This window comes from Meriones unguiculatus, chromosome 9, assembly GCF_030254825.1.
Source record: "Meriones unguiculatus strain TT.TT164.6M chromosome 9, Bangor_MerUng_6.1, whole genome shotgun sequence".
Taxonomy (NCBI): Eukaryota; Metazoa; Chordata; class Mammalia; order Rodentia; family Muridae; genus Meriones; species Meriones unguiculatus.
The window spans coordinates 1,686,957-1,747,904 of NC_083357.1; the positions used below are offsets into that span (position 1 = coordinate 1,686,957).

The 60,948-nt window shown below is 48.3% G+C and overlaps 1 long non-coding RNA gene across 7 annotated transcripts; it reads left to right on the forward strand.

Annotated features, from left to right (window-relative positions):
• The first annotated feature begins 34,849 nt into the window (after nt 1–34,849).
• LOC132656402 (uncharacterized) lies at nt 34,850–39,517 on the forward strand. Of its 7 annotated transcripts, none has more exons than XR_009594136.1 (4): nt 34,850–35,366; nt 35,827–36,370; nt 37,377–37,525; nt 37,795–39,517. It is a non-coding gene; the product is annotated as an uncharacterized LOC132656402 (long non-coding RNA). The 7 variants fall into 7 exon arrangements; XR_009594135.1 differs by having other exon boundaries at nt 34,852–35,366; nt 37,185–37,525; XR_009594139.1 differs by having other exon boundaries at nt 34,852–35,366; nt 37,377–37,503.
• The last annotated feature ends 21,431 nt before the right edge of the window (nt 39,518–60,948 follow it).

The following is a 60,948-nucleotide window of genomic DNA, read 5'->3' on the forward strand; positions in this document are numbered from 1 at the left end:
AGGCCTATCTGGAAGAAGCAGACACTGGGGTGTGCCTTCGACTGATGAGGTTTGTTCTCGTCCCTTTTCTGCTCTTCCACGCCCTTCCGGCACTCTACTCTCCTTCACTACAGGCCCAGAAACAACAGCGTTAGGAAAGCATAGAATGACACCTCCAAAACCGTGAGCCAAAATAAGCCCTTCCTCCTTAGGTAGCTAACTAACACAGAGTCTGGATATGGAGGCAGTTGCATCAGTCATCTCGCAAAGACCTTGGTTCACACTCTGCCTCTCAGAGGCCAGAAGTGACAGATCCCCTGGAACTGCAGTTACACAGGCAATCATAAGTGGCCCAGAGTAGGTGCTGGGACCTGAACTCAGATACTCTGGAAGAGCAGCAAGTGCTCTTAGCCTCTGAACCATCTCTGGCCCTTGCATCTAGCTTTTACATGGGTTCCAAGGATCTAAACTCAGGTTACCAAGGCTACCAGGCTTGTGCAGCAAACAGTCCATGAAACCATCTTCCCAGAACTTCCAGCCCCCTCAATCAGTCTCTCTCTGTGTATATCTCCCTCTGTCCCCTCTCTCCTCTCTTTCCTATTATGAAGTTCTGTATCTGCTTTCCACCCGTTCTGCCTTCTTGAGGCAGGCATAGGGAACAGCTCAGCAGCCTGGGATATACACACATGCTCTCCTGACAGTGCGCCTAGCAACCTGTTAGCAACCTCGACACTCACTTGTATCAAGATCCACATAAATTCTACTCCAAACAATTGCAAGTTTCTCTTCCTTTTGACAATCATCAAAATCTCTCATTTTGAATTCAGTTTCTATGCAAATATATTTGGATATGTTCTGGATATGTAGGGGACAAATCTGGCCTAGACTAGTTTCAAATGTATGAACAATAAGAAAAACTGTATTCTCTAAGAGAACTTTAAGGAGAAACCTCTATTTACCATCTTATGCCTATGCATAATTAGGTATGGATATGATTAAAGTTAGATGCATTATGGAAAAAATAAGCAAAATGAAAAAGGGCTTACATAATCCAAGCTGTCAATCAAAACAAAGGCCCACCTATACTCTACCCTTTAGCAAACAAATTACTCTTTCTTGAGATCCCCATAAAAAACACCAAACAACAATCAGTACTTGGTTTTTTTGGCTTTCTGTTACTCTTGGCATCTTATTTCATTCTGTTCTGTACTTTTGCTTTGCCATGAATGATAAAATAGTTATGCTACTTTGCAATCTGTGTGTTTCATTATTTCGTCCTTAAGTAAGACACCAAAAATGAATGGAAGGACAATGTTCCTCTCAAGATTCGTAGATTATCTAACAAAACCTTTAACACCAGGCATGAGAAATCTTCTTTGGAGTTGTTAATCAGTATTGTCCAGGAGGCTTCCAAAAACTTGTAGGGCATTGCCATTAGCCTGGGTTGCCTCCTAAAGATGAAAGGTAAGTCTTCATTGCTGAAGACACCATGTACTTCTGACTCAAGACCCAGAGGATCTGAGCTAGATCTGATCTTCCCTGGGGACTAGCAGAAGGCTCCATGCAAGCTTCTGAGAGAGGGCAGCAACCAGCAGCCCTCCTCAGCTCTGATGCTTTTGAACCACAATGCCCAGCATGGCACCATAACCTAAAGGACACAACAGTGGCACTTACACCTTGGCAGTCACCACCAGCTCTCTAATGGGACTAAAGCTCCACTCAGCAGAGGAAAAATCGTGTCTTGTTGCTGTTAATTTAATGGCATGGGCTACTAATGTTTATCATTAGCCCTATAATTATTAGTGGTTTTGTCTAACCCGCTATTATAATCAATAAAGGACACAGACGCCTCATAGATTTTAGCATAGCCTTATATCACCTGGGACTATTAACCTCAAATCGATCTTTACCTCCCAGCCTCATCCCAGGCTACTTCCTATTCAATAATCCCATAAACACTTGCTTATTCTTCATCTGGGCTGCTTCCTCCATCCGTGCCAGCCATGTGCTTCCTCCGTTTTCTTCCTCCTATGTTGTCCCTTCCCAAGATGCTCAAAGCCCTCAGACCTTAGCCACTCCTACCCCATTTACCCTGCCCAGGTGTATCAAACAGGATACATTTTTAGGCAAGGCTACAAACATTTTTGGGTATACCAGTGTCTGCTTGTAAAAGGCAGCAAGCAGACCTTGGGGAGCAAATTAACAACTAAATACAAAGCACCAGATAATGTCTGCTACAGGAAACTTTGCCAGGGCTAATGAAGTTATGGATCTTAGAGGAGAGGATACAAATATACAATAAATAAACAAATGAATAGACAGACGGATGGATGGATGGATAGATAGCACAAATAAACCAGCATAATCCCTAAACAAATTCTAAATGTTTGTCCTTATACCCTCAGATAAATGTAGTTCTTACCCCTCATCAAAAAAACTTCTCTTTGCAACAGATAGAGACCACTACAGAAAACCACAACCAATCCAAATGCAGACTTAGGTACATTTACAATGAAACTCTGGCACCTAAGGCTCAGGGATCATTGAAGAAGAGGGAGCAGGAAGATTGCAAGAGCAGAGGGAATAGGAAGTTTGCTAAGGGAATATGTCTCCTAAAAATGCCCAAGTTATGTCTGCAAAGTCTCACCAACATGGCCCCTACCCAAAACCCAAGCAAGGACAGCGCCAATAGACATGTTAGCCTGGAAGAAGAAAGCTCTCAGGGCTCAACCCCAGGCAAAGAAGGGCAGGCACCTAAGGAAGGCTGAGAATCTGAGAAGCAGTCTCCCTTGGGAAGAACACACCACCTGATTGACCAGCACCAAGTGCTCAGCCCTGAAAGCATACGGAATTCTGGCCTGGGCAGTGGCACATCAGCCTACATGACAGGCTGTTGTGACCTATCTACAGACATTAGGGAGACCTCCTGAGAGAGAGACCCATCATTCTATAAACACTCCCAACCATGAATGTGTGCCCCCGCTCCAGGATGCAAGTACCCAAATCCGCTGATGCCCCCAAATCTGAACTTGTCATGGCAATGCTCTAGCTGGTCACAGAACAGTTATTCAAAGGCCTGTGGTTCCTAACACACAAAACAAATTCAGAGTTTGGGGAGAAGGGGCCAATTCTGACTCCAAGATGAAGTTAAAACTGTCAGCTACATCCCTGTTTTTTTTTTTTTCATTTTTATTATTAGTTATTATTGTTATTGTTATTATTTACAATTTATTCACTTTGTATCCCAGGTGTAGCCCCCTCCCTCATCTCCTCCTGGTCCCATCTCCCTTTCTCCCCTATCTGTCTCCCCTAGTCCACTGATACAGGAAGTCCTTCTCCCTTACTGTCTGACCCTAGCCTATCAGGTCCCATCAGGACTGCCTGGATCCTCTTCTTCTGTGGGCTGGCTAGCTTGCCCTACCAGGAAGAAGTGATTAAGGAGCAGGTAACTAATTAAGGATAGTCAGAGACTGTCTGCTCTCCCCTGACCAGGGAAACATTGCCTGTTTTTAATCCAGGTCACCAGGACTAGGAAACTCAGTGGCATCTATATTCCAGGACAGCTGGCACCGCCGTTGTTTGGAAAAGTTCCAGTGTTGGATGTTTTAGCCGAAGCTGGAAGGTAATGATTGGAACCACCTACAAACTGTTTGTGAGCTTGCGTAGATTTTAATAGATTTAATAGATCTTACCTTGATGTGTGCTTACAAGTTCCACCTGTATGAGAAAGGGTTCCAAACATGTGCTTCACTTACCTAATGCCCACGTGTTCTCGGAACTGAACTGTTTTTTTAACTACCAATGACGTCGTTTTATTCTTATGCTGTCTGTGCATCAGCTACTTTTCTTGCTGCTATAACCAAACACTCGACACAGGTAACTTAAAAGGGAAGGGTTTATTTTGGCTCACAGTTTGAGGGGATGCAGTCCGTGGTGTTGTGATGCAGCAGGAGTGTGAGGCTTGTTCATTCGAGGCCCAAGGACAAGGAAAAATAGAGAGGAAGTGGCGCTTGCCTATCAGACCTCCGGTCCCACCCCCATTGACTCACTCTCTCCAGCAAAGCTCCACCTCCTAATAATTTCAACAGCCTTTCAAAACAGCCCCCCAGCTGAGCACCAAGCCTTCGAACACATGACTCTATGGGGACATTTTATGCTGAAACTGTGACAAGATGTTTCTTACAATGTTGATTTCAACAGCTCCCAGGATCAGAAATCATTGACCGAACAGTTGCCCTCATTCCCATCTTAGTAAAATAACATGATATGGTAAAATTACATGATATGGAGTCCCAGCCCACTTATCCTGAAGGCCACTCCCCATTCCTTTCACGACCAGAGTGAAAGTAACAGCAGTGGAAAACCAATGATTCCAACCCGGGGCCTGGCCAGCGTTTCCCCTTCTATAACTACTTGAGCATGGCAGGCTCTTCCTATTAACTACATTACATCACCGTTATCAAAGACGAAAGGAAATTAATTTTGTTTTTCAAGGCCTTGGCAACGAGTCGGCTCTTTACTTCATCAGACATCCGCTTGTTCTTCTACACGTGTCATTTGTGAAGCTGAGTTTTCCTCATGACTCGATCTTGACCACAATTTATCATAAAGCAGTGTTTACCAGGGAGGCCATGCCGACTGACTTTTCTCTCTTCAAGCAGAAAGTGTAACACGAACTTAGCCAATATCATCATCTATATTTCATCCTCAAATAGTTTTCTGAACAAAAAGAAAAAAAAAAAAAAAAAACAGAGCCAACAAGACTGTCAAGAAAAAAATAAGCACTCTGGTCTCTGGCTGAAATGTATTGCCAGCACCGCCAGGCTTTGTTTTAACAGATGGGCCTTTATCAGCAAGCTACGTGGGCAGTTCACCAAGCTCCCCCAGGAATGAAGGAGTGCTCCAGTTTACTGGGGCTCTTATCTCTCCCGTTCGGCCACATTTGACCACAGAATTGTAGGTGCTTTCTCTTTTCCTTTTCTTCATATGTTGATGTCAAGGATAAGCTACAGAGAACCTTCCATTCTCTTACAACTAGCGGGTCCTGGGCTGATGGGTCAGCCCCTGCATTATTTCTCAACCGTGGGATGGGGGTGGGACTGCAGTGACTTTCTGGGATACTATGGCGTCCCTAACAGGCCAGAGCTTCGATTAGAACCCTCAGAAAGCACGAAATATTGATTTTTATGAATAATATCTTGGGTTCTTCCTCCTTTTGCTTGTCCTACCCCACGCTACCCTTTCTTCCTCTGACTTCCTCCAGTGTTAGCTCACTCTTTGTTTCCATAACTCTGCTGGTAAATGGGGCGGGGAGGGAGGCTATTGAATCCTATGAATCACCAGCTCTAAGCTCTGCAAACTGACTTCAAGGAGTCCCAGAGAAATCCGCTACTTACCACATGTTCAGTAGGTGGACCTGGGTTTTTATGTTTATATTTTTTATGAGGGAGAGCTGTGCCAAAACTAGAGATGAATGATGACTCTCAAGATTTTATTTTACCCTGAAAATTACTTTCACCTTTCCTTGTTGCAATTTGACATAATCATTTCCACAAGAATCAAATCCCTAGGCCTCAGTTTCTCTAAACCTGTAAAAGGAGGTTGAATGAGACCCAATGTTGAATGTTCATGAGAAACACCTGGGGAGCTGGTTACGTATGCAGATTCCTGACTGCTTGCGCGCGCGCGCACACACACACACACACACACACACACACACACACACACCACCTGTTCTGAAGCTGAGGTTTCCATGTGGGACACAGGTCATTGCTTGGTCTGAAGCAGGCAGGCCTGGCCATTGAGAGCACAGGGCTGGTGAGCCCTCAGGGGCTTCATCTGATAGTCTCTTGTAGAGATTTTTAAGAACTCCAACTTTAAAGGCTTCGATTGTCCACGAACCTCTCATGTTTATTGACAGACCTCCCTCCATCGGGAGTCACCTCCATCAGCACCCCCCACCCGCCTGTCTGTGTGCAGGGCAGCGGTTTGGGGCTGAGTGGGCCATGAGTGGAGCGGGATGGAGGCAGTGATGCCCTTCAGACACCAGGCAGCACAGATGAGCCCAGTCGGGGTTCTCCTGGCTTCTCTGGAAAGCCACATTACTTTGGCGTATGTCTGTGAGACAGGATCCTATGGAGCCTAGGTTAGCCTTGAACTCATCCCTTCTGAGTGATACAAATAAACCACTACGGCACATGGAACTTTTCAAACCACCCATCTTACGCTCCAGCACAGAAGGTGCGGCTGAGGCCTCCAAGCCCCAGAGCCACAGTGTGCTGTGGCAGAGCAGCTGGTGAGCGTATGGAGATCAGAGACCCACGAGCAGCCATGGCCCCTAACCAACACCTGTGTGACCTTGATCAAGCAGTTTGCCTTCTCTGGGGCTTCTCCCTCATGTAATTCAGACTCAGATTTTCTGGGGGCCTGGAGTGGACCAGGAACCAGGCAGTAGCTCCAAGTAGTGGCCCAGAGTAAGCGCAAAGCTCCCACCCCAGAGAGAAAACAAGGAAATGGAAATTGCAGTGTCAGAGAAACTGTCTGGGCTACCAACACACATGGGGAGAAGAAAAGCCATGCTGTTGGAAAGCCCTTAAGAGTTCTAAACAGCAGAGGAATGTATGCTCCGAAAGGACCACCCGCTTTAGAGTCTACACACCTCGACAAGGTGTGTGGAGACACAGGGGTGTTCATCAGCTAGCAGAGGCTAGATCACACTGCTGTAATGAAGGGGTGCCATCTTAGATGCTTGTAAAACGCAGAGCTCAGAGCCGGGCAGTGGTGCCACACACCTCTAATCCCAGCACTCGGGAGGCAGGGGCATGAGGATCTTTGACTTTGAGTCCAGCCTAGTCTACAAAAAAACAGCCAGGGACTATACAGAGAAACCCTGTCTCAATAAGCCATTTAAAAAAAAAGTTCGGGTTTCAATTTTGCATCATGTCCCATGTATTATCTGGGATTCTGCTCTTCTCTCTTCATTCTGGGACCCAGGGACAGAGCAGCCTCTTTCTGAAACCATGGCCAGTGGCACTAGTTGTCAGTACCAGAGAGACCAGAAGAAACAGATAGGCTGCTGAGGATTTGGCTAGGGGAGGGTTGACTCAAGCTGAACTGCAGAAGGCACCACAAAGGCCATGACAAAAATTGCTAATGAATGTGGATCACAGTGTAGCCACCCCACAGTGAGCGCATCTGGGTGCAAGTGAAGTAGGCAGTTCTTACCCAGTGGGAGACCTACCGTGAGGCTCAGTAAGGGGTGAATATTACTGTAGCCCCAGACAGAAGAGGACTAATTGTGGAGACAATCAAGATGGCTCCGTGGGTAAAAGCACTAGCGTTGTAGGCTGATGACAAAAAGCGGGCTGAAGTGCCTCACATCTGCAAACACAGTATTCCTGCACCCAGATGGGAGACAGAGACGAGAACATGACCCGGAAGCTCCTTGACCAGCTGGCCTGGGGACACAGCAGCGCAGAAGCGAGAGACTGTGCCTCAGAAGGGTGCTCAATTTTGAAGCACCCAACTTCAAAGACATGGGGTTACTTTATCTATAAATCACTCCTCTCTCTCTTCTCCTCCCCCAGTCTCATTTTCCACACACACACACACACACACACTAAGATTCTAAAAGCAGCAATAGCAATTACTATTAAGTTGACTTTAGATATTCTTCACCTTTTAAAGAACTTTCCCAGAGGAGTTGATTTTCTGTTGCTTGAGGAAGCCTTTGTTCCAGGAGACACACTTTGAGGACAGAGAAAGTAGCTTGCACAAAAGCCAGGGAGCCCTGGCCTATCTGCGCAGATGCTATAGATTAATAGTCATTGGATCTGGGAATGTGAAATGAACTGATAAGGAAAGCTGTAGGTACCAGTGGCATCCGGGAGAGAAAACTGACAGATCACCTGCTTCATAAGATTGGACTCTTCAGATTTTTCAGAGAGGGAGGGAAAAGACCTTTAAGTGACATTTGTTCTTCCATGGCTTACATTAAACAAGTTAATATATAACATGAGGGAGGGAATGTGATATAAACAATATATCCAGGAGAAAAAATAAATGACCTCAGTCCCAAGAGGCACTGTTCTACACTGGCGCTGTTGGCTACACGGTAAGGAATGATGTATCAGTTTGACTTCTAGTCTGTATCTAAATATATCATGGCTGGTTCCTGGAGTGCATTAACCTATCTTGAGATTCAAGCTCACATTTTGCATTAATGTGGAAAGTATCCATCCGTTATCAGCAGAGCCTAATTCTATACTGAAAAATGAGGTGTCTGCCGGGTACACTTCTATTTTAAGGTTTAAAGTCATTGAGAAAGCCAATCTAAAATAGAACTTCAGAATTAAACCATGATGTTTTTCATGGCAAGGATGTTGAAAGATAGCTGTCGGGCATGTGACTCAGAGACACGGACTGGCCTCTAACTTCCAGCCCCGCCTCAGGGACACCATTAGGGGTCCTCAGTAGTGCTGTGAAGTTCTCAAAAATATTCTTAGAATACCTTTTAAATAAGCATACCATTTTAGAAGAGTGTGTGTGTGTGTGTGTGTGTGTGTGTGCGCGCGCGCGTGCGTGTGCGCAGGCCAGCATAGTGCTATGCCATGTGTACAGAGGCCACAGGGCACCTTTTGGGAGTCAGCTTTTTCCTTCCACTCCTTCACCAGGACCTCTCTCGTCTCTGTTGTGCTGAGTACTGCAGGCAAGCTGATCCACAAGCTTCCTGGTGACTCTGTCGTTACTGCCCACCTCACTATAGGCAGGCAGGGATGAGAGATGCAAGCTGCCACACACTGTTTTTATAGGTTTTTGGGATCAAAGTCGGGTTGTCCAGCTTGCAAGGCAAGTACTTTTACCCAGTGATCCATCGCAGCAGCCCAAACTTAATTTTTCAGTAACCATAATTGGGGTTAACCCTGAATTAATTGTCCCCACTAATAATAAAAAAAGTCCCAGAAACGCCACCATTTCAACTTCTGAACCATGTTTTCCCAACTGTGTCCTGTCTACTTATGGGTCCCTGTTAAACCTGCTCTCTACAGATGCCATCTGAAAGCAAAATGTCCTGCCTGGTGCAGCTCAACAAGCATCTACTCCCTGAGGTAGCAGATTTAAATGGAACCGGCCAAGCTGCATGCCCAAGGATGCTCAAAAACTCGGCCCATGGATTCACCATGCCTAGGACAGTGTTTGGCAACTGCCCACTCTTAAAACACTCAGAACAACCAATGACTGGGTCGGCTTCCGTCAGGTGTAAGTGAAAGGAGCCAACCCTACCTAGTTCAACCAAAACACTGAAAAAGTAGACAGCTGTGGGAACTTGTCACTCACCTAGTTTGAGTATCAATCTGACCAAAGGGGCAGAGTGAAAATCCCAAGGATCTTGCCTCTGTGTCTGTGACATGCTTACAAATTGCATTTTACAGAAAAATGAAAACCTGCCTCCTCTATATTCACTTTCCGACCACCTGGGCTCCAGGAAGACAAGGACTCCCTTCCCAGTGGCTCATTTCCATCACAAGTGATACACAGAGGGCCTCGGAGCCAGGCTGCATCTAGGAGAGGGAGGTCCCGCTGCCCTGCACATACCCAACAGAGTCCTGCTTCCAAGAAAGATAGTAGGAGACAAAGAGAGGAGAGACGCTGTGACACTTGGAGGCCATGGCACTAACACGCCTGCCCAGGAGGACAAGAGGAAGAGTTCCCTCTGTCTAGACTGGAGTTAGAGCTCTGTAGAAGAGGTGTTCTTACCTGAGTCCTGACTGGGCTTCTCATTCTAAGCACAGAAAGGGTGCACAGAGGTGAGGACAGCCTGCACAGAGACCCACAGGACAAACAGACAGTGAGACAGTGAAGCAATTCTGAGAACAGCTGAAGAGCAAGCAGCAGAAGCCTCAAGACAAGCGAGTCTGGACCTCAGCTGGGAGTCGGGCATGAAGGCTTTGAGGCCATTCGAGGGCAGCCAGAGCTTATTCGATCTACCACTAGCTAGACTTATTTAAAGAAAGAATCTTTTACCATATGGCTTTGGGTGTGATCAGAATTTATAAAATGATCTTAAAAAACGTCACCCCAAAAGCTTTGAATGATTGCTCCCTGACAGGCAGCTCTGGGAAGCTGTAGAGCCTTTCAGGGAAGGGCCTAACTGGGAGAAATAGGTCAGTAGACTTGGACCTTTGAAGGCTGTAGTTTAACCCTTGGATCCAACCAAGGTTTAGCTTCCTGGTCCGTGAGTGCGTGCGTGCGTGTGTGTGTTATGTATGTGGGTATGTATGTAAGTATTTTTTGAGCAAATTATAAATAAATACAACATGGCCACTTGTCCTTAAAAACTTCAGTATGTAGTTTATATTTTCCAAGAACAGGAGTAGTCTCTTTCATAACTATAATATAGTCACAGTGCCAGTAAATTAATGAGTGATGTCATGCTTTACCACCCCAGTCCAGTTTCGTCAATTGAACCAAACTCATCCTCCATAGGCGTTTCTGAACAACAGGTGGCATCCTCTTTCCCCTTCACCTGGGATTGTCTCCTCCTGAGATTCGGGTTGATTTTTTTCCAGCAGAAACAATACACGAGAAGCTGTGTCCGTTTAGAGCGCCGCTGCTGGCAGGCCACAGCGCCCAGCCCTTTATTTGCAACAGACACCAGCTTTGATTCCAGTCAAGGTGATTTGCATTTCTCTGCTGTGGCTATGACTATCATTTTTCACCTTGCTATTAATAATGAATCTGGAGACATATTTTAGGATTAAACAGATACTCTGCTTCTTGTGAAAGCCTCTCTTTCAGATTTAGCATCTTTCAATGATTACTTCTAGAAGCAATCTTACCTTGACTGCTGCAAAATCGGCCATTCTGCAAATGGTCTCTGGCTGAGCTCTTTCCACATTTATTTATTTCTATCTTGTATATACTGTTCTGTCTGCATGTGCACTTACACACCAGAAGAGGGCACCAGATCTCCCTATCTGATGATTGTAAGCCACCATTCAGTTGCTGGGAATTGAACTCAGGACCTTTGGAAGAGCAGCCAGTCTCTCAACCTCTGAGCCATCCCTCCAGGCCCTCTTTCTACATTTATTAACAGACACCTGGCACTCCTCTACCGAGATTTCCATTCTCCAGGGACCTTTTTATTTACCTGTCATGTTAACAGTGTGAGCATTTGAGTTCTTCTGTCTTCCGTGTTCTGTAATTCGTTGCTGCCTTTACTGCTACAATTGTCTCTGATTTAACCATTAGGAATCCTTTCATGCTGGCTATGTATCCTTGTGACATTGATAAGATGTGCTTGGATGTATCCCTTCAAGGTTTATGTGCTAGAAAATTGATCTTCATGTGTTTTAACAGGAGTGCCTTGAAGAGGCGGAGCCCAGTGGGCGGTGGCTGGGTGTCTCTCAGAAGGGATTAACATCCTTCTGCAGGATTTTGTCCAGGCTCCAAGAGTGACTTGTGATAAGAGTATGGCCGGCCTCTGACTTCTCCGGCTTCCTGTCAGAATATTTAATTGCTCTCACATCTCCCCACCGCTGTGATGCCACTGGCCACGAGACTCTCTCCAGTGCCAAGCAAAGGCTTAATTCCATCCTATGGAACCTGAAAAACCGGGAGCTAAATAGTCCTCTTTGTTTCATAAACTGCAAGAGCTTGAGTATTTTATTATAGCAACAGAAGACAAACTAATATTACAGAGCATACCACTCTTTCAAAAATTATCTTGTACCTGCCACAGCCATGGGATCAACCACTTCCTCAAAGAACCCTGACTGCTTTGAGTGGTGACCAGTATAAGAGACCATGACTTGTGTGCCATGGCCTGAAGTGCCTCCTGGCCTTTGAAGTGGACAAAGCTATGAAGTAGACATGTTTACATGCAGCTACATGCAACACTCGTGTACATACACAGCTGAATCCACATCACAGCGTCTGTTTCCAATTGCTCCCTTCCAGTTGTCTTTTCTTTCTTCTTTTATTGTTACTGTTTATTTTTAGCCTATGGGTGTTTGGCCTGTGTGCATATCCATGTGGTACTTGCATGCCTGGTGCACTGAGGCCAGAAGAGGGTGTCAGATTCCCTGGGACTGGAGTTACAGGTGCTTGTGAGCTGCCGTGTGGGTGCTGGGAATTAAGCCTGCGTCCTCTGGAGGAGTAGCCGGTGCTCTTAACATGGAGCCATCTCTTCATCCACATAGGCTCTCTCTTGACTTCCATTCCACATAAGCAGCTGGATGAGTCTATAGCTCTTGGTTCTCAATGGCATGGGCCAATCTCCTAATTACTCAGTTCTGTGATACCTGAAACGATTTCACAATGGCTTTTCCCTAAAAACGCACCTACTGTGGACAGTTCAAGACTTACTTCCTAGTTGTCCCATCTCCTGCCCTGCCTCAAACTGCCAGTGTGTGAAGGCATAGCACCCACAGAGGCCACCTCTCGAGGCCTCCCTCATTCTACTGTAGGGGATTGCTCACTTGAAATGCAGTTAAGTTCTGTTTCTGTTCCTCTTCGTGAGGTGGGTGCTGTTTTATCTTGTAGTTCTTGCTGATTTGATTTCATTTTTTTGATTTACCTTCACTCCTTAACTATGTTTACTTAGGTGCACCTGTGCGTGTGTATGGGCACCTGTGAGTGCAGACGCCCACGGAGGCCAGAGGGAGTCAGAGCTCCTGGAGCTGAGAGCCGCCTGGTGTGCGGGTAGAGTGAGGCTTCTCCAGGAGAGTAGTATGCACTCCTAACTGCTGCGATATCTCTTCCGTCCCTGGTTTCATTTGTTTAAAAATTGTATTTTATTATATATATATTTACACACACACATACATACATATATACATACACACACAATCAGTATGCTCCTAGAAGTCAAAACTTCGCAGAGCAGAGCCGTGGTGTGTGTGGCTTAGTCCTAGTTTTAAATGAGTAGGGATAAGAGAAGGATAAGTGTCACTAAGCTGCAGAAAGGAAAGAGCCTTGGTATGATCAGGAGTTAGCTCTCGAGGCAGCTCTGCCATCCACAGGGAAAGGAAATCACTGTGTAGATGGGGAGCAAACTCACCCAATTTCCAGGCTGGCCCATGTGGCAAGTCGGAGCCACACCTCTGCAGGACAGGAGGCACAGAATTTTTGGACAGGCCGACAATGAATTCTGGCCAAGCATATCTTCTGAAAGCCAGAAGAAGCAACACGGAATAGGAACTGGGAACTAAAAGCAGCAGGAAACCCACGAAGGGCCAGTGAAAGCTGCAGAGCAGAGGAGCACTTGCAACGCGCCCTGAACTGAGCCTTGGAGCTGCCTGTCTCTAACTGGCCCATTACCATAGCCACATATATGCCAACTCCCAAAGCCTGTGGTCCTTCGTCCCCAGCGGGTCCTTTACTGCCACGTCCTGACTCTAGGACTCCATACCAATCGGCTCCTTGTTCTAAGCCTTGATTTTTCTTCTGGAAGATGGAGAGGGTGACGCATCACCTGGCAGTGTTGTGGGTGTTGGAGCTAACAGAAGGCAAGTGGCTGCCACAAACCCGACCCTAAAAAGCACTCAACAAGCAGCTGCGTCTCCCCCACCACCACTCAACTTTAGGTACTTATGATCCCACCCCATCCCCCACCCTCCACCCCCACCCCTCACTCTCACCCCACCCCCACCCTCACCCCACCCTCCATCCCCTACTCCCCACCTCTACCCTATGCTTTTCCGTAATCTCTACAACATGCTGCTTGAGTGGCTCTCAAACCTGGCCACACATTAAAATCCCATGGGGAATGTTAAGAAAACACCAAGACTCAGGCCTCACCGCCCAGAGAGTCCTGTTTAATCGGTCTGGGGTAGAACTCAGCGTTGGTATGCTTTTTATAAAGTGCCAAGGCTACCATATCGAAGAGCTTGACAGTGTCACTGCCTCACATCGTGGATCTGAGGAGGGGCTCCTTGACATTGGGCCCCCTCTCAGCTCCCCTGACAGGACTTTAGGCTAGAAAGGACAGCTTAAACTGTTCGCTTTCTACCCCAGACACCAGAGCATAAAGCAATGTGTTATCTTTTGGGAAGGTCTTTCCTGAGAAACGTAAATACCACCTTCCCCCAGAGGAGGAGAGGAATGTTCCTCCCCACCCAAAAGAAACCTGGTCCTTTCGTACCCACCCAGGCAGAAAGCAGAATACAGCTGAGCTTGGTCGGTGTAATCTCAGTCCAGAGGGCAGGAGACAGCAAGGAACACAGCACATCTTTCCATGGGTGCAGGCCAAGTACCCCACAAGCTTACGGGCTGGGGCCTACCACAGCAAGGGCACTGAAGAAACCATAGCTGATAGGTTGGCGGTCCCTTAGAAGTCCCAAGAGGGTCTGGGGAAATGGCTCTGGATAAAGCCCTGCACAAGCATAAGGACCAATGTTTTGATTACCAGAACCTATATAAATATAAATAAATATAAAATACATATATATATAAATGCCAGCCAGTAATCTCACCAGTCAGGAGGCAGGCAGATGATCCCCTGGGCAAGCTGGCCAGCTAGACTAGACACGTAAATATGCACATATAAATATGCATAAATACATTACACACGTGAACACACACATACGTGCAGAAAGAAAGAAGGAAAGCGGGAGGGAAGGAAGGCAGGAGGGAAGAAGGGAGAGAAGGCAGGAGGGCCCCAAGAACTGCTGTGTGGCACCAAGGCCAGCACACCCATCAAACGTGTGCTCATGCTGAAAGTTCTTCAGTCAATTCCAAGCCGATCTGAAGACTCAAAAGCATTTTACCCATGAATACACAGATCTGCAGCAGAAAGCCACAAACTCCGGAGGCAAATACTACAAGCGTTTCTAACACATCTCCATGCAGCGCAGGCCTTCACATTAGATCCCCAAGGTCAGACATGAGTCACTGTTTTTAAAGATCACGTTAGCAAGAGCTTCTCATGGGTGAAGTAGAACTATTTACTACATCTGCTAGCACAGTTGTACTAACGCAGCTGTGGTGTGACTGAGGTTTTTCAGTTGCCCAACCCTCAGGGACATTCCACGGGGTGGGATCTTCCAGGTGGTGAGTATCCCTTGGGGCCGTCCCAATAGCCTAGGACCCTCTGTTTCCTCCTCCGGCTTCTGCTGGCAGCCACATGGGTAAAAGCAGAGCTCACTCTAGAATCTGATGTCTGCCTTTCACAGAGGATGTCGGGCTTCCAGAAATATCACAGGATCCTGAAGGCCTCAGTTGGCTGCCTTTTCTCCATAATGTTCCTCCGCCCTTCTGCCTCCAGGAACAAGGAACCAAGCTTTTGTCTTAGCACCTCAACCACAAAGGATGTCTGGGCGTTAGTGTGAGCGAGGCTCACCACTTGTCCCTCAGGGAGCATGTGTGGACTCTAACGGTATCGGCGGGAAGAGTCTGCGGGGTGCAGCCTTCCAGTGCAGCAGAGGAGCTGACCCTTGGAGCCCAGCAGAAAATGAGTAGTCTTTTTGTCACCCTGGGAATGGGTCAAGAGCAGCACTTCTCAATCTGTGGGTGGCGACCCCTCTTGGGGGTCAAGCAACCCTTTCACAGGGGACACGATCAGATACTGACATTACGATTCATAACAGGAGCAAATTGTGGTTGTGAAGTAGGAACGGAATAATGTTCCGGTCGGGAGTCAGCACAGCGTGAGGAACTGTATAAGGGGGCGCAGCATGGCAAGGGTGGAGGACCGCTGCTCCAGGGTGCGCTCTGAGCAGGAAGAGGGGAGCTGTCAGAAGCAAGCGCCAATCACCTGATCCTTGCCTCTCCCACCATCTCTAAAATATTCTGCCCAACTTCTGCCCTCCCCACCCCTAATCCTGTATCCATCCTTCTCCGTCCTGGCTGATCACCCACCCCTGACCGTGCCTCACGGGGAGGGCCCTGAAGTCAGCTGTCCTTATGACACTGAGGACTGGCAAGGACTCCCGAGTGGGGTCGTAAGAGCTACAGAGTCTGGTCCTCCAGGATGAGTCCTCCCCACCACACCACCCATGGAGGGAAGATTTCACCTTATCATGAGAAAGAAATGGATCTCCCAGTTGCCTGGAGAGAGTGTCTCATTCCATCAGGATATTAGCACAACTCTGCTGGGTCGTTCCCATACTTGCCACACTTCCTGACTGATCTCACTAGGACCAAGAGAGTGCAGGCAGCTTTAGAAAACAGGGAGTCACACTGTGGAGGCCTGCGCTCCCGGGTACACAGTTTTGATATTGTACCACCAATTAGACTTGAGCTGTGTAATGCAGCCTGAAGCTCAGAAAAGTAAAACCTAGTCAGTCTGCACGGTGACAGGACTAGGTCCAGGCTGCCACTCTCCACCCACAGTGAGAAAAGGACCTCAGCCGACCTTCATGTGGCTGAAGTCACCTCCCAAGCACTTGATGCTTCTGGATTCCTCGCTAATGGATTTAGTAGAGCCTGCGCAGGACAAAAGAGAGTCCACCTGGACTGGAAATGGGGGACTCTGATCTGTTCTTTGCAACTTTGTATCACTATCACACTTCCTGGAAGATGTCTGGCAGACCTGAGAGTTGGCATGTACCACTTAACAGTACCTTTTAATTTCCCTTTTATGTACCCCAACAAGATGAGGCATTTCCTGTCTTGCCACAAGCCATGGCCCCAGGTCAAACATCTCCCCTCACATTTTGTTCATCAAAGAACAGGAGAAAATAATCATGCTGCATTTACACAGAGAAGACATCAAAGATTCAGCTGAGCTGGGCCTAATGACAGCTCAGCGGAGCGGTGGGACAGAGAGCTCCATACGGGAGGTCCCCATCACCCATCACTCCACTCCTCATGGTGTGGAGAACAGCCCAGAGGAGTACCAGGTGCTTGCACGTGGAGATTTAGGCCAGATGGCACCCAGGAGGTATGGGCCCCTCCTAAATGACTGACAGTGGTTTAGCTAATGAAACTCTGAGGACAGAAATACCTCCATGGAGGCCGTTTCTCTCTCTCTCTCTCTCTCTCTCTCTCTCTCTCTCTCTCTCCCTTTCTCTCTCTCTCTCTCTCTGTGTGTGTGTGTGTATGTGTGTTTTCATGTGGATGTACTTGTGTGAGGGTACACTTGCACATGTGTGCACATGTGTATGGCGGTCAGAGGTCTCTAAGACGTCACCCCTCAGGCTCTATTCACCTTGTTTTCTGAGACGGCCAGTGATCTTCGGAAGTCTGCTTCTCCCTCCTCAGTGACAGGGTCTCAGCACATGCCACTACTTTTTTTTTTACATGGGTCTTTGCTGACCCGTGTATCTCCTCAGCCTTGGGGCTCCTTAAATCCCCTAGCATTCTTACGAGCCTGTCCATCTCAGAGAACAGTTCTGACACACTCTCCGTTTGTTCAGCAGACATTCGATTGAGTGTTTAAACAGACATAAGAAAATGTGATGATGATCTCGGTGGTCGGAAACCCACGCTGTGCACTTCCAGTCTACAGCGATGGATAGAGAAATGTGACCTTTCCTTGAGGCTCAGCACACCATCATGCAGGGACATGGTAGGGAGCATGCACCTGGGTGAATTTTCACAAACTGAAGCGCTCCAGCCACTCAGCCATCCGGAAGGAGGAGCACCCCAGCAGAGCACTGCCATTGCTGCCCAGGGCGACCACCATCCTGACCTCTAACAACCTAAAGGAATTCTGCCCATTTCAAACATCAGGCAAAGGGACTCAGCAGATGATTCTTCTGTATCATTTGTGAGACTCAATTTTGTTACCTGGGCTTGGTTTGTCTGTTGTCGTTACTGTGCAGCTCTGTTGTGTGGTTACACGATCACGTGCTTTTCCATCGTACTGTTTGTTGACAGGTATTTGCGTAGTAGACAATTTGGGGCTGTTACACACTCTACTGTGATAGACATCCTGTGTATCTTCTCCATGGGTGGCACTGCCACACATGTCTCTGGACATTGTGCCTACGGCAGGTCATATGACCTCTTAGATAAGGAAGATATGAAACACCTCATTCTTAAAGCCTTTGGCTTTATTTCTGCTGTTAACGTGTCTGTCTCTACCTTAATCCAATCAATTGCTTCCTGTTGTCTTCTAACTCTAGAGTACGCTGTGGTTTTTCTACCTGAAAATCGTTGGTGTACTGACTTCTGTCTGCAGGGAAACTTGCTGAAGACTGAGGCTATTGCCCAGCAAGCTGGGCTGGTCATCTCTTGGCAGCCTGGTAATGGAAACACTGGCAGATCTACACAAGAAACCTCAAAAGCAGGTGTGGCAGAAGCTCCTGAAAGCCCCTCTCTGACTCCGGGCCTGTTGCCTGTTCCCCCTCTTTTCAGACCCACTTTGTTTCAGCTTTGAAATTGTGTCTTGACCATGAAAGGCTTCTGGTGCCCTTCCCAAATCCCTGTGCACATTACTGCTTGACTGACTGGCAGAATTTACTTGGTGTCAATGGGACCCAGTGTTAACTGGGCATAGTCCAATGGGTGAGGGTCTCTTTTGGTAATGTCAGCAGCACCCAAGCTGCCATCATTCATATCTTAATAAGTTTTAAGGGTGTCACCTCTTGCAAACAGCTAAACAGAATTCCCACTAACGGAATTCTCCCAAAAATCCCAGGCTCTAAACAGATTTCTTTCACTTCTGTCATTCTACGAAATACCTACCCTGCCCACCTAAATGCAGTGGACATGATCCTGTTATACAGGTGAGGAAACTGAGGCTGTGGAAGTCCCCCAAACTTTCACACTAACTGTATTTTAATTTTAAGAGAAAATTAAAAGGTGGCCCATTACACAAGATCATACCTCTGTGAGACAAGAGACATTTTTCTCTGGCCATGTGTCCCCCAACACAGGCAGGGCAGGGTCTGGAGGCACTCAGTGAAGATGGAACTATGGAAGAATAACTGCACTGACATGCAGATCAGAGTGCGTGCAAGTGTTTCTAAAATGCACGTGCCGAGACCCCACGCCGTGAACCCTGAAGAGGAGGCTTGATCACGCACATTTCAAGGAAGAAAAAGGAACTAACTCCCTAGGTCCCTCTCATTCAGACACGTGGTATGAAGCCACAGCTCTGAAAAAGCTATTCTACGAAATCAGCTGAAAAACAATCTAGTACCAGGTCTGACACACATTTGTCTTATTTATTCAGTTGTACGTCGTCCCTCTTCAGTTAGAACAACAGGCGCCTGTGCTACAGGTTCTTTCTCATTGCGGAGGTCCTGCTGACCTCTCGCAAATGTGTCCTTTCTCTCCTCCAGCACGCTGGCTCTCCCCAGGTGCTCTTAGCAGTCCACTCTTTTACTTAAACTAGGCCAGTACTGTTGGTCATCAAATCTATAGGTACATGTCATAACTTACAAGTATCATAGTTTGAATGTCCCTCATGGGATCCTGTTTTGACACTTGGTTCTCAACTGGTGGCACTGTTTTGAGAGACTGTTGGACCATTAGAAGGTGGAGGCTCATTGAAGGAAGTGAGCTGCAGAGGCCAGTTTTATGCATTCTACCCCACCCCTACTCCACTGGAGTTCCCTCTGCTCGCTGGGACTCCATCTCACAGGACCAGCTGCCTTGAGCTCTTACAAGTCACCCTGCCTTCCCCATCCCAGGAGACCGCAGCTCCTCAAACTGTGAGACAAAATACACCTTTCCTCTCTTACATAGCTCCTTCCAGTATTTTAGCCACCAGTAACCAAACTGATGGAACAAGTAAACCAAGCCATCCCCTCTTTCCGTAGGACTGCTGTGGGCTGTCTATGGAGCACTTCCCCTTTTTCTCTTCTCTTCAAGATTCATCTAGGAAAAGGGCAACTGGGAAATGTGTCTCCCCCGAACCCCAGCGTTCAGAAGCTGTTTCATCTGAAAGAAAACAAAAATAAAACCAGCGCTGCAAATCCATGATCCAACCTGCCTTCGAATATATTAAATACTGCTGCTGTCCCATTTTTGTCTTAAGAGACTGAGAAGGCTAGCTCAAAGGGGTTTTCTTTAGTCTTTCCCTTACTCGAGTACTGTTTGCTGGGCTGTCGTATTTCTTTAAATACTGACTTCTGTAAACATTGCCAGATCTAAGGTTCAAGGTGCCTGAGCTAGACAGTGAATCCAAGGCCAACCTGACAACTTAGTAAGACCCTATCTCAAAATAAAAACATGAAAAAGAGAGCTTGGCAGGAGGGTGGTGGGAGATTAACTCGGTGGCAGGGCACTTACCTGGCACACACAGAGTCCTGGGTTCGATCCCCAGTACTGGAAAAAAACTAAACACTATCTAATTTGAAGGTCTATTGTTTTCCCTCCCAGCTTCATCTTACAAACCCCTTCTCTTCACCCCTCATGAGAAACACTGGACACCCTCTGCTGGAGCTCATAACCCCCAGCTTCACTCTGTGTTCTGCAGACATCCAGCTTCAAACAGCCTCTTTAAGCAGTCCAGACCAAAAGCTGGCTCCTTGTCCCCTCTGTCCCTGCTAGGGGTCTTCTGTCCACTGTTGCACTTGGGAACTGTTAAAATAGCAAAGAAGGGAAGAGAAAGGGAGCCTGCTGGCCCCTTTGCCAACCAGGCCCTTCCTTCCAAGACCGCGGCTCTAGTTTCTTTGTTTCCTCTTGTGTTTAATTTTCTTTGGCCCGGTCTTTCCTCAATGGTTTTCTTTTCGCATTTTATCACCATAAATTAATTAAAATGTTTCTGGTGCTGAGTTCACATCTGATCATCTTGGCAGGGTCTCCTTACACAGATGGTGAGTAGATAAAGAGGGACCCAAGCACTAAGAACAAGAAGAACAGCCCACATGGGGAGCTGGGGGTGGGAGGAGGGGTGCAGAGGGAAGATGGGAAAGAAAAAATAGTCACTGGTCCGAATAGAAAAGGTAGACTGCGTTTTGGGAGGAAGAATTCTCTTGGAAATTTGTTTTCGTCCCTGAACCTCCCAGAAGAGAGTTTGTCACCAGTTCAGTAGAAGAACCAGAAGAACTTTCTCTATCTATAATCCCTTTTCCTCCATCAAGTTTGAGTAATTGCAGTCCTAAGCGGGATGTATTATCAGAGCCCTCCCATCAAGGCTCAGAGCTCTATTGGAAGAGGAGGTGGAAAGATTGTCAGAGCCAGAGTGGATGGATGACACCAAGGAAGCAGCATCTTCCACACCCAACAGGGCTGATGTACACATGGACTCCCAGAGACTACGGCAGCATGTACAGGAGTTACACAGACTCAAGCCAGTAGGGGGCTCAGTGCCAAGAAGGGGATGTGGACACAAAGTCCCACCCCACACCAACGAGCTGTTTGCAAATGATTTCTGCTGCGATAGAGAAAATCTGTTTTCTCCAATGGAATGTCTCTGGCTACCTCATCTATACTCCAGGGCAGGGTCCATGACAAGGAGGAGCTGGCCAACACAAAATAGACTCCATGTTGTTGGTTTGGTTTCGTTTGGTTCTGTAGGCTCTTTGATGTTTGGTTTGGTTTTTATATTTTTTGTCTTTTTCTGTTGTTTTGATTTCCATTTTTTGTTTTTTGGTTTTGTTTTGAGAGACAGAAAAAGAGCATGAAGATAAGTAGGTAGAAAAGTGAAGAGGAACTGAGAGCAGTTCAGGGATTGGAAAGAATATGGTTAAAATATATGAAAAAATGAAAAGATAAATAAATAGAGATTCCTTTTCTTTATTTATTTTAGTTCAGGTGGGCTATGTAGATACCAAGAGATGGGGAAAACTTCAGAAATAAAAGGTGGGTTTTATTTACAGGGATTGGAAGAGATAGTGATCAAGATCAATTAAGGTCTTCATAGGATTTTTGGCAACATCCTAAAAATCCAATGAAGAAGACAGACACGCCCTGCTCCTCAGAGATGTCTCAACAGCAGTGGAGTGGGGCGTCAGCACCAAATGTATCTGGAGTCCAGAGGCAGAAACACGGTTTCACTGATGGGATACAGGGCCTCCTTGGGGACCTACAGTTTTGATTCCTGGAGCCGCCACAGCCCCAGAGCCTGGCCACGCCAGAACCATACTCTGGAGCCCTGCACCTTTCAGAAGAAGGCCTTGGGGTCAGGCGGAAAGGAAGGGATCTCAGCAAGGCTGCCGAAGCACTCTTCCGGAAGGTGGTTTGAAAAGGGCTGAAAGCCATTGCGAAGCCCTGTTGTTGTTCTTGCTGTGACTGACACGTGATGCCGCCTTACTCTGAAGGGCCCTCTCTTCACTGAAGTCAAAGGCAAAAACAGCAATTCCTCGAAAAACACTGCCAGTGTGATTGACAGGCTGCTACGCGGAAAATTACGCAGGTGGTAGCAACGGTAGGCAGAGCATTGCAGGCCTCTCTTGCCACTGACATTTTAAATAGAAAGTCAGGCAGGACTGGAGCTCTTAAAATGTAAAATAGAGCATTAAAAGGAATATTCAAGCAGCTGCGAGCAAGAACCCCACACAGACGTATGAACTTACTGCAAGCCATAGCTGCCAGCTCCAAAATCGGTAATTCTGGGACTCTGAGCTCCGGTCATTGCAGCGGTCTACAGTGAGGGAACTAAAACTCTAAGCTAGTGAGTGTCTCCTGGAGCCAAAATAAGAAAGTCCTGAGAGGCGTCCTTCCGCACGGAGATGAGGAAGGAAACAAGCTGCCACTCTCTTCTGTCTTTGGCCCCTGTGTGTGTCATGCCTAAGAGTGAGCCCCGGTTTCACTCACAGGTTGAAAGTCTCCCAGCCTCTCCACAGCTGACTTCCCTCAGGGCCCAGCCTGGCAACATTCTCCGGGGCCCTCCAAGGCTCCTTGGCACCCATGTGCTCTCATCAAAGGCACCACACAGCTCCCTTCGCTCCCCTGCTGTCTTCTGCCTGTTCCACACCCAGGCCTTCAAACCAAACTTCCACACACGCACCGGCTCTCTCCTGCTCCAACCCTGCGAGCTGCCTGGAAATGAGCACAGGCTATACCAGCTTTCTCCGGGCCCTGCATTAACACGAAACGAATTTAGCAGCAAAATGCGTATACTGTGTAGAAATTGTCGAACCACTAAAGATTGTTTTTAAACCGTTTCTGAATTTTCTCTTAAAGATTTATTTTAGACGGGGCTGGGGAGACGGATCGGTGGTAAGGAGCTCGGCACACAGGCGTCAGGATGTGAGCGGAGACCTCCAGCAGCCCTCGCCGGCTTACCAGGCCCTCCAGCCTGGCCTAGCCCCTCCTCCCGCCTGTAGCACATACCTATGGTCCAGCGCTGGAGAGGCAGAGGCCAAAGGATCCCTGGAGCTGGCTGGCTTCCAGTCTAGTCAAACCAACAAGTTCTGAGGTTAATGGGAAACCTTCAAAATAAAGGAGAGAGTGATTGAGACACCTCTGCAAACATGTGCACATGCATTCATGTATACAAGTACACACGAACACGCACACACACACACACACACACACACACACACGGATTCACTGCAGAAGCACTGAAAGAACTGGGGGAGGAAGGAAATGGAGAAGACGTGCTTTTCCAACATTTTCATTATTCTAATAAGCAAAACCCATGCTACACAGTGACAGATCTTTGAAGAGAGCTATAAATGTCACATGCATGCACACTCCTCTCTTCCAAGAATCCTATGGATTTTTTTTTCCCAGGAGTATACTGGGCACTGACTGAGAGGACAGAAAATCCTTCAAGGGTCTGGAGGCCCTGTCCAGAGAATAAGAGCGTTTGCTGCCCTCTCCCAGAGAACCCAAGTTCAGCTCCGAGCACCCACAAGCTGGCATCTCCAGATATAGATTCAGCCACGGAATAAGGCATTAGCGTTGCAAAGCCCTGGGAACCTCAAAGACGGGGGGGGGGGGGGCGGCGTCGTTTTCATATTCGTTTGTTTGCCTTCGGTTGTGAAACAATTAGTACTGTCTTCATCTCGCTCTTACACTTTAACCCAGTCTCAGTGCTCGGGGACAGAGGCCTGGACACTTTACCTGGGTAGCTCCAGGTCTTAAGGTTCCACAACCTAGAGCTGTGTATTCAGGCACACAGATATCCCTGAAGGCATGGCTAACACTATGCCTCGTGTAGCTTAAGGGGCTGAGGTGTCCACCCTCCCTGACTGGCAAATTCTGCCAAAAGCTATACCAATTCTTTGCACTGAGCTAACAACAACAAAAAGAGACTCCTCCCGTAGGGAGTAGGCCTGACCTACCACCAGACAGCAGACACCACCCAGTCTGCACAGATGATACCCAAAGCTCTACCCACTCCACCCATCCCACCAAGGACAATAACACCCACTCTTTGGCACTGAGCCCCTTCTCTTTTGGCTCACTTTTTTTGTGCAAAGGCTCAGAAAGGGAGACAAAGGGGCATAAAGATAGCTAAAAGGTCATCTCGAATTAGTCGTGGAGAGTCGCCGTATCTACCACCTCAGAGACTGGGCCATTGAACTGCTTGTGGAGTGACTATGGGGGAAATGCTTGAGCACCCAGAGGGCTCTGTTAAAATGACCCTCACGTGGATGCCAGCTCAAGACTCGGGCAGGAGACACTGATGCTGAAGCCTTCCTTCCCCAGATGCTCAGAGGAGCAGCGTGCCGCAAGTCCATAGCCTGAGCCCCACCAGGGAACTGGCTGCTTCTCTCTCTCTAACTGCAGAAAATGCATTAAAAGAGCAACAAAGGCTATGAAAAGGGAAAAGGGCCCTGCCCCACCACAAACAGTGAACACCTTTTCCATCTTCTTCTCCTCATTCGGGTCCTTATTCACGGGCCAACATGATTTTTTTTTTCCATAATAAAGGTCTCTCTCTCATCTTACTAACAAATGTTTTCCTAGTAACCCTGAGCACATTAAAATCCACAGTGATCCAGCCAGCCTCCTCCTGAGCTGGAGGTCCTCACTACACTAAGGCAGTTGGACTTAAGTCTCAAGGTTCTATATTTGCATAAGAGCAAATCACATCCAAGTAAGTGTGAGCATCACCCAGATACTCACCACGAGAGAGCTGACCACAAGCAGCCTGCATCAGCTGTGGCCAAGCACTAATAGGTTCTTCCTGAAAACCCCCATCTCCTCCACCCTTCCACAGCCTGGAGCTCAGCCAATGGGAGGCGTCGGCGGGTTGTCTCAGAGTGCGACAAAAGTGGGCTAGGGAGTCTATTCTTCCAGCTCTTTTCCTGCTGGACCCTCCTGAATGGCAAATGGCATTCTGAAGGCCTCAGCTCTTGCCCTGTACCCGCTCAGAATGCAGCCACTGCCCCACCCCTATTGTTCCCACAGGTGGAAGGGACTTCTGCTGATGTCCCTCAGCAATACCCATGCCTTTGCCTGGCACACTCCCCACTTGGCCACTGAGACAGACACACTCATATTAGCCTCCCAAGTTTTGAATTTTCTATGGCCCAGGATGTCATACCTGTACTCCTTCAGATGGGAGAACATAGCCAGAGAGGATGTGCCAGGGACCACTTCAACACGCCGACAGCTTCAAGCTTCTATCATTTATCTTCTGGCTACTGTGCTCATTTGCCTGATGTGAGAATCACATCCTTTGTACCTCAGGGTTTAAAATGGTGCCTCTTCAACCTGTTTCCAGAAATTCTTCCTAGGATGAGTATTTTTTTTAAACCGTTTCTTTTCTCTTCTCTTTGGACAGGGTCACACTGTTTAGCCCTGGCTGACCAGGCTGGACTCCCACTCACAGAGATCTGCCTGCCTCTGCCCCCTGAGGGCAAGCACCACCACACCTGACACAACAAATATCTTTTAAACAAATAGGAAGAGCTGAGCTTAATCCCCAAAGCTCCGGGTTTTAAACAGGCAGGACTTGTAGGTACAGGTGAAAGGTGAATTTAACTGGATTCCAGAGACTTACTAGCCTTTGAGGCAGGAGCTAGACACTGTACAGAAAGAGAGAGGGAGAGAGAAATGCTTGATACCTCAGGCTGTCATTTGGCCTCTACACACACTTCTGTCACATATGTGTATACACACATTGACAAAGAAAAAAGGAAAAAAAGGAAACTATTTCTGTCTTCAAAAGTCAAGAAACAATCTTTTCCAAAGGTGCTTGGTTGTGGAGGAAATTACATTAGCTCCTGGCATCAGTATTCCAGCCATGTGACACGGTGAGAGATACCCAGGAAACAGAGTGGCAGGAAGCATGGGCTGGGTGCTGAGTGCTGGGACAGGCATCATCACGCAGAATGGCTTCTCCCCACAGACCTTAAGTGGAATAGCCTGCAGCCAGCCACTCAGCCTTCCTCCAAATCAGTGACATGCCTATGAGGGTATGGTCCATTTATCTGGGGGGACGGTTGATATGGGAAGACTTTGCATGACAATCCCCAGGGCTGCTGAAAGAAGCTAGACGGTCCCCAGGGTGACCTAGCAGCAGGAGCTTGCCAGCTAACGTCTAGCTTCAAGTTAAAATATGCCCCTTGCTGGGCAGGATTCCAATAAAGCCCTGATGGCGTGGGTATGGACAAGCTGAGACTCCTGAGGACGTTGGTGAGGACGTTGGCCAGGACGTTGGCCGTTCCCTTGGACAGGAAGGGTCTCCACTCCTTACTGTCTGCCTCGACTTTTTAATTCCCCCCTCCCCAAGAGTACATGCCATCCCCCCCCACCTTTGTTATTTTATCCAGCCACAAAGCCCCGTGCCCAGGGCCACACAGAGGGCTCAGATGAGCATCACAGGCCCAAACGCTGTGGAAACTAAACTCTCCAGGGCAGCCTCTGGCCTCTAAGCTTGTTCCCCCAGCTGCTGCACCGACAGCTCTGAGGTCGCTTTTTATTCTGTCGTATGGGCCAGCTGCTAACAGGCTGTCTCTTCTTGCTTGTCCTCCTCAAGGTCATTTTTCCTTCCAAACTCCCGTCAAGATTCAAGGAAATGGCTCACCACGACTCCAGTGGGGAAAGCTCCCCGTCCCCGGTTGTCATGCCGTGGAAGGCTGGGCATCCCAAATGGCGGTAAGTGGTCCTGGGGCTTTCGGGGAAACATCTGATTATGCCGCCTGGTCCATTTATTCACCAAGGGATGATTAGGTAACTCGGCAGCCAGGTGGCAGATGAACACAAAGCGTCATCTGTCTGCGTGTTTCCCCAAGACTGATCACCACGGTACCTGCGGCTCCAACGAGCACATAATTTTGACACAAAGAGCCCCAACTAATGTTTCGTAATAGGAAGGCTGTTGGGACCCGAGTGTCTTTCAGGGCTGGTCTGAGCACCCACATGTGAGCCTCCGCACCTGCACTTTGCCAACAGCTCACAGCTCATACCCCAGTTTGGGGTGACCGAATGTCAGGAGACTGGCCACAGAAGAGCTGCGGGACCAGACAGCAGCCTGCCTTGATTTCCTAAAACTTTAGCAGCTGCTGAAGAAAGCAGCTCACATGAAAGAAAGCTCTGCTTCATCGCAACACTTAGGAGACAACACACACACACACACACACACACACACACACACTCCCAGGTCCAGATCAGCCTGTGGCGACTCACAAAGGAGACCATCAGCCAAGCCTGCCCATGACGCATGTGGGCCCACCACACACTGCTGAGCCCCTGAGAGCTTGTCCACGTTGCAACACAAATGGTTTTCCTGTTGTTGCACAGGACAGGAGCCCTGGCCTCACTGAAAAGAAAGCGGAGGAACAAAGAATCATTAATTCAAATCTTCCAAACTGCTGAGGAAGGGGGCGGTAGTTCTTTTCAGTACATGAAACCAAATCTCTGAAACAGGCATAAAAAGGAGCTTTGCTCCCTATCCCTCATTCTCCCGTATTCCACTTGCTTCCCATTCATGTCTTCAGTGACCATCTGAGGCCTTCAAGCCAGGCCCTAAGAACCTAACCATGAACAGACCAGATTTCCGTCTTCTGCGATCTGAGTCTCTGAGGCAGGAGAAACCCACACATGTGAAGGCCTAGGGCCCCTTGGGGAAGCCACCTTGCACTGCTCATGGTGCCTGTATCCTAAGGAAGGAAGTCCCTTCCAGCAGGGTGGGGGAGACGTCCTCCAGGAGGTGGTGCTTCCCTGGAGCAGCAGTTAGGATGAGGATGCTAGAGACCACCGCTCACCATTCGATCACAAGTAGTCCTGAGGCCCCACGGTACCCAAAGGTAAACCGTCTGAATACAAAGTGTTTCACACCGGTGCGTGTGCTTGAAGGCTTGGCTGCCAGCTGGCGGTGATGTTTCGGTAGGTCGTAGACCCTTTGGAACCTAGAGCCTAGCTAGTAGACATAGGCCCCTGTGGTGGTTTGAATAAGAATGATTCCCAAGGGCCTGGAGAGATGGCTCAGGTTAAGAGCACTGACTGCTCCTCCAGAGGTCCTGAGTTCAATTCCCAGCAACCACATGGTGGCTCACAGCCATCTATAATGAGATCTGGTGCCCTCTACTAAGGCATGTATGTAAATAGAACACTCATGTAGAAATAAATCTTTTAAAAATAAAGAAAGAAAGGATGGTCCCCAAGAGGCTCAGTTTTTGTCTTTCTGTTTTTTTTAATGCTTAGTCACCAGGGAGTGGCACTATTAGGAGGGATTAGAAGGATTAGGAGGTGTGGCCTTGATGGAGCAAATGGGTCACTGGGGGTGGGCTTTCGGGTTTTAAAAGGCAAGTAAGCCTAGAGTCTCTCTCTGTCTCTCTCTCTGTGTGTCTCTGTCTCTCTCACTCTGTCTCTCTTTCTCTCTCTCTGTCTCTCTGTCTTTCTGTCTGTCTTTGTGTGTCTCTCTGTCTCTCTGACTGTCTCTGTCTCTCTCTCTGTCTGTCTGTCTGTCTCTCTCTCTCTCTGTGTCTCTGTCTCTCTGTCTCTGCCTACAGATCAGGATGTACTCTCAGCTACCTCTCCCTGTCTCTCTCTGTCTCTGTCTCTCTCTGTCTCTGTCTCTCTCTGTCTGTCTCTCTCTGTCTCTCTCCCTGTCTATCTCTCTTTCTCTCTGTCTTTCTGTCTGTCTCTCTGTGTCTCTGTCTCTGTCTCTCTGTGTCTCTGTCTGTGTTTCTCTGTCTCTGCCTACAGATCAGGATGTACTCTCAGCTACCTCTCCCTGTCTCTCTCTTCTGCAGCTGGTGTGGATGTTCTCTGTCTCTGTGTCTCTGTCTCTGTCTCTCTCCCTGTCTCTCTCACTCTGTCTCTCTCTCTGTCTCTGTCTCTCTCTGTCTCTCCCTGTCTCTCTCACTCTGTCTCTGTCTCTCTGTCTGCCAGCAGATCAAGATGTGCTCTCAGCTCCCTCTCCAGCATCACAGCTACGTGCTGCCGTGCTCCCCACCATGATGATAACGCACTAAAACCCTGCAACTATAAGCAAGCCCCAATTAAATGCTTTCCTTTATAGAGTTCCCTTGGTGAGAATAGTGACTAACACAGCCCCCTTTGCCTTTCTATGTTATGTCCACCTCTAGCCTGGCTCTGCTTCCTGATCCTCCAAGATGTGAGAACAATGTCTGAGGAACATTTCCACTGCCACGAGCACAGACAGAGTCCTTGTACTGCTCTGCCTTCCCCACTATGATAGGCTGAAGTCCCTTAAAATCATGAGCCAAAATGGATACTGCTTCTGCCAGGCGTCCCGTCAGAGCCACAGTATATAACAGAACACCGTCCCGGGGTGGGTTTCCACTGCTGTAATGAAGCATCGTCAACCCGGGGAGAAAAAGGGCTCAGTCACTCACAGTTCCTCATCACAGCTTAGCATCAAAAGCAGCGAGGGCAGGAACTCAAGCAGGACAGGAGCCTGGAGGCAGGAGCTGATGCAGAGGCCATGGAGGGTGCTGCTCACTGGCTTGAGCCCCGTGACTTGCTCAGCCAGTTTTCTTATACAACCCAGGACCACAGCCCAGGCCCGCCCACAATAGGCTGGGCCCTCCCACATCAGTCACCAAATGCCTTACAGGCTTGAGTACAGCCCAATCTAGTGGATATATTTTGTCCATTGAGGCTCCTCCCTTCTCTCTGATAACTATACTTTGCTTTAAGTTGGCATAAAGCTATCCAGCACAACTGTGTCCAGGAACAATTTTCTTAGAACAAATACAAGGGGCCCAAAGGCCAGAAGAATAGCAGAACAATTTAACACTGGGAAGTGGCTGTGCCTGACAAACAAAAGAACCACAGGTTCCTCTGAACCCACACAGAGAAATCTGTTATTCACTTCACAGTAAGTTTTGATCTAAACAGGACAATATACTAGAAGGGGACTTCATTTGCACAAGGTCTTCCCTGGCCAAGCTCTTTCCCATCGAGGCCGTGGAACAGGGAGCCACAGAGAAGTCTACAGGGACAGGCAGAGTGTGGCTAACTGAAGCCGTGATCATAGCAACGGAAACTTTGGTTTGGACACCAGCAATGCCAGGAACCATCTGGACAAGGCAAGAATTAAGAAGAGAAAACAGTGAGCTGAGGTTTTATGACTGGACAAAGAGAAAGGCGGGGCCTGGGGAGATAATTCAGTCAGCAAGGTGCCCTCCACGCAAGAATAAAGGACCTGGATTTAGATCCTAAAACATAAACGACCAGCCAGAAGTTGCATGTGTAACCGTAGCACCAGAAGCAGGGAGGCAACAAGCCCCTAACCAGGTGATGTACGCCAAGCTCAGGGAGAGACAGCGTCTCACAAAATCAGGCAAAGGGCAGTTGAAATCAACCTTTGGCTTCTATATGCACCCACATAAACAAATGCACATACATATACCATACACAAGTACACACACGCACACACGCATGCACTCGAAACGGAACCACTTCCTGGAGTGAGCAGAGCAAACATCAGTTTTACATTCACACATTAAATCTGAAGGCTGGAACCATACTTGACTGGTGTGAAAGTCAGCTCAGTCGGTGTGTGCTTCGGGTCCTGCAGCCCCCAGGTTAGACCCCTGGTCTTAGGCAGATGAAGTGAACGCTCTACCATTGGGCTATATCTCCCGCTAACTTGGGGTTGGTTGGTTTGTTTGTGTTTGGGCTGTGGCATATAGCATTCCGACCTTACTCTGTTCCCTGGTGTCCTAACCACTCTGGCTTATGTCTGACCCACCCAATCCATCGCCCCATGAGATGCCTGAGAAAGTCAACTGAGCATACGAAAGAACTTTATTTTGGCTCACAGTTCTGGAGTGCTTTTCCCAGGGTCTCAGACTCCATTGTTTCTCTAAGCGTAACGGTGCAGAACCTCAGAGTGGAAATCTGCGTGAAATCTGCGGCTGCTGGTCACCTCTTTGCGGCCAGGAAGCAGAGAGGGAGAGAGCCGGAGAGAGCCAGAGAGAGCCAGAGACGCGCTCTCCCCTCCCAGGCTGTGCCCAGACACCTACTTCCTCCAACTGGACCCAGCACTCTAAAGTTTGCAGTGCCTTCCAATCACCCCAGCCAGCTGTGAACTCAGTAATGGGCTGGCGATGAGGAGCCCATCAGATCCCAGTGCAGCTTCACTAGGAGCCACGCTCTGAGCCTTTGCAGTCACTTCAGATCAAACCCTAACAACTCCCGCCTCTTCCCTCTGGTGACATTAATAAATGTCACAGACCAACCCGCCTCCTATCACAGACCTCAGCCCAGAATCCGCCAGCCATGGTGTTCCACATCCTGGCAGGAGGAGCGCTGTGTAAGCCTGGGGCCAACGTGAAGGGAATGGTCCTCGCCTAGGGCCTGACTTTGGGTCTTAGGCAACCTGTTTTCTTCCTATGCAGCCTGCCAGATTCTGTGGTCCTATGGCATTGACTTGCTCCCCGTGCTCTCCCACCTCCTGTCTGTTTCATTACGACAGAATTTATCACACTGCATTACGGTAGGCTGTTGGTGTAGCGGCCTCCCCGCTGGGCTGGTGGTCCCCTCCTCCAGGGCAAGGATCAAGCCTTATTTATCTGCTGTCCTGGAGCCTACCATAGCTGCTCAATAAACACTTGGAGGGCTGTAAGGAGGGCCCACATCTGGCTCGTTCCCATGTTTTGCGGAGGCCCCTAAGGGAGGCGGTGGAATCTGGCTTGAGAACGGGTGGCTATAATTTTTCTCCTGCTCAATGCACCTTGAGTGAGTACGGCCAAGCCAACTTCCAAAGCAGCAACTCCCAGAATTTAGGGTTTGTAAACTGCTATTGCCTTGAGGGTGGGAGCACAGAATCCGCAGCTACTCATTTTGCCAGTTTATGCATATTCTTTGCGATCAGCTGCATTGTCCTTCACCAGCAGAAGGCCAAAGCGAAGGGAAGCCTCTACTCCATCAGCTCAGCTCTGCAGAAACCTAACACGAGGGGAGGGAGTATGGTTACACGCAGGTGCGGGATTGTTAAAGGATGAATTAAAGACAAAAACCAAAAACCAATGACTGTGGGCTTTGTTGTTCTTGTGCCCCACGAATTGGCTGGAGTGCCCTGATTCATGCTGGGGCCCCGGACATGGAATAGGGATCTTAGACCACAGAACTCTTACTGAGCCCAGAATTACTCTATCAGAAATTTGTATTATGGTAAAAATATACACAAAAGTTGTCATATTAGCACTTTTTAAAGCTAGGCCCTCATGTAGCCCAGGCTAGCCTCAGATTTATTATGCAGCCAAGGATGTCCTTGAACTTCCGATCCCCCCGCCACTACCTTGGACATGCCATGATTGCATATGCGAACCACAGCTCCTGGTTTTCGCAGCCCGAGAATCAAACAAGGGCCTCGTCCGTGCCAGGCGGGCACTCAACCAAACAAGCCTCCTGCCCAGCCCCACGTGAACCATGTTAACCGTGGGACCCAGCAGCAGTGAGTATGGCACAGCCGCCACCACCGCCCACCTTCCCAGACCGAAGCTCTTCATTCAGCAAACAATACTCTGTGCCCGCCAGTCTTCCTATCAACCTGACACAGGCTAGCGCCATCGGGGAAGGGGGGGCGCCTCCAGCAGGCCTCAGTGGCACGTTTGCCGGTGACTAATGTGGGAGGCCAGCCCTGTCGTGGACACCTGGGCTGGTGGTCCCGGGTTCTAAGAGAGCAGCGGAGCAAGCCAGCAAGAAGACTCCTCCGTGGCCTCTGCATCAGCTCCTGCCCTGACTTCCCTCAAGGATGAACTGTAATGGGGAAGAACAAGCCAAACAAACCCTTTCCTGCCCACATTGCTTTCAGTCATGGTGTTTTCCACAACAGTAACCCTAAAGTAATCTATCCCTGTCCCCGTATCTCCTGGAAGTCGCTATTCTATCTTTTTTTTTTTTTTTTTTTTTTTGTGTCTCTTCTTACTACCCTAGCTACTGTTCATCAGCAGAACAACACACTATTGGTCTTTTTGTGACTCACCTATTTCAGTGAGCATGAAGTTCAAGAATCCCATGTTATTCCTCAGCAGCTCGAAACTGTGGCTTGTGACTCCTTTGGGGCTGAACAACCCTTTCGAAGGGGTTCATATCAGATATCCTGCATAGCAGATATTTAACTATAATTCATACCAATAGCAAAATCACGCTTACGAAGTTGCAACAAAAATATTTGGGGGAAGAGGGTTTCAAGACAGGGTTCCTCTGGGTAGCCTTTGCTGTCCTGGACTAACTTTATAGACCAGACTATCCTTGAACTCACAGCATTCTCCCTCCCAGAGTGCTGGGATTACAAGCGTGCACCTCCATGCAGCATAAACATCATTTTATGGTTGGGGTCACCACAGCATGAAGAGCTGTATTAAAGGGTCACAGCATTAGGAAGGCTGAGAACACTGCTCTCTCTTATAGAAAGCCGGCCTCTGGGCTACCTAGTAACCTATGATGTCATCACGTGTCGCCGCCAGATGTGTGGCCAGCACAGCTCAGCTGTGCACACACAAGCTATGAAAGGACCAACCCACCACTTTGCCTCTCTTTTCCTCTCCTATCTTCCTCTCTTTCTCTTGCTTCTCCCCTTCTCCTGCTCTCTCCTCTCTGGGGTGGTGTCCCCTCCCCCCACCATGTCTCGCTCTCCCCCTTTCTCTTTCCTTCTCTCTCTCCATCTCCATCCAATAAACCTCTTTCATATAAGATCTGTTGTGTGCCTGGCATTTCTATATAAATACTAACACTGTCGGGTGTAGCATCTTTCTCTGAAAGGCTGGGTAAGCCTCCATTGCTTGCATGTACCACTTTCTGTTTGTCCATCCGTCCATCACAACACACGAGAGCTGACTTCATCTTCGGCTATTGCAATCGATTAAAATTTGCTTCCGAAAGCAGTCAGCTCAAGTGTGTGGCCTTAGCAAATTCTGAGCCACCTTGGAGGTGCCTCACAAGCAAACACTGTTTGGAGAAGGGGCGCTGCTTCTGCGTCCCTACAGCACGTGCTCCGCACGTGGCAGTGTTGCCACACTCACACCTAAACGCGCTGGCACCGGTGGGGGAGTGAAGACGCCGCAAGGCGGTGCTCCAAGAACAGCACAGGCAGCACAGCGGCCTGCTCCAGACATGGTGCCGTGCGAGCTGCTGAGGTGGCCTGCTCCCTCCCCTCCAGGTCGCCGCTCAGGACCCAGCGATGCTGACGCTGACTTCAGAGAAGAGCCGAGCCCTTCACAGCTAACCGACACCCTGCTCAGATCGAAAAGGCCTATTTAAACAAGTCCCACCTTTAACATGAGGTTGGATCTTTCAAGTCATCTTCTACGTGACGCTCACTCACACGCACGAGAGCGCTCCAGGCTAGCCCCCTGAGGTGAAGCGTATAAAGCAAATACAGGCCGGGGCGTTAAATCTGTGTTCAAATAATTCAGGTGGTTCAGGCTTTCCCGACTCGATTCCATTCCTACTGGTAATTTAAACAGTCTGGTTTTGTGAGCATAGACGTGTATATCCAACTTTACATGTGTATGCGGAATGATGATGATGATGATGATGATGATGATGATGATGAGATGTGGAATGCACTAAGACAATCGTGGCTCTTTAGGAGGGCTCTGCGCAGGGAGCCTGCCAGTCCCTGAGAGACTGAAACGGAGGAAGGGCCTGGAACATCAAGTTTGTGTGTTTGTTTGTGTGTTTGTGTGTTTGTTTGTTTAAAAAGGGTCGGGTTTGGAGCCTCAGAGTGGCGCGGTCCTTTCTGGCTGCGCCCTCTAGTGCGGCTGTCGGGAATGGCGTCTCCTCCTTTTCCCGCGGGCGCGCTCCCCCCTGGTCCGAAGCCACACTGCAGCCCAGCAGCCTGGCCAGGCCCTCCCCAGGCAAAGCCGAGAGCCGGCCCTGCTTTTTGGGCACCCCTGGACTCGACCTGGGGGACGCCTGACGTCTGCCTGGACAGGGAGTCCTGACATTTCCCCGGGGACTGACGGGGCTGAGATCCTGCCCGGGCTTCCCACTCTCTGGTCGTCCTCGCCGGCGAAGCGAGGCTCCCACTGCAGGGCCCTGATCTCTTCCCTTGTTGGGACTGCTTTGCTTCCGGGCCCAAACGAGGATCCAGGAAACGTGCCTGCAGGAGCCCTCCTGCGCTCCGGAGTCCACGCAAAGGCGGAGTGAGGCCTGCGGGCCCTGCAGGCGGGGAGGTGAGTTCGGGGCTCACTGGCTAGCAGCCAGCCTCTTCAGTACATCCCAGACCAGTGAAACAACCTGTCTGGAAGAGGACGAGGTGGGGGGACCCCAAGGATGCCCTCTGGCCCCCACACGCATGCGCAGCAACATAATAGGAGCCACGAAAAAAAAATGTGGGTCTGCACCAAGTTACAAACCCACACATGTGACAGGCACGGGGACCTTCTGAGACCCTCTCAGTTTCCCCTCTGCCACTCTGGCCACAGTGGGAGTGCCTTGGGGGAGAAACCAGGACCATAATACCTAAATCCCAGAAACTCAAAAAGCACCTACGTGTCCGGAACTGTCCTTCTACCCAGAAAGACATACTTCAAGGGAAAGGGGGAGGGAAAGAGAAACGTAACTGTGGCTCCGGGTGTCCACTAGCAGGGACCGGTGTCACAGAACATCTCCTCTTCACTCCAACACTGACAGGCAGGCCAGCCTGCGTGGGGGAGGGCGTGTACTCCCAGGAGAGGCTGGAAGGGTTCGAGGCGGAAACCCAGCTGGTCTCCAGCCCCGCGCAGAGCGTGACCACCGAACCGCGAAGCTGAGAGAGCAGGCGTCCAGGAGGACCGCGGGGAAGCCTTCACGCCTGCGCCAGCTCTGCTGTTTAAATAGTGCCCCTGAGTCACCACTCCCTGGGTGCCAGGATTTAGCAGCCCGGTGCGATCCTATCGCAAGTTTCCTGGCCCTCCTCACTTTACCTCCGAAACCTGTTTTGGTGACTGATGCAGCCTTATCGGCCCCTTCTACCCTTCCGATTGGGGATCGGATCTCCTGGCCAGCATTCCTGCCTTCAGACTGTCTGGCTGGAGGCATTTCCCTTCGCTGCTTAACAAACTTGTTTTCTGCAGCCTGGAGGGGGACGGGGGGGGGGGGGGCTAGTTTTGTTGGTTTGTTTCCAGCACAGGCTAAGATCACTGCTTTCTGGGAAGTTTCCAGATGTTTCGGGGCATCAAGCTTTTCGTTTCCCAAGGTGAGTGTCCCAGAGTTAATGTCTGAATTATAAAAACCAACTCTGCCCCCCTAGAGAGAAGCTTGTCGTCCCCCCCCCCCCCCGCCTTGAGCTTGTTGGGTAATCAGGAGAGGCCGCAGAGGACTGCCAAAGACACCGTGCCATTTTCCTCAACTTCCACCCATCCAGAGCAACACCCGACGCTCCAGCTGGCTTTTCCTGACAGACTCAGGCAGTCCCTCACTCCTACCTGTAACTCTACAAAAGAGCCGGTTTCCCATTGTAATGTCCCCCTAGTTTATTCTTTCCCTGTTGTTCAAGTAGAGTTTAATGTACGTGAGCATAAAACCTGGCCCCGACCCCACACCAGCTTTGTTTTAACATCTTCCTCCAAGAAGCCAGCAAACAGGACCAGAGAGGGCATTCGAAGCTAACCTTTGCTTTGGCTGCCTTTCAGAAAGCTGTTTAAAACAAAATAAGCCCTTGAACTGGGAAGGGGCATCAAACATAATAGTCTTAGAACGTGGCCACTTGCTTTGCCCAACTCGTCCCGCTGCCCTGGGACCTTGTGAGCAAGCACACTCGTGTGCAGGCCAGGGGTCTCGTGCCCGATGCTGCCCTCACTCACAGGCCAGAGGCAGGCCGACGAAGTGGCCTCGGTGATGGAGAAGCTAATTTCACATAATGTGGCCACACCGAAAGGTTATGCTGACTATGCTCTAAAGGCTTAACAAGTGAGTCTAGGCAGTTGCCTCTTGAACCTCAGAACCCAACTTCTGGGAACCATGGTTTTGTTTGTTTGTTTATTTGTCTGTTTCTTGCGTTGGTGGGATAGGGTCTCGCCGGTCTCAAATCTGTGACCCTCCTGTGTCAGCCTCTCAACTGCTGAACCAGCACACTTGGCTACTTCTCTGGCTTCGTCAATGGATGTCCTGAGTCATCCACGCTATCTCTCTGCTCCACATCGCAGGAATCATATTTAGAAGAGGGCATAGATCGGACAGCTGAAACATGTCTTTTCCTCTAGGCAAACCTAACCTTTCACCATACCCAGCGTTACCTACAAGGTTCCAGCCCACTCTCCTCGAAGCAATCAAAACTCTCTTCTCTTCTACAGTCTCTGAAAACAGACTTGTAAGCAAGACCAGATCCAGGTCCGTGGACCTCAGTGAACAGGTCTGCAGATACATAATGTCTAATATGAAGAGACTGTGAACCTCCCCTTTGCCTAGTGGTTCGCTCCTCTTATAAGGAAAAAAATCTTGTGAGGAAGAGAGGTGTGTGTGTGTGTGTGTGTGTGTGTGTGTGTGTGTGTGTGTGTGTGTAAGATACGCAAGGCTGCCTTCTCGCAGAACTCATTTACCAAGTGTGTGGCCTGCTGTTGTGGGAGCTGGGAGGCACAGACTACCCGTATGTGAAGATGATGAACCCTTCTCATTCCCCAGGGCCTGAGCTCCACAGAACCAGCGAGGGACTCAGCCCTCCTTCCACCGTGTTCATACAGCACCAACACATGACTTCCCCAGCCTGGGACAGAGGAACTGCAGTTGGCTCTGTGGGGAAACAGCTCCTGGGGAATCACCACAAAGGCCCCTCCCCCAGGTTTGCTTTGTGCCGTGTGCCAGGCACTCCTCGCGCCTCTCTACCCTTCTGGACCCTGAGTCTAAGCACCCCTCCACAGGGAGGAGCAGCTGCGAACCTTCCCAACTTTAAGGAATAGAAAAGCTGCCCTTCCGGTGCCATAGGAGCTATTTCAGTGAGAAAGACCCGCCTTTGACTTTCCTATCAAAGAAATGAACTTCAAACTGTGTAACACAGACAGCAGTTGCAGTGTGCTCCTGAGACTTTGGGCAGCGCAGGGCTCCTGTAAGCCCCTTTACCTGGACGGTCTTACAGAAGAGAAGCCACTTACTCCATGGTAGACAGTGAATCTAAAAACAACAACAAATCCCATCCCTTGACCACGCTCCTCTGTCCCAGTTTCAAAACACGAGCACCCTTGGGTGGATGCTCTCAAACTCCACTATGATTCCTTTCCCTGCTGGTCCTCTTCGAATTAGAAATTCTATCTGTTATGTTTAATCACATGGATAAAAACGCTGGTACACAAAACTAAGCCCTAAATCCAAAACTGGAAGTTTATCAAATAGCTGAAAAATAAATAAAAATGTTGTTTTTAAAGAAGACTTATAAAACTGGTCTCCTCCTCCCCCAACTTAGGAAGTTCAGGGCCCAACGCTTCCCTATAAATAGTTGTCAATAAACACAACTGCTGCAAATGTATTCAGTAAATGTTAAGGTCAAAGGCCTTCACTGTTTATTGCCTTGTAAACTCAAAGACAAGTGAATTTATTGCTTGAATGAGTTTCAGGGTATTGGCCTTCATAAAAGTTCTGAATCCCAGGTACAAACCCTCCATCCGCTCGCACCAAAGCTACTCCGCACAGAGCGGAGCGACCGCCCACCGTCAGATTTATAATTTAGACACGTCTCGGGAAGGGTATTGTTTGCCATGTTGCAGAGATCCCCATGGATTAGGACTGTGTGAGCCTGCCATTATTACAAGAACTTGCTTCAACTAAACTATAAATTGCAGCTGCTTCTTAGGCCATACAACACCGTAGCCTACTCATGACAGCACTCTAAAACCAAATAAAAAAAGCCAAGAATGCAAGAGCTCCTTCGCATCTTGTCCTCGCATGGGGGAATGGCGGTAATCTTTTCAAAATGAAACCTGACAAATTGGAAAAGGACAACTTTCCCGGCAGATCACATAGGAGTGCACAGACTGACTCAAACACCTACCTTTATATTATTCAAAACCTAATTTTTTTTTTAATATTCTGAAATGTCACTTGACAGTTTTATGTAACAGCATCCCGGTTTCACCAACAACCGTTCAATGCAGTGGCTTTAGAAATCTCTGTAGACAATGTGTGAGGAAAATTCAAACTTAAAAATTACCATATAATCTTTCGCACTTTTCACTGGTCTGTGTCTGTGTTAATCTTTTCCTAGCAGGTAGAAAATTTACAGTTGAATCTATTTCTGTGAATAAAGCCCAATCTGGCTTATTAAAACATAAAGAAATTGTATAACATATAAAGAAGTGCTCAACTTTAATCATCTTGAACATGAACAAAAGCAACAAAAAAAAAAAAAACAAAATTTCCAATAGCAATGTCAGGAATGCGCCATCCACCGGGAACCTCAGGCCGGCAGACATGTGTCACACGTCTTTAATCCCAGCATTTAGGAGGCAGAGGTCGGTAAACTCTGTAAGTGTGGCCAGCCTGGTCTACACAGTGGGTTCCAGGACAGCCAGGGCTACCCAAGGAATCCTGTCCCAAAACACCAAAATAAATAAGTAAACAAATCCTCAAACCTTTGATACATCCTCAAATTATGGATAAAAATAAAATACCTAGACTTCTGATGCTCTCTCTGCTCTGCTGGTTCTGCCTCCACGGGTAGCTGAAATCACACTTCCTCCAACCCCAGGTCAAAGTGACAGGAAATGTTCCAACCATCACAATGTAGAGTGTGTTAAACATCAGGCGTAATCGCCCTGCTCCTGAGCTAGAAGGTGCACTAGGCCCCTGGAGAGCAGAATTCTCAGCTCTGCTTTTCCTGGGTGAAATCCTGGACGACAGCCTTTAAGCCTCTTATGCTTAATAAAAGTTCTTCTTCCTAGCAGTGACAAGACCACCCTCTAGTTTGTTTTTTTTTTCAAAGCACACTCTAATTCATGAATTTCTTCTCTACCTAAGATAATAATAATATTTATCTAAGACAATAATAATTGGAAAATACTAATTTCACTAGCGTCTATCAGTTTAATCCAATGAAAATATATTAGATAATACATGAACCATGTTATACAAGAAATACAGAAAACAAAATATTCTTTTCCTTTGCTTTGTTGGTCGCTCAGGAGTTTTGTGAAAAGGTTTCACAAAGTAGCCCAGGCTACCCTTAAACTCACGGTTCTCTTGCTTCAGCCTCCCAAGTGCTAGAACCTACCACGCCAGGCTTATGAAATGATATCTCTAAGAAGTGTTTATTAGGGGGGCTGGAGCGATGGCTCAGAGGTGAAGAGCACTGTCTGCTCTTCCAGAGGTCCTGAGTTCAATTCCCAGCAACCACATGGTGGCTCCCAACCATCTATAATGAGATCTGGTGCCCTCTTCTGGAGTGCAGGTGTACATGCAGGCAGAGGTATGTATCCCACATAGTTGAGATGGTTAAAGAAAGAGGCAAGCTTCCAGGGATTTGGGGGAACAACAGTGGGGTGCCCAGAAGAGTGGGAACTCACATAAGCGAAAGAACTGCAGGAAGGAAGGCAGCGTAGGAAGCGGTCATTCTGCCTGGGCATATTTTTCCTTTTAATCGCTAATACCTCTCCTCATCCATAAAACAGCCCAGAATGAACAGGCTGCAAATTTTTCAAGGAACAAAAAAACAAACAACAGAACAAATCCTTTGTGTTTTGCTAGGCCAAGACACAAATTAAGCCCAGAGTGCGGATAAACCTGGATGAGCAAAGATGCTTATCTTTTGGAAGACTGTGCCTCCTGAAAGGCGACGTGGAAACCCCTGCTCTCGTTACTCTTTAGAAAGATCAGTGGCAGTGGGGCGGGTCTTACATTAAATCTGTGCACAATTCACAGCAGCGCTCTCCATAAGGAGAGGACAAAACAGCAACCATCCAACTATGACTAAATAAATGGCACTGAAGAATACAACTCGCCAACAAAGGTCCCTGTGCTTCGGGAGGTTGGCCAGGGGGTCATGCTGGGGTTCTTAAAGAGGTCTTATCCTAAAGGCTACACATTATATGACTTCACTTACATATCCCAGTGAAATGCCTAAGCTTTCGCAGTGGGAGACAGACAGCAATCGCTGGGGCAGGAGAGCGGAGGCTGCAGCTGCGAGGGAGGGCGAGAGGAAACAATGAGCCTACACACAGGGACCTGGAAGGGTCTGCCCACACCTCACACAGACAAGCAAAACGGAAGAATCTGAACAAGATGGCCGCGTTTTATCACTGTAAGGCTCTCATGATTTCATCATATAGTTTTACAGAATGCTCCCACTGTGGAACTGGGCAAAGAGCGCGTGACAGCTCTATCTCATTTCTTATGGCTGCTTACAAATCTAAAACTATCAGTGAAAGCTTTAATCAAAATAACCTAAAGTTAATATGAAGTTATATGTGTGAGGCACTTCGCTAGCATGGGTGATATCAACATAAAAGGGAGTGCAACAGGCGCTATTAACGGTTCAAAACACGCCGAGATGACCGCGTAAGGAGACAGAGCTACACTTAGTACCAGTCAGTGTGATTTTGATTTTCCATTGGCTTCCCGGGGACTGTCACTTGTTCCGGAGCCTTGCAGTGGGACATTGAGGAAGGTGACCTGAACTCTCAGCTTATTTTGACAGTTGCTCTAACAAGTGAAAGAATCCTCTCTAACCAGTTTCATACCTGCTACTCTCTTGGTTTCAGTTTTCAAAATGTCATGAGAGCTACAACGCTCCCGCACATAGAGGACCCAGCTGAACTCAGGGGTGCACCTAGAAATATGTTAATTATCTGATGCTGAAAACACCGGAGGGATTAGAGGGATTTCAAGGCAGATGGCTGAAACTCTCCTTCATGCCAGGCCCACAGGTTGCTGAGCTCTGACCACATTCTGACACCAGCAAAGGCCTTCTCTCTCCTACCCTGAGGCTCTTCGGAATCTGAGGCACTTTTGATAGAGATTGCCCCTGTGATCAAGGCATTGATTATATCTTTCAGCACAGGTAGGAATGTATTTCAGATAAGACAACTTTGCGTTTGAAAAGTGATCCATGATCTTTCAAGTAAAAGACACTTCTATAGAAACACTCTTCAGAATAAAGCCCCTAAGAAGCAGAAAGGCTTTTAATGTAGAGAGAGCCCTTATTCACGGTAAGGCTGAGTGGAGCAATTTTGAAAAAAAAAAAAAATCAAAAGAGATGTGTTTGCCTTGAACCAAAGGAGGAAATGTGGGAAGAAAAGAAAGAAAGAAAGAAAGAAAGAAAGAAAGAAAGAAAGAAAGAAAGAAGGAAAGAAGGGAGGGAAAGAGGGAGGGAGGGAAAGAGGGAGGGAGGGAGGGAGGGAGGGAGGGAAGGAAGGAAGGAAGGAAGGAAGGAAGGAAGGAAGGAAGGAAGGAAGGAAGGGTCACTGCAGTCTCCCTCTGCACCCTGTAAGAGAAAGGAGCTTTCGTTTTGTCTGTATGCCTCATGGACCCAGGAAAAGCAGTGTGGAAGTGGTGTGAGGTGACTCCTAGAACTTGCTTTCTGAACATGGAAATAGGAGTCACGGCCCCTCCTCTATCAGACGTGCTGGAGAGAATCGCTGGGAGCACACAGCCAAGCTCAGAACTCCTACGGGATTCCCATCAGACGCAATCTGAAGGTGAGACAGCCAGTATTAAAAAGTCAGCTGAGCATATTGACTTGACGTTTCTGAATCAAAACGCTGCCTGAGTGTTTACAGGCTAGAAGAACCTTCAGCTGTTGTTGAATTGATATCCGTTGAGCGCTTTCCGTAGACTTCTAGCACAGTCAAAAGGTGCTAGGAAAAATATCTAGGAATAAAAACATAAAGTGAACTAATGCAAGTTAGTTGTCATGAGATTTCGGAAAGGCTGGCTACAGAGCCTGTTGGCGAGCTTGGCTGTTTATATCTGCCTATAAGAAAATCCTGCTGTTTGTTTTGATTTTATTAATTTAATTTTTCTACAATAGGGTCTCAGATTGCAAGGACTGAGAGTCAAGTTTTACAACTGAGAAATAGGGAGGCTGAAGGAAGCAGAGACTCACCACCTCCTCAGACCCACCCCCACTCAGAGGACACACTCCACAGGGACTGTCCACCCGTGCAGCCCAGCCGTCACCGGAACCAGGAGACGGGCCATCGTTTCACAGGCTCCAGCCACATCTTCAGTGTCCTCCGCCTCTTGGAGGAGCACAGGGACTAGGCGCTCCGTGGGGAGGACGCTGCCTTCCAATAGGAGCAGAGCTTCAAGAATCAAAACCTGAGCCAGGGAGGTCGGCTAAGTGGGCAAAGACTTGCTGCCGCGCCCAAGGACCTGAGTTTGATCCCTGAGACCCACATGGCGGAAGGGGATGATGGACTTCACGAGTTCTCCTCCACCTTCCACACGTGCTCCCATCCTACAACATACAAATTTTTAAGAATTTTTTAAAAACTTGAGACCTTGTTTTTTTTTTTTTAAGATTAATTTTTAAAAAGATCTATTTGTTTGCTTATTATCTATACAGTGTTCTGTCTGCACTCGAGAAGAGGGCACCAGATCACATTATAGATGGTTGTGAGCCACCACGTGGTTGCTGGGAATTGAACTCAGGACCTTTGGTAGAGTAGCCAGTCAGTGCTCTTAACCTCTGAGCCATCCCTCCAGCCCTTAACATTAATTTTTAAAACCCGAAGGCCACTTGCATCTGGGTGGGGTCTTGTCCCTGGGAGTGACAGGACACCAAAAGATACTTATCAACGCTTGGAGGAGGTGCTCATTAAAATTCCACATATTAGAGACACAGTGCTGACATATTCAGAGTGCCCGCCTCCCTTCCGTAGGTGGGAATCCACTCAGAGCAATTACATTGCTCAGATAGCTTCACAGGTGAGGCCACAGACTCCCTGAAGAGCAGCAACCCTGTACACCGTCGCCAAAAGCACCTTCTATCACCCACGTCACCAGAGCAAAACTGAACGTCCTTCTGAGCTGTTTTCAGAGGTGCTGACGAATGAAGGAAAGTTCCAGGGATTTTTCCCCTGAGTGAAATCGGTCCACTTATTCTCCTCCCCAGCCAAGGTAGCCTTGGCTGACCAGGCTGGCCTTGAACTCCTGGAGAACCGCCTGCCTCTGCCTCCCTGAGTGCTGGGATTACAGGAGTGCACCACTGCACCCGGCTGGTCTTATTCCTACATTTCTCTCAAAGTGTCTAAAGCACCACGTGAGGATGTTCTGGCCACTTGAGGAGTAACCACTGGGTCCGTGTGTTTTACAGTCTGTGGTAAGGAGGAAATGCCATTCTCACTTCAAGTCTGCTAGCCTCTCCTCCAGACCAAACAAACAAACAAAAAAACACAGATATACTCCCTGTGCCCATCTGCGCTTTGCAGCCTCCGTGCCTACCGACCTGTGAATCCCTCAGCAAGCTGATAGGAAACGCATTCTTTGTGTCTATGTTTTGTCCGTTTGTCTCACAGCAAGGATCTTGCTCTTGGGATCCCAGGGCTCTGCCTTCCTCCTCAGCTGCTGTTGCTACATAAATATCCCCCAAAATGGATGCTTCCATGGACCTGAGCTTGATGCAGCAGATAAAGCCAGGGTGCCTCTGACAGCCTGCCCCGTGGGCTCGTGAGCATGGCGATGCTGAAGTTCCGAGGGCTAGTCTCCCTGAGATTATCAAAGCGCGCTGAACGCTTTCTCGCTGACTCTTCTAACCTCCTTGAGAGAGCCGGCCATCCTAATACAGGAGCTGGAAGAGACATACAGATGCTTCACAGAGAACAGGCCAAAATACAATAAATTATCCTGTGGTGTGCTGTGCAGCCGGTCAAACCACGATTTGGATGGTTAGAGAGGTAGAACCATGAGTACCATATATCATTAAGGAGACAAAAAAAAACAAAAACAAAAACAAACAAACAGCTCATCACTCAATGTACAACATGATGTTCTAGCAAATGGGTAGCTTTGCACACATTTTGCACTCACAAAAATCCCCATCATTGTACAGCTACCCCACACAGAGACTATTCCTGTAAGCTTCATTACCACCCAGTTATGCCCAAGGAAGCAAAACAATGCCCCAAAACCAACTACCGAATTCTTGTGCGTGTGTTTCTGTTTGTTGAAGATGGGATTTTGCTATGCAGCCTAGATTAGGCCAAACTTGAAATCCTCCTGCCTCTACAGCCCACGTTCGGGAAATTATAGATGTGTACCACCACAACTGGTAGTTTCAGCTTCTCCTCCTCTTCCTCTGCTTCTGCTTCATTTGCTTCTTCTCCTTCTAGTTAGTTTTTAAGTCTTTTGTTTGTTTGTTTGTTTGTTTATGATGCTAGACATGACCTGGGACCTTACACATTCGAGGCAAAGACCCCACAACAGAGCATTGGGAACAGCACCATTCCCCGGGTTTGGGTCCTGACTTGTGTGAAAGTAGAGAAAGGCGGCCAAGCACTCTGTGTGAATGCAATCGTGTCTCCCTGCTGCTGACTAAGGTGTGATGTGACTATTTGAAGTCCTTGCCTGAATTCCCCACAATGATGGACCTAGAATCATAAGCCAAATAAACCTTTTCTCTCCAAAAGGTCGACCGCAGCCATGGAAATGCAACCAGGACAGTGTGGATCTATTGTGCACAGTGACAGCATTCCTAATGGCGTCTTTATTGAAGCATGTCATGTTCTTTGCCATGTTTGCCTCCCATGACTGTCTCCTGTCTCAATTCAAAGAAATTGCTGGATGGTCCTGGTTTCGTCTAACGGCTGGCTCTCCTGGGGAAGAAGATACGGCCCCTAGCATCTGCTCATATCTTTAGTGTATGTACTCTCAACAGGATCTACTGTGAATTGCCAGAGGTTGCCAGCCGTGGTGCCAGGAGCACTGCTGTTACCAGCAGCTCAGCTGCTCAACAACCCACACAAGCCAGCTTCTGCAGCCCAGCCCCATGTTGAAGCTCAGCAGAAGACCACTCACACAGTAAAGCGCAGAACACGTGATGTGCATGGCTTTGCTCACTTTCTGTCTGTCATCCATTTCAGCAAAGCCACAAGCTTCCACGGCAAATTCCTTCCTTCCTGCCTTCCTTCCTTCCTTCCTTCCTTTCTTCCTTCCCATACCCGCCTCTCTGTCTCTCTCTTGCTCTCACTCTCGCTCTCTGAGATACAGTCACGTAGCCCAGGCAAGCCTCAAACTCCCTATGTAACCAAGGATGACTTTTAAATTCTGATTCTCCTACCTCAAGTGCTGGGATTACAAGGATGAACCACCATCTTCAATTTATATGGTGTTGAAGATTGAATGCAGGGCTTCAGGCATGCTAGGCAAGAACTCTACCAACTCACCCACAGCACTGTTATTTGTTTGGTTTTTAACTATTTAAGTTTAAAATAATTTGTGTTCTTTTATTACCTGGTGAAGCTACAAACAAAGGACAAACTGGGGTGGGTGGGGGACGTGGAATTGGTTCAGTGCCCATGAGTACATGCTGCTCTTACACAGGACCGGAGTTCGGTTCCCAGCACCCACATCAGGAAGCTTACCCCCCCTGTAACGACAGCTCCAGAAGGATCTGCTGGCCTCCCCTGATACCTGCGCGCATGTTCACATAGCACATACCCACACACACTGGTACACATAAACATACAGAATCAGAAATAGAACAAAATCTTTTACAAATAAAAACTTTGAAAAAGTTTTAAAATGTATAATTCATTTCTCAGAAACACCATCAACCACTACTGACATATTTACAATCACCTTCCTGATTGGCTGTTAGAAAAAAGAGACAATGGCAAATCATTCAAAATGGTCCAAAAGCAAAAGAAGAGAGAGAGAGAGAGCACTTAGACACGTGGTTGGGAATTCTGCAAAGTCACGCAGAGATAATTTATTACACTTACCCAGCCTGATAAGGGCTGTCTGGGTGGGCTCAAGGAAACTGCAAAGGTTTTTACAAAAGGGAGGCAGGAGTATCAATGTCAGAGATAATGTGGCACCAACGCAAAGATCAAAGACAAGAAGATTTGAAGATGTTCCTGTACTGGCATTGAAGGTGGAGAGGCCACAAGCCAAGGAACACGTGCCAAGACAACTGACCCTCCCCTCAGAGCGTCCAGAAGGAGCCCAGTGGGTCAGCTCTTGAACTGACCTCCAGCCTGTAAGATAATTGTGTATTGTTCAAGCCACCAGGCCTGTGGGAGTTTATTACAGCAGCGGAAGGAAACTCACAGACACTGAAGTCCAACTACCCCTGCATACACAGGGACACCCACCCCTGGCCCTAAAGACTCCACATCTGAGCATTTAGACGGAAACAAATGTGCAAGATGCAAAACGGTGCAAGCACCACTTTTCTCTTCCGTAAGAGCAGGCAATCAGAGCCTGCCTTGTTGTCCATCAAAATAATTAAAACATAGCCGCTCGGTGTAATATTATGCACCTGTACAAAGGAAGAGAGTTCCTTATGCCCTGACATGAGACTGTCACCAAGCCGTTACAGGTGAGACAAGGGAGGTGCTTCGGGAGCAAGTGTTTCAGGTTAGGTAAGATAACAACTGACGAGGAGTGTGAGGGAGAGAAATGTATACTTATTTGTGTGCATATGAACAGGTATCTACGGAAGAAAAAAATCAGAAACTAGCAATATGTGTCACCTCAAGAGACAGAACTGTGTCACTGGACATAAGGGGGAAGAAGAAATGCTTCCTATAAACCCTTCACATATTGGCCAAATCTATGTGCTAACACTATTTGAATAGGTTGCCATTGCTACATTAAAAGAAGAGATTATAAATTAAGAATAAGATTATGTGGCTCTGCCCAGGCCACCAAGCCTGGAAAAGTGTCAGTAGCAGGGAACTTCCTGTAACTGTGAGGTCAGCCATGCCATGAATTCAAGGTGTTCTCTGCAGCCTGAGAGTAGAACTTGAGGGTGCTGTTCTAAGTAGGTAAGATGTGAATTGGAGGCCATCTCTGAGCTGGAGCAGAGACAGCCTTCTAGTGCCTCCAGATGAGAATTCATATTTGCTGAAAGCCGAAGGTGAGAAATCTGTGGAAGGCTCTCAGGCATCTCTGAGTCACAGGAATCTGGTAGGGAGGAATGTCACCCTTGCTTGGGCTGGGAGACAGCTCAGGGTTCAGAGCGCTGACTGCCCCTGCAAGTTTGATTCCCAGCACCCACATGGCAGCTCACAGCTGTCTGTAACTCCGTTCCCAGCGCGTCCAACACCCTCTTCTGGTACACAGACATGCATGTGAGTAAAATCTGCACACATATAAACAAATGTAAAAAAAAGTCACACTCAACAAACAAAGCTATGGGATGCCAATTACGTTTCATTTCATATAAACAACAAATAAGGCTGGTCTTCCAAACCTCCAGTTTCCAGAGCTGCAGGACAGAACCAACCTTGAGCAAAGTATGTGAAAACGACACACCTGCCCCGGACACATAAAGCTGCCCTTTCCTGTCGGTATTTCCTTGAGCAGAGAATAACAACCATTTGAGACGACTGTACGTGATCTAAAGGTGGCTTAAAATATGCAAAAGGAGTGGCAAAATGGCACAGTGATAAAAGTCCTTGCCTAAGGACCTGAGTTCGGTTCCTGGGACCATATTAAAAAGCCGGGTGTTGGCTCAAATCTGTAATCCTAACACTCCTGCTCCCAGGTGGGAGGCAGAGATAGAGACTGTCCTGGAAGCCTGCAGGCCAGCTGCCCTGAGACAATAAGAGAGACCTGCTTGGTAAGGAGAAAGGAGAGAACCAGCAACTGAAAGGTGACCTCTGACCCCCACACAGAGCACACCCACGCCCACGCACGGTGACAGTAGTCACGGTGGTGGCTGTGAGCAGGTGAAATGTGTCAGAAACCTAACTGTGCAGGAATTTGGGCATCCGAGGGGGTGCCCCGATCAACCTTTGAGAGACGAGTCTAGATTTAAGCGTTTAAGGGCAGGGGAAGCGACTCAGGCAGAAGGTGCCTACCATGCAAGGGTAAGAGCCCGAGTTCACATCCCCAGGATCTGCGTGCAAGCCTAGCGTGGTGATGCGAGCCCTCATCCCAGCACTGGGGAGGCAGGGGCAGGAAGGGGCCAGGGGTTCCCAGGCTATCCTACTGGTGAACCCAGGTTCAGCAAGAGACTCAGTCTCAAAAACTACGATGAAGCGGGACTGAGGAAGACACCCCCACTGGCCTTCACACCACACACACACACACACACACACACACACACACCTGTGCGGTGGACACATACACCAACACACGTGCACAGGTGAATGTGCTTAAGTGTTTGTTGTTTGTCTGAAAGCCAAGTCGACCCGAGTGTCCTGAGTTACCTTGGGGCAAGCCTCTATCTAAGTAGCTCAGTGGCCCGGGGGGCAGTCTTGAGCTAGTGGCCTGCGTGGGGGCCACCGGCCACACTGAGGACACGTGCTCCTGGCAGGAAAGGATGGAGGCCTGTGTGGTGGAGCACTGGCCTGCCCTGGCGGACCGCTGGCCACTGACAAAGTTACACCGAGTTAAGAATGGGTCTCTTATCTCCCTTGGGGCTCAGGAGTTTCTCCGGAAGGTAACGTTGGGGAAAGGCTCCCAACCTGTGGGGTGGGGTAGGGCGACAGACAACCCAGAGAAAAACGGTCTCCCACCTCAGGTAATAAACGTATCCCCCCCAATACCGTTAAAAGATATATATATTTTTTTAAATCTTTAAAATAAAAAAAAAAAAATACCTTTAAGCTGACCTCCTGCCAAAGTCCACATCAATTATACAGCTTCAGTCAGGCGGATGCTCAGGAGGGGATAATGTTACATCCAGCTGGGCACTTTGTAGTTAGCACAAATGTAATATAACGCGCAGCAGAGTTCGTCAAGTGTCTGTCTGGATTTTCAGTTTTCATTAGTGCCATAATTAAAACCACATTTTCAGCTCTATTACCTGTAACAAGAAAGGAATGAGAAATGAGGTTGCCAGGGTCAGGCTTTCCCAGCTATTTATCCTGAGGATCTGCAGGCCACAAGCTGTTGGATTTGCTGTAAACCAGCGCGAGTGGCCCAGCGTCATACCCCGGCCCATCCTGTGTGGCTTGGGAGGCACATCTGTGAGGTCACTTCCTTTGCGTGGCCACTGGGCCTTGATGTCTGCAGTGCACAAATGCTCGGGGCCTGCAAACCCACATTCCGCCACAGCGGTGGAATCAGCCCTTCAAGACCCAACTGGAGGTGAGGGCTGGAGCAGCGTCTCAGCGGCTAAAAGGGGTACGGCTCCTGCAGAGGACCTGAGCGGGTCCCCAGTGCCCATGACAGGGAGCGCACAACTGGACACCTCTGACCTTGCAGCTACCTGCACGCACGCGCACAGACCTACACGCATTGCATAATCGTAAAGAAATGAATAATAAATCTTTAATATACAAAAACCATGACAAGAAAAAGAAACAGGGTCGACTGAGGCGCATCCTGCACAGCCCCAGGAGACAGTCCTCACTCAGACAGCCCCGTTGAGGACAAGTCCTAAAACTTGAGGGCATCAGAACCCCCCGGGGGGTGGCTACACTGGCATGGGGATTAGCCACACACACACACACACACACACACACCCCACACGGGCAACCAGCACACGCATGTACTTCACAGAGCCCGCCTTGGAAGCAGCAGATCGGTCTCCTGGCCCTCGGCGCAGGTCTCCGAGCAGCACTGGGGCCTGGCTGCTCTCCATCACTGCGCTCGGCCATCCGTCCACGCTGCTGTGTGTCTGCTTCCGCCGCCTCCACGCCCACACAGCCTGCTCCCAGCAGAGCGGCCAGACCTCGTCACTGCTCTGCACAAATCCTCCCGTGGCATGGCTCCAGGGCTCTCCCAGTAGTGAGTCTGCAGGCCCAGCACTCCCTCTGTGTTGTGGCTTTTCGCACTGTACCTCCCACAGGGCCTGTCAGTCCAAGGGACCCTGGCTGGGGCCAGCGGGTCCTGTAGTTCCTGTCTCCCTGCCTGGAATCCCTGGTATCTGAAGACTTTGCTTTCCGGAAAGTTCTTTCCTTTTTACTGGGGAGCCTTTCTGGCCACCTTGCTTCACGACACAAGCTCCCAGCACCTCGCTCATATAGCCGGCCACAGCAGCCTCCATTTTTCCTCTTGCTTTTATCTCCTTGCACACATTTCACACCCTCTGCTCAGCCAGATGTGGGGTTTTTTGTTTTGTTTTGCTTTGTTTTGTGTTTTTTTTTTTTTTTTTTTTTTTTTGTAATCTACTGATCTGTCTCTCTTTTTATCTCCTCCCCAGAAAATAGATTTCTTCAAAATAGAGATCCTTGGCTCTTCGCTCTTTGCTGTGTCCCCAGTACATAGAGCCTGACCTCAATAAATACTCAACAGTGTCAAGAGAACACAAGGCTGAGTAGGGACAGCAGCAGTGACCAGTCCTGTGCCGGCCAGGTAGAAGCTGTGGAAGCCAACCATTCCCTGAGCCACCTTCCCAAAGACACATGTCCGGCAAGTCCTTGTTCTCCAGGTGTCTGCCATGTCCCCCTCCCCAACAAGCCCTCAGCAGCGCTTGATGGGAGACACAGCTGGACTCCCACATCTGCAGGGGCAGGCTCTGATGCTTATGCAGCAGTAGTGTCCTCCTGGCATCCCGGCCCATCCTGGGTGGCTGGGCTGACACTCGGAGTACTGACTTTGATGGCTAATTTGAATTCTCCTCGGCTGGGCCACAAAGCCCAGAACCACAGCCAAACATGCTTCTGGACATCCACGTGAGTGTGTTTTGGGAATGAAGCTTGTACTCCAAGTTGCGGAGTCTGAGTAAGCCCTCTGGCCTCTACGACAACAAAAGAGGGCCTCATCCAATCAACGGAAAGTCTGCGTAGAACAACAGACCGACTGGCCTCTCTTGACCAGAGGGGCCTCTGATTCAGAGGACCTTCCTACATGAAGAGCAGCCCCAGCTCTCCAGTGGGACAGCTCAGAAGCTCTGGACCCACCAGCCTCCATAAAATGGGGAGCATCTTCACTGATGTGTGTTTCACTCTCCTAGTTCTGACCCCGGAAGGCCTGATTAAAACATGCGCCTTCACTGTGAAGAGCCTATTCTGGGGTCAACGCCGCTTGCTCTGGAAGCACAAAGGAACTATCAGACAGGGGCTCTTCCCAGCATGCATGGAAGACGGGGGCTCCTCCCACCATGCATGGACCTGCACCTCACTTCCCATGTCCAACAAAATCTACTTCTTCGCTGGTTTATTGGCCAGCCTTGTGTTACCTATAGCTAAATCCTTGAGTCAATTTAGCTATAGGTTTGTTTCAGCTCTGAAAGATTTGTTCAGAATCAAGTGACTTCATTGTTTTGGGCCTCTGGGAAGAGCAACACATTGTAGCAAGAGCCGTGGTTATATCAGGAGGTAGGAAACAGAAAGCAAGAGGTCATACTGAGCTAGGGAGACAGTCCAGTGGGCAAGGGTGTTTGGCCTCGAGCCTGATGACCTAAGCTTGACGCCTGGGACCTATGTGATGGGGGAGCTGACTCCTACAGGTTGTCTTCTGACTTTCATACAGACACAGAAAGAGACACACACACAGACACAGACACACACACAGACACAGACACACACACACACACACACACGGGGGGGGGATGTAAAAAAAAATTTTAAGAGCCATAATAGCTCATATTCTCTTCAGAAGCACATCCTCAATGAGTTGTGCTTCTCAATGAGAGAGGTTAAAGTAGAGGGAGAAACTAGGTCCCCTGGGACTCAGGTAGATGCAGGACAAGCGGAAAAAGCCTCCTAAATGGAGGCTCTTGAGGGAAGAAATACCTGCTTCCTTCCCCCATGTTTGAATGACTCCTTGAAGCATTCAAGTCATTGCTACCAAGGGCTTAAGGACTAGACCCTTCTTCCTGAAAGGTCCCATCACCTCTTACTAGCGCCACCCAGAGGCCAGGTCTCTAAGCCACAGACATCCGGACATCTGGTGGCCACCGCCCCATTGCACAGCAGCTGTGGGGGAGGAGCGTATTTCTTTGTTTATGATGCTGTTAGGAGCCATTTTAGTAGGAGCAATAATGCAGCTGCAGATGTTACTGTGTCGTGGCTTTGTGCTCTGTGAGACTGGTCTGAGCGGCTGCAAAGGAGCAGTGGTTGAGGGCAAGGCTGGTCTGCCAAACCGTAGTCACAACAGCTGAGTCAGTGTACACTTCCTTGCACTCCAGTTGAATGTCTTTTAAAATGGGCACAATCGTAGACACTATCGAAGAGGGTCTTAAGAGACTTTGTGGAGTGACCAAGTGAGGCTCGTGCTGAGCTTGGGGGTGAGGCTTCTCTGAGAATCCCATTTTTACTTACTACTGTATCATACTCCAGCCCTTAAAAGATCTTCTGGAAAGTCATGCAATGTTCTGCACTTAGGCTCTGTGGGTCTCAAGGAAAAGGCAGAAACTTCTTGAGGAAAATATGAGGCCCAGGGAGCTGGTGGTGGGGCGGTTGGGAAGATGCTCTCTTGATGGACTGAAATGGGGACCTCAGGCCCCACCTAGAGACTGGTTTCTTCTACGGTAGCTCACCAGTAGGCCACGTCGCAAGCTGATTAGTTCCTTATGTCACAAGGCTCTTTTTATTGCCAGGCAGGCTACGAGGGAGCTCCACATGTTATTTGTGGAATAAGAGAAAAAGGGATCGGTAAGTGCCCATGCCAGAAGAGTAACAAACTTTGTTCCTCTGGCCTGAAGAGTTAAAGAGAGGAGGAAATGAATTACAGAGAGCGGGTAAATGCAGGGACAGGAAGTCGGTCTAGGACGCCAGGCTGGGAAGAATGGCTTCCTAGACCTAGACCAGAGGGGAGTGACTTCCCTTTCAGTGCCTACACTCACTTATTTCTGCTGTGGAAGAGATGGGTCGCTGCAGCCACAGTGCTTTGTGGGTTCCTGGAATTGAATTCCCAGTCATCAGGCTTGGGAACATTTGTCTTTACTGGTCATCTTACCACCCAAGAGTGACTTCTTAATGTCATGGGGTTACTTTAGAGGGTTGGTGATGGTTTGCAATACTGCATGCTAATTGAGTTAGACATTTTCAGATGGTGGGTTTCATGATATGTGAAATTATACCATAATTTAATTTTTTAATTAAAAATGTCTGGCTGTGGAGAAACCTATTCAGATGGGATAGACAAAAAGAAAAAAAGGGTGAAGCTCTTCTGAAAGGCTTCTATGAAACTGAAGACTAAGGACCCGGAGGGAACCAGCGAGCCCTGGAAGGTGTGTGAGGGGGCTGAGTGAAATGAGGAGCAAATGCTGGGAAGGTGGCTTTGCTGTTCCTCGCTTGTCCCCAACAGGAAGGGAGAGGGAGAGAGAGAGGTTAAAGTGGAGGAAGAAACCAGGGCCCCTAGGACGCTGGTAGATGCAGGAGAAGCAGAAAATACATCCTAAATGGAGGCTGTTAGGGAAAGGAATGTCTGCTTCCTTCCCCCATGTTTGAATGACCCCTTACAGCTCCAGCATGCAAGTCATTGCTACCAAGGGCAAGGCAGAGATTACAGAGATCACGCTAACAGCTCAGTTTTCCCTCTTTGAACAGAACTGTAACCAAAGGTTACAAATTACAAGATAACTTTGTTACCGGGGAACAACTAATATGCAACAATGAGTTTCTTGTCTGTCCATAAAAGGAGCACCGTATCTCCTCCCCCACCTCACTACACCATAGTAAGAAGGTGCTCTGACTTCTCCAGTGCCAGCTGCTACGCCATTATTAAGACAGGAGCGCCCTCTACAGGTAAAACATCTGGACTGCAGCGTGCTATTAAACCAAGGCTGGAACTGGATTCATCAATACAGACAAATGACCATCGAGCTCGGGCCACCTGGGCAAGCCTCTCTGTTCCTGGAAGCTGGAGAGAAATATTTAAATTAAGTAAAATGTAAAGCTTTTTAATACAATTATAATATAATTGTAATTATCTCCCCTCTTGGGCAACATTCTCCCTCTGAAGACTGAAAGGAGAGAGGAGGGAGGGAGAGGAAGATGCGGGGAGAGGATAAAAGGAATATTCTACCTCACAGTGTAATTGAAGAAGACAAACGTGGCTGAATGGCTGTCTCATATTTGGCAAACTGCAAGGTGCTGTAGAAATGCAGGAAGTTGCTATCTAACTAGTAACAGAGATAGGCTTCTTGCCCCCGTGACAATGGCAGGAGAGCAGCCGAGGACTAGCCAGCCAGCCAGCCAGCAAGATTATGAGTGTGTCTGAGGAAGCAGTGATATTTGGGGGGTACGCGTGAGAGACACAGAGAGAAGAGATGGATGTAAGCATGAAAACATGCTGTAAGGGTGAAGGAGAATTCCCCCAGTGGTGGATTTTTCAAAACAAAAGCAGCCAGAGATAAGTGTGTGAGCAGCACACACACCATGAGTTCCTTGTCTATAGCACCCTGGGGAGAGGGATCTACTTGGGGAAGAGGCAGAAAGGGGAGCTATGCTGTGCCTCTAAGTCTGTAATGGAATTTACTCCTCTCCAAGATCCAGGCCACCTTAAGTACAAAAATGGGAACGTGTCCCCGAGAGCCGCAGGGGCAGGGGCGGAGAGCGGGTGGGATAAACTCCATCCTGTCATTCTGCATCCACTGGCTGACAGCCATTACAAACCCAAGTCTACTCACTAGACAGAATATGGCGCAGCATTCCTGCGTGCTCCATCCTTAAATAGCTTTCAATACTGGCCTGTCTTCTCCATGTTTGTTTTGGTTCCCTCCATCCACGTGGGAGTCCACAGGCTTTTTCACTCACTCATCATCTTGCCTCCTGCTGCCTCAGCCAGGAATGAAGTAATAATTCACCCAGCTGCTGGGGTTCCCATCAACCCGACTGCACCGTGCTGGCTTCACAATTCAAGCATTCCAGCGCTGAACTCCATAACAGACCAAACCATGGGAGGGGACCTGCCTCACGCTGGCTTTCTGACTCAATGAAAGGCTGGAAGACAAAGTGAGAGGCTGCCGGTGTCTTCTTTCTTCTGACGCTGGACCGTTCAAAGACTGCTTTTCAACTTCAGCCTAGTGAGGGCTCTCTCACAGCTTAAAAGAAAAGGCTTGTTAATACAACGCTTAAAAATAAATCACCAGGATGGGAGTGGGGCCAGTCAGGCCCGGGGTTCCATTCTTAACACCAGGAAAAAATGAAAAGAAACTAAAAGGCAATGCTGTATGTGATCCCAATCCCAACACTTACGGGGCTGACACAGAAGGAGTGCAAGTTTCAGAGTCTTGCTATGTTGCTAGCCTGGGCAACACAGGAAGAGTCTGTTCAAAGTAGAGAGAGGAAGGAGAGAAAAGGGAACAGGAGGGGAGAGCAAACGATGGTAGGAAAGCAGCAGTAAAGTGCTTGCCTGGCATGGGGTCCAGGCCCTGGCTCAGTCGCAGGTAAAAGCAATTAAGGAAACACATCCCATCTCCTAACAGCAGCCTGTGGGCCGTTCCTTTGAAATGCTGCTTTTGTGTCTTCAAGGTTGCTGTCTGACTAAAGGAGCCTGCAGCGCCCCCTGTTGCTTGGCTCAGTGCCAACCCATGTTCCACAGAGGACCCAGGTTCTGACAGTGTAGACTGTCCTTGTGCCCAGAATGAGAGGGGTTCAGCCACTTGGCTGCAATAATATAGCCACAAGCAGAGTCTCACATTAGAAAAACCTGCTGATTTCAGAAGAAGAGACAGTCCTTTCTACGTTATTCTAATAGAAAGTTCAACATCTGAGACCTGAAAATGAGCGCCCCAGACCAATGAGAGGTCATTTCCTGGAACATGCCGGATGAGTCTGTGTAGGTGGTAGGGTGTCTCCCAGAGACCTGAGGAAGGGAGAGAAAGCTTTTCTAGTCCCTGGTTTGCTGAGTGGACTTGACATGGGTCTTGTTTTATTCAGTCTTGGTGTTGAAGACCCAGGCTTTCCACCCCCTTCCCAGAACTATGACCTTCTGCATCATGAGTACAAAATGGTGTCTGAAAGTGGGGAGAAACACAAGACGATGGTGGTCGGGAGAAAGGCCACAGCACGTGACGCGAAAGGGGGCCGATGCTCAATAAGCCGCCCCGAGGAACAGTGAACAGGCCAGAGCCAGGCATACACTGACAGACACTAAGTACAGTACAAAGCTGTGGAAAATGAGGAAAACCACTGTGTTAAGCAATACTGAAAACGCCACGATGTGCAAGGTGAGGATGAGAAAGGAAGCCACAGGCAAACCACATCTTGTACCACATCGGGGCTATTAATTCCTAGCAATGGCCATTTGCGCCATCAAATGAACTGATACTAAATGAACTCATTTAAAAGTGCTGAGATGTTTCGCTGAACAAAATACATTTTTATATGGTACCTGCGCGCACCCTCAGTCTAATGACCTTCAGGCAAGGGTCACCTGAGAGGCCGAACCCGCCTGCGCTTCCGGTCACAGAGTACACGCACATTCACCTCGGCTGCTCCCTCACTCCGATGACGCCTCGTGCCCCTGGCTCTCGCGTTCCTGGTGGCTCCCTAGCAAGCCCTTGCTCCATGACAAGAGAGGCTCGGCTCTGCTGCCGTGTGGCATCAGGTGGCCGGCTGGGGCCTTGCCGCGTTGACCTGTCCCACCGCGCTTCTTCAAGGACACCCGTGGAAAAAGAAGAGAGGCCCGGGGCAAGCGTGGCACGGCCCGGGGCAAGCGTGGCACGGTCCGGAGCTCCCTTCAAGGTTGCTGTCTGACTAAAGGAGCCTGCAGCGCCCCCTGTTGCTTGGCTCAGTTCCACAGAGGACCCAGCCCTCTTTCCCCGCGAGCCCCTCCTCCAAAAGGAAGTGGAGGTCACAAGCCCCGCCCCCTCTGCTCCCCACAAGTCTTCACGGCCCAGCATTGGCCTCCTTTACACGTGCTCCAGGAGGAAGAGCGAAGTCACGGAGCAGCTTCCTCTGCAGTATCTGACTTCCGCCTCAGCTACCTCACCTCTCTCACCGTTCCTTTGTTTTTGTGCTTGGTTTTGTTTTTTTGTTTTTGTTTTCTTTATTTATTTTTTTCTTCTGTGACTCATTGGGGGAAAATTTGGGAATTCTTAAATTTCTTCACAAATCTTACTTAGACCCATCAAATGGCTTTTGAACTTAAAGTCAAGAAGCAGAAAGTTGGTTTCACTCATTTTACATCAACCTTTTCTTAAAACAATGGTCAGTGTTGCTGGATGTCACCCTCAAGGGAAGACTTCCACACAAAAATGGGAAAGTACAAAAAAGCATAAAGGAGTGGGGGGCATACAAATTATAACTCTGAGAAATGACACCACAGAAATGTGGGAAGAAAAAACTTGGCAAGTGATGGGGCATGGAAGGCATTCACGTGTTCCTCAAAGAAGAAAACTCCATCCTGCATTCAGTGTACAGAGCATACATCTTCACAGGCATATTATGAAATAAGGACAGAGGGACAAATGCCTGGATCATATCCATTCAATGACATATTTAGCTATGGGGAAAGATAAAATGCTGAGTTACACTACCTCAGTGAAGTTCCAAAATGCTCTGTTAAAGGATACACAAAGGGTGGCATATTGTGTGATTCCATTTACACGAAATATCCAGAATAGACACAACAGTACAACCAGGATACAGACTGGTAGTTGCAAAGGCTTGTGGGAGCGAGGGTAGGCAAGAGCACTGCAAGAAGTCTTGCATTGTAGAAAGACGATGGAACCAGAGCTGGTGGCTGCGCAGACTGAGCACACCAAATACCGCTCAGTTGTTTACCTGAAATGACAAAATTTACAGGAATTTCTCCCCAAATAAATCATTAAAAAAAGAAAGACCTGAGGTTGCTTCAGGTGAAGAAATTTCATACAAAGGGAAGGAAAAACTCTGGAGAGGTGATGGAACTGCTGTACGCTTGACTGCGCTGTCATCACTCAGCTGTTTGCAACAGTCCAAATTTGCACAGTGATATACAAACAAACATGAACTTTTTACTGCACATGATTACGTCTACTTTAAAAATGAAGATGTGTCTAATAGACAGAAATGGAATCAATGCTACTGACTTGGGTTTTCTATTCCTGTGATAAAACATCATGACCAAGAGCAACCTGGGGAGGAAAGGGTTTATCTCCACTTCCAGCTCTCAGGTCACACTCCTTCATGGAGGGAAGTCAGGACAGGCGTTCACGGGAGGAAGCCGAAGCGGGAACTGAAGCAGAGGCTGTGGGGGTGCTGTTTACCGGCTTGCTCAGCCTGCTTTCTTTCAGAATCCAGGACCACAACCCAGGCATGGCACTTCTCATTGAACGGGCCCTCCCACCTCAATAATCAGCCAAGAAAATCAATAATCATGCGCAGCACGTTTACCCACAAGACAATCCACTGGGGACATTTGCTCAGTTGGGAAATTCTCTTCCCTAATGACTCTCGCTTGTGTCAAATTGACATACAACTATCCAGCACAGTTACAGTTACTAACTAAAGTGCTATGGAACATTTGACTGGAGAATGGTCCTTCATAGAATGGACCAAACAAACAAACAAACTATATATATATATATATATACACACATAAATATATTCTGAAATTTTATTCTAAAGAAATAATAAACACAATGGTTACAACTGAAAGAAGTTTTTACTTCCATTTTTCACTATCACGTATTCACCATCCACCATGTGAGGATTTGATATGTATGAGCTTGTTAGAGAACTTAAAGATTTTTAAGCATAAATATGTAAAAACACCAACAGCATATAACAAAAAAAAAAAAAAGTGCTGGTTGAGAAGTAGCCGCTGACACTTGAGTTCAAACAGGCTGTTTGTGAAATGAGGCAGCATGCATTCCCAAGGTCAGTTGTACAAGAATTTAAACTATTCTTGGCAATAACTTTGTGCATCTTTTTTTTTTTTTTTTACTTTAAAGGTGTTCTGGCTATCCAATGATGCTTGACAAATGCTGTAAAACTTCCTGGCTCAAAATATTATTTTGTCATTATTCCCGGTAGTCCTGTGGGTTGAATGGACTCAGCTGGACAGTTCCCACTGCGGGGTGTCCTGGGCTGGGCCGCAGGTCTCACACCTCACTCCAGGCAGCTGATGCTAGCTGCTGGCTGAAAGCCAGGCCAGCAGGGGTCTGTGTTTGGCCTACACCTGGCCTCTTCCTAAGATTTGAAGAACACTGCTAAGTTTCCAAGGGAAACAAGCACTCCAAGACATTCCAGCTCTGTGACCTCAGAGCGCCCTCTTGGAAATCTTCTACTGTCATTTGTTTAAATAAGCACATGGCGTTAAAGAGATGGCTCAACAGTGAAGAGTGCTTGCTGCTTTTCCAGAAGACCTGGGTTCGGTTCCCAATTCATCTGGTGGTCCACAACTGCCTGTAACACTAGCTGGCCTCTGAGGACACCCGTGCACTTAGCATATGCTTAAGTGGACACAGACCAGACACATAAACGAAAAGAAGATTATTTTTTTCAAAAACAAAAACAGCTCATTTGGGCCAGTCCAGATTCTAGGGGAAAAAACAGTATAGAAGCCTGGATACTGAGGGCATATTTTATTACAGACCAACTTGAGACAATTTCCAAAAGAGGAATCAATACTCATGACACTCTTGAAATAATACTGCCTTTGTTTTGTTTTGTATTGCTTGGTTTTTGAGACAGGATTTCTCTGTGTAACCCTGGCTGTCCTGGAACTCGCTTTGTAGACCAGGTTCTGCCTCGAACTCAGAGACCCGCCTGCCTCTGCCTCCCAAGTGCTGGAATGAAATGTGTGCATCACCACGCCTGCCTTAATATTATATTTTCAACTCTAAAACATCAGCCTTCC